The sequence below is a fragment of the Eubalaena glacialis genome, chromosome 1 (genome assembly GCF_028564815.1).
Source record: "Eubalaena glacialis isolate mEubGla1 chromosome 1, mEubGla1.1.hap2.+ XY, whole genome shotgun sequence".
Taxonomy (NCBI): Eukaryota; Metazoa; Chordata; class Mammalia; order Artiodactyla; family Balaenidae; genus Eubalaena; species Eubalaena glacialis.
The window spans coordinates 1,568,499-1,640,587 of record NC_083716.1 but is presented as its reverse complement, the minus strand read 5'-3'; positions in this window follow the sequence as shown (position 1 = coordinate 1,640,587).

Below are 72,089 nucleotides of genomic sequence, written 5' to 3'. Positions count from 1 at the left end.
GCACCCAGAGAGCCCCCCAGTGAGAACCAGCACGTTTACCCCACGTATCTGGTGTGGCAGGAGCGACTGCCTCCGCAGAACCGAGACACAGCGATGCACCTTCCAGGGGGACGTGATGGTTGAAACCACCACACTGCCGAGGGCTGCCGAGGACGACGGTCATTTCCTAGATTGTAACGTGCATCTCAGTTAACAACTAACGCAGCTCTGAATTTGATGTGATGATGCAAAGGTGGCGTTCCGACAGCACGTTGTAAGGGAAAGCTGCGTGCCTGTCACAGGGGAGCTGGTGTCCGGCAGAGACTCCCTGAGTGAATGAGAAAACACCCTCACGTTCAGCTCCCCGGTCAAGATGCACCAAAAGAGCTCCCCCCGGCGCCCGACCCCAGCCTTTCCAAGCACACCAAGAAAAGGGCCAAGTTTTCACTTCATTGTTCGTAGGATAGTCACGTTGCTTCAAGTGTTAACTTTGCAGAGAAATATAATTTCTGTAAAATGACCTAAAGTAAGGCACGGCTACTTTGGGTAGGTTCTGAGGTAGGATGGACACAGAAATCTCATTCAGATCAGGAAAGGTAGAATCTATAATTGAATTTTATAAAAATTAATACTTTTACAAGGAAACCTCAACACATGCCCAGCAGGAGGGAAAAGTGTGTCCAATATCGAGGAGGAAGATGACCTCGAAATTAAAAAGGGCGTGAGTACCAGGTACATCACGAGTTCACCCAGCCAACGGCATGGAGCTTTGAGACGGTTCACCCTGCCTTTAGGTCCAGGGCCAGGCAGCTGCCAAGCTGGTAGACCACCCACAGGAGGAAGCAAGGAGGTTTGCTGCTTTTCAGATTTAGTCTTCTTCTGGAATCTTCCACTGCCTGATTCCATCATAAATGGCAGTGGTGGGACTCTGCTCTCCCAGTGTAAAAGCTGATATTCTAGCTATTCAGACAGGCTGTCTACAGGTCAGTAGGTTGAACCAAGAATTTTCTCCACCCCTGTGAGCTCGGGGAGGCCAAAGCTACCTCTGTCTTGGGGGAGTATTGCTGTCTAGTTCTCTAAATCAGCAGTCACAAATTTCACAGACATCACCATCTCGGGGCACTTATTCAAATGCCTGTTCCGGGTCCTGCCCTCAGACACTCTAGTTCAGTGGGTCTGTGCGTGTCTGTCTCCTACACAGGGGTCGGCAAAGCTTTACTGTCAATCACCAGATAGTAAATGTTTTCAGTTTTGTGGGGTAAAGGGTCTGTGTCAGCACAAAGGCAAAGACAGGAAACAGGGAAACACACAGGTGGGCTGGTCCCAGTGCCACTTGCCTACGGAACTGCCATTTCACGTCATACAGTTTTCACATCAGATATCATTCTTTAGAAATTTTCAACGATTTAAAGCATAAAGACTGTTCTTACCGTGTGGGTCAAACAAAAACACCTTTGGCATGTGGGCCACTTTTGCAGCCCTCGGGTCTTGAGCGTCAAGGACCCAGGACATCCTTTGCAGGGGAGCCCGACTTCTGCTGACTCCCATGGGATCTCAGCCACCTTTCATAACCCACACTAAGGTGTAGATGGACACACAGACACACACCCAGGGACTCCATGTTGGAACAAATACCAGACAGGCATGAAATCACACCTACTTTCAGCTTTTTCCACATTTCCTGCTGATCTGAGAACAGAAGTCCTAACAGCACACTGCGTTGAGAGACATTTTTGGAAAAGCCTAACCCAGGCAGAGCCCTCCCTGGGAATTCTGCCAGGAAGAACCTCTTCAGCCTGGTGGTCCTTCGTCCAGTGAAGCATTGATTCGACCCTCGTCTGCTAAACACCAGGACACCTCTGCAGCCGCTGGTCCTTGCCCAACTGCCCCGCCCCGCCACACCTTACCACACGGAGTCTCTTGCACCTTCCCTTTGGCCCTGGTCGCCAGCCCATCCTCGGCTGACTCCTGGGTACAGGATCTGGGGAGATGCTAACCCCTCAGGGACTTGCTACTGGGCTCTCTGTTCCCCACTCTCTGTGTCCCACCTCTCAGTACGTCAACAGAGGCCTACTGAGAAACGCCTCTAGGTCTGGGACGGTCAGGTACCTCATTTCGTGGCCCTGGGAAGCTTATCCAACTGTGTACAGACTGGGAGTGGGAGACAGAGTTGGCGTGGGGCACAGGAAGAGCTGAGGTCACTCACACGGCAGGCGTCTGGTGCAGGCCAGAGGGCGTGGGTACTGGGAGCCAGGTCATCGAGGACCTGGAGAGCCTTGGGGTCTAAGGGCTTCATCTGCGGACAATGGAGAGACATCAAGGGCTTTAAGCAGGGTGATAATGTCCAATTTGCAACTAAGAAAGATTCCAGACCCTTCAGAGGAGAATTGACTAAAAGAGGATGCGGTGGATAAGAGGAGGATATAGAGGAGATTGGTGCAGAGATCTGATTCTCATTTGGTGGGATTGTTAGGAAGGAAACATACCAGGGCTAGGATGGAGAATAACCTGCAGGGGTGAGCAGGGTGGAAGGGGGGAGAGAGCCTCAGGTTGATGGACACAGGGGCCCCAGAACCTCCCCAGGAACAGGAAACAGTACTGTCAGTGTTGATAGGAATTGAAGGGATTGAAATCCATTAACTATCCAGATACAGAGTAGCCGGTAGTTGAAGCCCATCCTGCTCCATGTGGCTTTTGTGGCCATTAGCAAGGAGCAAAGGGCATCAACTGGAGTTTTGTCTCCGGAGCCCTGGAGCGTGTGTCGTCCAAGCAGAAGTGCAGGCAGAGAAGACAGATGGCACAGCAGAGGGAGTGGCAGGACCCAAGTGACGCCCGGCTGGCAGGAAGCAGCAGGGCCTCATCACAGAGACCCAGGGGGGCCTAAAGAATCCTGTGGAATCCTGAAGAACCTCGGAGATCCCTGGAGAACCCTGGAGAATCCCAGAGACAGGCAACTACAAAGGTCTACGGGACGCCTGTTTCCCCTTCGAATACACTCTATAACTATGTTCCTTCCATTTGAAAACCAATTCCTCTGTTCACCTTTCCAGAAGAACTAAGACCCTATGGTGCCCAGCTATAAAAAGCCATTCGGCAGACCTGTACTCCAACCATTCAGAAAGGAGAGTGTCTATCAGAGTGTAAGTAGTAATGGTGAGACTATTCTAGAAATGCACTTAAAACAGAGGAATAACACGGTTACTCATGGCCGTGGTCTTTCTCTTCTAAAGGTGCAGCTGGGCTTGCACAGTCCTCGTGGTGAGCTGGAGAGAAAGGAGGGATAAAAGTGTCAGGGGCTGAATGACGTGCGTGTGCATCTCTGGAAGGAGAGAGAATTTCATTTCCTCACCTATTATTCCCTACGACGTGTCACCAATGGTCTGTGAAGGGAGAAACGGAGAGGACCACAGTAAATGTTCTCACTAAGCTGAAAAGATTAGGGGAGAGGCAATGTGAGCTCTCAGCTGGCATTTTTCTCTAGGAACTGAAAAATTAGTTTACTAAGCAAATCTTTTAATATTCCCATTGGCTAAGAATGTGAAGAAAAGAAAGACGAGCCGATGAATAGATCTGACGGCCAGAAAAGTTGTCTTAATAACCTAGTTTGGGTAAATGTCCTTAGAATGCTTTTTAAAAACGATAAACATGATGTATGTTTATACTCAGATCCATTTTATAAATGTTACATTGCTGCTGCTGCTGAAATGACTTCCTGCTAGTGCGTTTTGGGGGGATGGAGCTGTGCAAATTAGAAGCTGGGCTTTTCTTCTGTCTGCAGATAGTGTGTGTGACCTTGGAGGAAAGTCTGTCCTTCCTCATCTATAAAACAAGGGCCACGTCTGCCTGTCATTCCCCAGAGAGCCGGGGAGAGTTTCTCAGTAAGTGAGCATCCTTGAAGACAGCAAAGCAAGACCGAACTATTCTCAGCTCTTTCCTGCCCTGGCACCCAGGCTAGGGTCCAAGGGGAAGCCAGCTGGAACTGTGATGTCCACGGAGCATCTGCCCCCTTTCTGTGCTGGATGCTGCCTCGTGCATGAGCTCATGTAACCTGCAGACCCCCCCATTCAATGCTGGTGCTAGAAACAACCCCATTTCAGAAATGAGGCCACTGGCTAGAGCGTGTGAGACTGGCTTGGGGCGCTGAAGCTCGTGGGATTTGAACTTGGGTCTTAGGCTAAAAAGGTCACCTCCCTGTGGGTTCAACCAACAAGCACAGACATGTCACTACTCAGAGCTGGGGTGTGGTGAATGCCATCTATGTGTTTGTAATTGACGCTGAGGCATTTGGGCTGATATTACACATTTTTATTTCATTAACTGGTCTAGGACCCATGGGAACGATGGAGCCATTTGTGTTTGCAACAATCAGAGAGGAATAGTTCCCACCAGTGTCCGCTTTAAAAGTGTACAGTAATATTTATGTTCCTAAGGACGGTCTGTCAGATCCTGTTTTTTCCAGATCCTGTTTTCTGAGACATCTAAAAGATGTTGAGTTGTGTTGAGGACTGTTTCACTGCTGAAAGCAATACACGCCTTGGAAGGTGTGACTGCAGTAGCTGTGCTCACTGGCTAATCTGAACGCACTTCTGCCCGTGGACGTTCTAACCCCTGCTCCTCCCCATGGACACCTCGAGTGGAGCCAGTTTCTTACCCTCCCTGTATCTCAGTTTCCCTATCAGTAACATGCCTTGCATGCATCTGTACAACACCGCGTGTGTCACCTCCCAAACTCACTCTCTGTGAACCGTGACGACTGAGGGAGCTTACTGAGCTGCTTATAAGAAAAAATGTGTGCAGAGCTGTGTGCCTTTCGCATGCTACATGTGTAAACTCCTGGGGCTGGGGACAAAAACAGCTGCGCACCCAAGGACCCAGAGGAGAGGAGACTGATCTCACTTCTTGGGTGATGGCACAGCATCGTGAGGTCTGTGTGATGCCTGTTTGTCTGTCTCTCATTCCTTCTCCGCTTTCCTCCCTTCCTCTTATTTCCTTTATTCCCTGCCCCCACCCCTGCCAGCCTTGGGGAAAGACTCTGACATAGTTGGTAGAGATCCTTGGATGAATTCACTGATTCTTATCCTTATAAAATGTGGTCATATTACATCTGTATTTATTTTTCAACAATTTCATTGAAAACAATGCACAGATAATAAATGTCCAGCTCAGTAAATTATCACAAGATAAAATCAACATGAACATCTTCCAGGTCAGGACATAGAACATCACCAGTGCCCAGAAGCCCCACATGCCACCTTTGGGTAACTCCACCCTTCCTTCTAAAGGTCACCACTATGATGAGTTCTAAAACCATAAACTCTGTATGAACGGGATTGTGAGCACATACTCTGTTGTGACCAGTTCTGTCCCTCACCTTTATGTCTGTGAGATCCAACCAGGGTGTGTGGGTGGTTCCATTCGCTGATATCAGAACATGGTATTTCATTGCATGAATATTCAAAAGTGTGTTCATCCATTACAATGCTGATAGTCATTTAGATTGTTTCTAATTTGGGGCTGTTTTGAATAATGCTGCTATGGTCATTCTTATGCATGTATTTCGGTGCACATATACACACATTTCCATTGGGTATAGACTTAAGAAAGGAATCACCAGGTCATAGGTTATGAATATCTTCAACTTCAGTTGATAATCCCAAATAGTTTCACAAGTCATTATACCAATTTTCACACTCCTGATAGTACATTTAATTCATATTTTTGCTAAATCCTTGTATCTTTTTTTAAAATTTTAGCCATTGTAGTAGAATATGTTTCTACATATTTTAATTTAATTTGTATTTCACAATTTAATTTGTAATTCCCTGATGATTAATGAAGCAAAGCGGCTTCTCATGTGTTTATTGCCATTTGAATAGTATGTTCATATTTTTATATATTTTGAAGCTATGTTGATGGGCGCTTACAGATTTACAGATAGTGTTTGCATCATAAATCCCTTTATGTTTTTTTTTTTTGCTTTCAATCTTTCTGTACTTTTATATTAAATATAACATCCTTTATAAAAAGCATAGAGTTAAATTTTATTACTTTTACCCAGTCTGATGATGCCAGTCTTTAGTGAAATCACCATCCTCTCTCGAATATATGTGCCATTTCAGTTTTTCAGTTGGACCCACCTCTTTTATGTCTCTTCTTTTGCTTTTTGTCTTTTTCAAGGATAATCAAATATGTTTAATGATTTGATTTTTCCCTCCATTAAATAGTTATACAGTCTTTCATTGCTCTGTTAGTGGTTGCCAGGGAAATCAAAATACACATCATTTACTTAATACAACCTAATAAAATTTGCTTTTCTCACTCTCTTGATCATAACAGAACCTTGGAACACTTTCCCTCCATTTACCTTCTTCCTGCTTATGTTATAGGTAGTCAGTCTTTTAATTTTTAAAAATTAAATTGAAATTTTAATTCAAACATTGAAAATCACACAAGACAATATTAATTTTGTTTTGCAATCAATGCTCAATTTATATTTACACATGTATTCACTCTTTCCATCTACCTGTCAAGGTTTCATGACATTCCCTGGTTTCCATTGCATTTTTACGTTTCTATTGGGGTCATTTTCTTCCTGCCTAAAGAATTTTTTTTCGGTATTTCTTTTCATGAAGCTCTGCTGGTGATAAATTTTCTTTTTTTCCACAAAATATCTTTATTTTGTACTCACTATTCTAGGAATCTTTTCTGGGTAAAGGATTCTGGGCTGGTGGGATTTGCTCCCATCACTTTGATGATGCTAATCCCATTCTCTTCGGCCTGCTTCCCCTGTTTCTGCTGAAACATCAGCTGTCAGTCTCATGGCTGTTCCATCAAAGGTAGTGTTTCTTATTTTCCTTTAAGATTTTCCTTGTTTTCAGCACTTCTATCATAAAGAACCTGGATTATTTTTGTTTTGCTATTGTTTTATTTATTCCCTCTCAGGATTCACAAGTCATTTTGAATCTATGCTATTATTTTTTACAGCAATTTTGTAATATTTGTAATTTCAAATTTTGTAAATATAAATATTTCTTCAAACATAGCTTCTTAAGAACAAAACAGTCTATGCTCTGCCTGGAACTCCAATTACAAAGACTTTAGACATTTTCACTTGTTTCCAGTTGTTTCTGTGACATTTCTATATTTCCTAGGCTTGTTATCTACATGTGCTTCAGTTAGGAAATCTTCTGTTATTTTCCATTTCACATAGTCTGCCTTCTGTCATGTCTAATTCTGTTAAACCCGTCCTTAATTTTTCATATTGTATCTTTCAGTTCTAGAATTTCCACTTGATGGGTGAATCTATCTGTTCACCTATTTTGTCCACCTATTAATTTATTTTTTGCAGCTCTTAGTCACTGGCGTTTTAAAGTTCTTATCTGCTAATGCCAACATCTGCACCACTGCTGAGTCCCTTTCCATTGACTTTTTTTCACTCCATTTTTATCATATGACCGTATCTCCTCACATGCCTCATAATTTTTTATTCAGTGCCAGGCACTGTGTATACAGAATTGCGTAGACAACATCCACAGGATGTTACCTAATCCAGAGAGTATGCATCTTATCTCTGCTAGATGAATAAAGTTGGGACTGATCATCTTAAACTAAACCAGGGATTGGCCACTGCTGCCCATGGGCAAACCTGGCCTGGCCTGCTATCTGATTGTATGTGACATGTGTGCCAACAACGGCTTTTACATTTTAAATGGTTTTTAAAACATCTGAAGAAGACATGACATGAAAGTTATACAAAACTCAAATTTCCGTGTTCGTAAATGTTCTTACTGGAGCACAGCCACATTCATTTGTGTCTATGGCTGTGTTTGCCCTCAGTGACAGAGACCTCAGGGCCTGCAAAGCTGAAAATATTTACTATCTGGACTTCTGCATTAAAAAAAAAAGTTTACCAGCCCCTGGTCTAAGCAAGACCTAGGCTACGTCAAGGCTAAGGTGCAATTTCGTCAAGGCGCCGTCTACCTCTTGTTCACCTTCCTCTAAGGTAGAGACCTCCAGGGCATCTGGCCGAGAGCCTGGCAGGCTCACTTGTGCATCTTCCCCTGGTGGGTCCTGAATTCTGTGCTGTCCACTCAGCACTGTGGCTCTGCTGGAGACCCCTTCTGCTCTTCAGAGGCTTTGTGAGTCAGTGTGTCAGCCGGGTGTGAAGACCCAGGTCTGCGTTCCAGGTCTCCAGCCTGAGGCTCTGCCAGTGCCTTGTTTATTCTCTGCTTAAGCAAAGCCCAAATGCTCAGCCTGCTTCCGTGTGTCCAGAACTGGCAAGTAGCCCAAGCGAAAAACTGCCTCTGCTGCCTCAGCGTTCTCTGGTTCTCACTGCTACAACAGCCTCTGATCTTATAAACTCTTATTTTGTTTTTCTTACTGTTCTCAGTAAGAGTCTTGATGCTGGGCCTCCCTGGTGGCGCAGTGCTTGAGAATCTGCCTGCCAATGCAGGGGACACGGGTTCGAGCCCTGGTCCGGGAAGATCCCACGTGCCGCGGAGCAACTAAGCCCGTGCACCACAACTACTGAGCCTGCGCTCTAGAGCCCGTGCTCTGCAACAGGAGAAGCCACCGCAATGAGAAGGCTGGTGCACCGCAATGAAGAATATCCCCCGCTCGCCGCAACTAGAGAAAGCCCGTGCATAGCAACGAAGACTCAACGCAGCCAAAAATAAAATAAATAAATAAAATAATTTTTAAAAAAAAAGGGTCTTGATGCTACAGTTGACTGCTTCATTCTACCCTGAAATGGAAATTCCCCTAAACTTTTCATCTTACTTTTCACGTTTAGAACTATTATCCACCTGGAATTACTTTTTGTGTTTAGAAGTAAATAGGAGAAAAGTTCATTTTCTTCCTCAGGTGGATACTCAGTAGACCAACCCCATTTATTTACCTGTGTTCTGTGGTGTCACCTTTGCCATAAATCAAGTGTCCACATACACGCAAGTTTTTATCTGAACTGCATTCTCTTACCTCGGTCTATCTTTGTTTCGACAGCAAACTTTCTTAAATCTCATTGAAAATAAATATTAATATGAGGGAAATTCTCTCATGTTTTGCTTTTTCTTCAATATGGCCTTGACTGAGGGCCTTTGCATATAAGGCCCATATAAATTTTGGGATTTGCTCGTTAATTTATTTTAAAAATTAACCAGAAAACCACAAACAAACAAACAAACAAACAAAACCTGTTGGTGTTTGGATTGGCATTACATTACCTCTATAGATAAATTGGGGAGCCTGACAGCTTTACAATAGTAAATTTTCCAATTCATGCACATCACAAATCCCTCCATTTAATCAGGGCTTTCTTAATTTCCTCAGCATAGTTTTTTCCAGCTCTTCTAATTTTTCTCAGTGGTAGTGTTGATCTAAATTAACTTGCCCACCATTTCCAGAAGAACTTATCCATGTGTTGTCTTAATTACATAGAATGTAATGCTATCAGCATGGTTATATTTTTTACTTATTCAACTCTATAATCTATGTTGATTTATGAATATCTACTTTATTGTTTCTAATTTCTGTATACTAATCCAACAATATCCTTCATATATAAGAAGATCTTACAAAATAAAAAAATTTAAAAGTTAGTATAAAAGGGATAAGGATAAAAAAATTCCCAGAGAAAGCCAGGCAAATAGTCAATATGTATATGAAGTGACACTCACCTTGCTAATAATCAAAGAAATTCAAATAAACACAACACTAGCTACCATTATTTCTATCAGATTGGCAAAGATTGAAGAAAAAGACCTATGCTGCCCAAAGTTAGTGAGGATGTGGGGAAATAGCCACTCCCATTTACTATAGTTGGGAGCTAAAAGTCAATTTGTCAATATCTAACAAAATTAAAAGCGTGTATGTTCTTTGATGTGGCAGGTTTTCTCCTTGACATTCATCAAAAAAACACCATCACAAGTTCACACACAAGCATGTAACATGATAGTCATTGTGGCACTGGGTGTAGTAGGAAAAACACGGTTCAAACAACTTACATGTCCATGTACAGAAGATTGAATACATAACTTCTTGGTCATCCATACAAGTGATGTATTTTGCAGCCAGTAAGACATAATCTAAAAATATGACACATAAAGATGCTTCAGTTATGCGGTGAAATTAAAACAAATCCAGAAGCCCGAGTGTGTCATGAGATGTCTCACTTTGTAACAATGGGGGTTTTCATAACTGGCTGGTGGGGCTGGTCACAAGGGGACCTCTGCAGTCAGATTGCTTGAGTCAGAGCTGGGCTTTGGGCAGTTCTGGGCAAATTCCATGACTTCCTGTGTCTCATGAGCTAATCCATATAAAACACTTGGACAAAGCCAAGAATGTAGAAATGGTAAATAAATGTTAACCATTGCTATGTAACATGCACACAAAAATAATAATAATTCATGTACAGGAAGATATCTGAAATAACAGACACAGTATTTTTCACAGTGATTATCTCTGACTTTTATTTCTAAGTTAATCATGCTTGTAATATTTGAATTTTAAAGCGAGTATGTGTTACTTTATAATCTTTTATAATTGACAAACATAATAAAGTGGATTTTTTTTAATAGAAAGTGTTATGGACCACTTTTTAGGTACAGGATGCCCACCCAGCTAAGTGTTGGTATCAACCTGGAGGGCAAAACATTTCCGTGAAGAGGTAGCCTTGTGGAAAATGAAAGAAAAATGTGATGGCCTCAGGCACACCAGGCCATGACTCCTACCAGAATCCTTGAGCTCCAGGCAAAGAGTAATCCAATGAAACTTAAAAAAAAAAAAAAAAAATACAACTTTGCAGTTACTCTCTCCCCCAAAGTATTAACTTTTAAAGGTTATTGTGCATTATTTTTCCATTAAGAAATGGGATAGGGACTTCCCTGGTGGTGCAGTGGTTAAGAATCTGCCTGCCAACGCAGGGGACAAGGGTTCGAGCCCTAGTCCGGGAAGATCCCATATGCAGCTAAGCCCGTGTGCCACAACTACTGAGCCTGTGCTCTAGAGCACGCAAGCCACAACTACTGAGCCCGTGTGCTACAACTACTGAAGCCCATGCACCTAGAGCCTGTGCTCTGCAACAAAGACAAGCCGACGCAATGAGAAGCCCGCACACCACAACGAAGAATAGCTCCCACTCGCCGCAACTAGAGAAAGCCCGCACGCAGCAACAAAGACCCAACGAGGCCAAAAATTAAATTAATTAATTAATTTATTTATTTATTTAAAAATAAGAAATGGAATAAATAGCAATGCATTTGCAGTAAAATTAGTAAATATCATTTTTGACCTCTGGTTAACTTCTTTTAGCAACAAGTTAAGGCTTTCAGCTACCCTTGCAGAGCATTTAAAGCCTTTTTTAAAAAATAGCTCACATGATAAATGTCTATGGATAATTTAAAAGAGAATAAAGAATCACGTGGGGTTGACTTAGAATACTTCTTCAGGATTCTCTCTAACTTCTTGGGATGCAAGCTTAATAGTCAAGTGTTGCAGAAATCTAATACTCAAGACAAGTTAATAATCACATCAAGCAGTTGACCGCTCTGATTTGAACCCTTCTCAGGACAACTCACCATGGACTGTACCTTATACAGAACATAAAAAGGCAGAGGGTAACACTTGGTAAAGAAGATAAATATCACTGTGTCTGTTGGGCTTTTGGCAAAAATGAGGTGGCAGCCTCCACAGGGTCCAGCTGAAGAGAACTGAATGAAAGGGGATTTAGATGTGTGGACAGACCAAGGGGACATCAAGAAGTGGACCCACACTCAAGGTCCAGCATCTTCAGCCTTAAGGGGTGAGGGGCAAGTCTGGTCTTCCTGGGGGCATGCGGCCAAGGCAGGGAGAAACTGGGGTGGGGAAGGTGGGAAAGGGAAATAAATACCTCCCCCTCCCCCTCCTCCCCCTCTCCCTCCTCCCCCTCCCCCTCCTCCCCCTCCTCCTCCTCCTCCCCCTCCTCCACCCTCCTCATCCTTCCTCCTGATGCTCCATTGGTTCAACCCAACTGGATTGAAAGTCAGGAACCCAGTGATGCAGTCCCTGGAGTTGACCTTCTGGGGCACAGAGCCAGGCGAGAAGGGCAAGGAGGGGTCTGGAACGCACCAAACTGCACTCTGCCAATGCACACACACAGCATTCGCGGTCTTGGAATTACCTTCAACTGTCTCCTAAAAATGGGGTTAGTCACTCTTACAGTCCCAGGGACAGTGGAATCTGTGGGTTCAAGGTTGTCAACTGCATCTACCCCTACGGTCCCATTCCAAGTCTCAGGCCCCACTCCCTCCTTAATAGGGACCTGACCTTGGCTTAGGAGACCAGCCAGGCTACAAATTCACCTGCTTTCAATTTCTGATATCTTCCCATTAAGTTCTAAGGGGTCAGTTGCTCTGTCTGTCCACCAGCTACAGATGATTATGGTTTCCTTCAATGCTGCCCAGGGACCCTCTGCTTTCACGAATATGCCTTGAATTGGTGATTAATCACCCTGTGATTATCACTTCATCTCTTGAGTGAGCAAAAGTTTCAAGGAAGCAGCTACCCTATTACATAGTCCTTATGGTCCTTGTGGTCGTCATTCCCCCCGCTACTGGCTAATGCATCCACTTCACTTTGGACACCGTTCTGATCATCAACAGCAAATGTCTTAACAATTGCACTGTTACAACATGCCAGGAGGTCTCTATATCTCCATTCCCTTCAGCATTAAGATCCTAATTGGGCTAAAGATCCAACTCTCAAATCCCATTTTACAGCCTTCTTTCTAGGATAACTCCTCGGGCCAATTGTCTTAGATTGGATTCTCTGAAATTGACTCTGAGTTGGAGAATTGCCTCACAGGGTTTATTGGAGAGAGAATGAGGAACACACAGGGCGAGTGAGAGAGTGTCCAAAGATCTCTGCCTGGTGGGTCAGGTGTCAGGGCTGGTCTCAAGCTCACCTTAGCACACCTTTCATGAGCATCCCTTCTGTATGCCTTTCACAGAGGAGTGGGGCCCCCTGCCCCTGCCAGGCTCCTCTTGCTCAGTGATCTTCCCTCTGAACTCAAGGCCTGTCGGCTCAGGATCCTTCCATCCCTATGGCATCGGAGTCGCATGAACCTCATTTCCTGTGGTTGCATTCCAAAAATCAACGACAATCTGCCTGAGTGCATGTGAATCTGGTGGAAGATGTAAAGCCTTTTCTTGGGAGTAGTGTAAGAAATTGAATACTGAGTGGGGCAGGAATTGAGTAGGGGTGAGATGGTGCAGCAGGACCTTTCACTGTCCTGTTGTCACATTGCACGACTGTGGGTGAAACCACCAGAGGATGCACATGACTGCAGTCCCATCCTCAGTTTCTCGTCCCATTCCATTTCCCCGCTCTATTTTTGTGGGAACAGAATAGACATAAGAGAACCATCCATGAGGTTCCCAAAGATCAGTAGTGGGGACACAGACCAGTCTTGCTTGAAGGATCTGCCCTGAACTCAGCCTGGGCTTCCAGCAGCAACCAACATGCAGCCCAGGGAATATGCGTTTTCAAAGAGGAATCTAGAGGGAGGACAGGGGAGTGAAGACTTTCCCTTCACATCTGTACAGAGATAATCAAGACTGGACTTGCTCTGTAGGGGCTAGAGCAGCTGAGTCTGGGCAGCTGCCCAAGTTTTGGGCAGAACATTGGGTCAAAGCTGCTTCCAAATTCCTCAGCCATTACTATTTAATGTGCCCATCATTCAAGTTTAGGAGACCTTGTTTTTTCAGATTGTGGCTGGAACCAGCAGCTTCAAGGGCCAAGACACCATGAAAACGGCTGCTATTGAACAAAGTCAATGACATAGGAAGAACCTCTGTTGCTGTTGTGTGAAAAAGCTGCCCCTGGCTGTACACCCAGTACATAAGTGGCCTTAAATTCATGTACACACACAACCCAATGGCCCCTTTGAAGCTTGAATAAACAGCCGAGGCATTCAAACTGCTCAGATAGTGAATGAGAACACGCCAGGACTCAGTGACACTCTGAGGGAATCTACAGAGCTTGGTCTCCCCTAAGATAATCAAAATGGTGAGTACTCACTGAATGCTAAGTGCGGTGCATGCTTTTCTCACTTAACCCTACAACAAACCTACATTATTATCATTCCCATTTTACACTTGAAGGAGTTGAGGCTCAGAGAGGGTAAGTAAGCTGCCTGGTTATGACCAGCAGGATAGCAGAGCATGATTGCAAATACAGGGGGGCGTGAATCAGCTCTGCCCCTCTCCTGTACTGACTCATCTCCAGCTCCATCCCATTGCCTTTCCTCCTGATGTTCATCATTACAAAATTCCCCAAACTCAGAATGCAGTCCCTCCTCTACCTCTTCATGACACTCTCATTGGAAAAGCCAAGCCTGCCCAGCGTACCTGGCATTTCTCCACTTTCACCTGGGTTACAGGGAGGCGGTACTTCTGCCTGGTTCTCTCTTCTGGTAGGAAAAGGAGATCAGCAGTGTTGATTGACAGCAGTCGCATGGTAGGGGGTGCATTCTCAGTTCCTACAACATAACACACTATGTTTTCTCTTTCTGAATACAGGACACTTTCTTATGAGAAAAGTCTAGATCTTAAGACCTACAGCCCTGCCTTCAAATATTAGCTCCGCTGCATGTTGTCTGTGAGACTTTGACTGGTAAAGAGCAAACATTCAAAAATATATCTCCATTCTTCCATCTCAGAAAGGGGAGAGACACACTTTTGCAAAGGTAGGATAATTAAATCCACCCCAAACTATGGTCAGATTTTCTGACTTTCATTGGAATTACAAATGAATGATCAATACTGGTAAGGAAATATTGAGTTAGCGAGACAGATATTTCTATCAGCAATGAAACACACAAGCCAGAAGGGGGACATTTTCTCTGAACACATAAGGTAAATAACACAAAGAAAGTTCTAGCTGTCATTTCTGGACTTCAAGACTGTCTCAGCTTGGTAGACAATCATTTCAGAACCTGAAAATTAGACTGTAGCTTGTTTAATTAACGCTTGTTTGAAATGAATACACGTTAATTCGGAAACATTCACGTTTGCTCACCGTGAGAATAACGTTAGCTATTATTAAGCAATTTTCTCACCAGAATTCCCTTCCTGTTTCTTCACACACTAGCTATTCTTCTATTTGTTTTCTTTCTATAGAATTTGGTTACACCAAGTCTCTGCAGTGGATTAAATGAAGGATGGTGCAGGAATGCTCTGGCAAAAAAGGGTCTCAGTCGGTGCTGGCTTGCATTGCTGGTCCCAGTTCCCCACCTGCCCTGCATCTTTGACTCGGGGTTCAACCAGGTGACCCTCCGGCCAGCCCTGGGGTGTGAGGGATACCGCTCTTTGAAGCCATAGCAAAGAATGCATGGACCGGGGGCTCCCCACCATCTGGGCTTGGCAGGTGGTGGAAGGGTTAGCGTCCAGAGAAGCAATGGGTCTGGTGATGCTGGACTTCCTTCTCCACTGATTCCCTGTCAGCCTCCTGGAGACCCCTGGAGCCCTCCACTCTGGGGGTCACCCCAACTCATGTCAAACCACACGTCAGTTTGGAGCAGTACTTTCTACGTCAGGGTCCTGCTTCTCCCAACCACCATCATCTCCTGTACAAGGGGAGGGGGAGAGAGAGAGAGAGAGAGAGGGAGAGAGAGAGAATCATAAATTATTTAGATGTCAATTCCACTTTTCAATTTTAAAATATTATTCTGAGAGTGCCAAAAAATCGAAGGTCTGGGCCTTTGCCAGAGAAATGCAGGAACGGATCGGGAAGGGGAAATACCCTGACTGTACAGAAGGGCCATCCCCACGCCTCTGGGCCGCTCCTTTGGTCTCCAGTGAAGGACCTGGAAGGTTGAGATGCAGAACTTACCTAATCCAGAGGCTCGGACCTGAGACCAGAAGGTGGGCACTGCCCACACACTCAGTTCATTTGACCTCCGGATTTTTCATGTGAATAGTTGTCAATGTTTATGAACGGAGTGAGTTTGCACTTAAATAACCTGACCTGCAGGTTTGGTTTGGTTTGTGTTTCATTTAGGGGCCTTTTCCCTTGGGGCCAGCAACCTGCAGCTGAGAAGCTATCGCCCTCGCGGTGGAGCTTGACCCCTGGTCCCCTCTCCCCGTCCAGCCGTTCTCAGGTTTTGTGCTTCCTCCCAACATTCGATTTCACCTCTGATGGAATCCCATCTCCTGACACAGCCTGGCTCTGCAGGGCAGGGCCCTCCTCTGGTCCCCGCCCCACCATGCCTGCATCCTTCCTCCCCTCCAGCACCCTGGGGAGCGGCTCCAGTCCCTCCAGCATGCTGGAGAGCAGCTCCAGTTATCTCCTACAGAGCCACCTCCGTGGGCCAGCCGCACATCACCCTGGACAGAGGGGCTGACACGTTTGTAGCAATGGTGAAGCACTGGGTGCAAACCACCAGAGGCAGCAACCCACACTGGGGGACCAGGATGCAGGGCAGCTCACGTGCACGGGCTCTCTGTCCGCCCCCTTGTACGTGCGCTGTTGCACATGAGATCTCTGAATGCGTGGAATCGGCCACTGCTGTGGTTGCAGGAGCAGTAGATTCGGACTTGAAAAGGACGTTGGTAATTCTGAAATTTAATTTTGGGGAAATAACGATTAATTGTCTGTGTTGAACGGTGAGGGCATTTGTGATTTCAGGATTGTGTTGTGAGAATTTAATCAGCTCAGTGGCAATCCAGACCCTTAACCGTGGTCAGACTGTGAAGATGCAGGAGGGTTGGAGGAGCAGGGAGCTCATGGGGTCTGGGGGCCGCAGTCCGAAGTGGGCGTGGTGGTGAGCGCGCGGATTCAGGACTGCCAAGCGGGGCAGTGCCCTGGCCCGTGCCTTGAGGACATGGCTGGCCTCCAGCAGTCGATGTACTGGGCAAGATTTGGAGGCAGAAGGGCTATGGCTGTCCTTCTTGCTGTTTCTGGCCTCCTCTGGTCAGGCAAGGTGCCTGGAGGCAGTTGGCTTTCCCTGCGGTAAGAGCAGCGGTGACCAAAGCCACACCATCTGGCCACTAGCTCTGCCGCTGTGGTGAAGCTGGCAGTGCCCAGGGCCCCCTGGTGGGTCCCACCTCGGCCCGTAGCAGGCTTGCTGCGGTGACAGAGGAGACACGAGATGAAGGTTCCTTGTCTGTCGCTTCAGAGGGCCCTGGGATTTTTGACTCCAGTCCTTGTGAATAACCTCAATGAAATCCTTCTCTGTTAAAGTAGCTGGAAAAAAAGCATGAAAAATAATAGAGAATTGCCCAATTTCCCATCCCACGTGGGCATCAAGACAAAACACACAGAAAACAAGTAAAAAGACCCCAATTGTCAAGAGGTCTCAAGCGTTTCTTTTCCATTTGTTATTTTTAAGCCATTGTTTCTACTTCTTTCCAAAGGAATTATTGCCTATTCATCCCAGAATTCTTGCTTATCTAAGGAAGACATCAACCCCATTGCAATTTGTCATATTTCTATAGATTTTTCTTATTATTTTTCTCTGACCTCACGTAAAGAAATGCGTTTTTTTCCCTGTTAAAAGGAAAGTGTTAGAAGAACTTAAACTAGTAGGGAGATGTTTGACAAGAAAACATTCAGAAATGCTGGCAGAAGCTCATCTTTGTCACAATTGTAGGTGCAGGTGGGAATTCCTCCTCTAAATGCCTCTCACAGGACACTCCCATGGGTGTCACCCAGGGGACTGCCTCCTGCTTGGGGGGGGGGGTCACCTCTGATTCCCCCGCAATGTATCCAACAGGCATCAGCTGAATAAAGTAAGGGCCCGGAAAGCTGCTAAAAGGACCATGAAATCATCACATGATTACAGTTTCAAATTTGAGATAAAGTCATAGGTGGATACAAAAACCACTGAGCTGGAAATGAAGTGCTTGTTTGGTGACACCACATGCAGACTCATGGACACCCATAGGCATAGACACACCCATATACAAACACACACACAATTATACCCACAGACACACACACACATTCACACACATTTAAACAAAATTGAGATCACATTATACACACAGTTTGAGAGCTTTTATTTTTTACTCATCATTCAATTATGACCACTCCATGCCTGTTGTACAAGGAGGTGTATGTGGAATAAAACTACCCCCCTGAGCTCCAGATATCCTGTCACCTGTTTAATGTTTTCATGCGTGTCCCTGACAATCTGCTACATGACAAAGACAGCTTAGATTCTGCTCTGAGTTTTCAGTCTAGGACTTTATCATAAGCAATTTTCAAATATATTTTAAAACATTCTTTGTCCTAATGAAATTAGATTTTAATTGTAGAAATAATATAGGTATACACTAAATAGTGACATGTAGGTTACTCATAACAGGTTTATTGAACAGACTGAGTTTAGTGGAATAGCAATATAAACGTTTTTCTAAATCACTGTTTTCAACCAAATTCGGTAAAACTTATTCATTCATTCCATGTGTATATAATGAATATACATACACATATACACACATAGGTACATACATGCGTGTAAATATGTGTAACATAACGTGTAAATATGTATAACAGATTTTAAGGATTCAGCATGGAGCAGTGAGAAAAATATAGTCTCCCCTCTCACAAACTCAGGTTCTGAACTGAGGAGGCCGGTGTCACTGAGCAAACAAGTAAATAAATATGATAAGGTGGCACGGAGGTCACCCTAGCAGGCAGGGGTGACGGAGGGAGGCCTGAGGTCCCTACTCTGCACCTGCCCCTCCGACAGCAGACTTCTGAGTCTCCCAGGCTTCCTCTGTACTTTGACTGGTCACCCACATTTCTTGATAGATATATCCCTAAACATGTGTTATTACCACTGTAAATAAAATTTCAATATATTTGAAAGGTTTTCAAATACATTTGTTAAATACATTTGTTACTGGCATTTAGGCATTTTTTGGTTTTGTAAATTTATTTTTAACCAGCCAATGATCAGACTGCCCTAGCCATCCAAACCTTTATTTGAGTAGCTTGGGTTTCTGAATAGACCACCCAAAAAGCCATGGTGATATTTTTGTCTCTTCTCATACTAGGACATCTCATTTCTCATGACTTCATCATTACTTAGGATTTGAATAATAATATCAAATAATCGTGGTGGCAGGAACCATGCTCATCTTGTTTCAGACTTTAACAAAACCCTGCAATACTTACTGTGACTCCTCACGTTGGCCAGAAGGGTTGATGAGCGTTCTTTATCTTGTTAAAAAAAATTCTTCCTAAGTTAGGAACTGAATGAATCTTTAAGAGTCATAAATGTCAAATTTTATGAAATGTCCTTTCAGCTTTTGGTGACATCATCGGACAGTGTTTCTCCATTAACTCCAAAACAATCTGATAGTACGGAGTATTATACATTAAAATATTTCCTAACATCAAACTGCCTTCATATTCACTGAAAACTCTCTGAAGTGCGCTCCACTGACTCATAACACAATTGACTGAATTTGCTAGTATTGGGCTCAGGATATTTGTTTATGTTTATAATTGGCCTTGGTGTTTAGTTTTTTATGTTTATTTTGTCAAGTTTCCCAAGCTTTAAATTCTATGATAATTAGTGAAAATACATATCTATCATAATGTAAAAATTGATATAATTAGACACATCCTAATGAAAAGTGCTTACGTTACTCATGTGAAAAAGCAATTTTATTTATTAAATGCTATATACAAACGCTTATTAAATAAGACTTTATAAGTGTTTTACTAATTATCAAAGTTTTGCCAGATAACAACTGATAAAGAAGCCATTGTACCAGATACACACATACGTACACATGTCTGTAGATGTGCAGTTATGACTTCATGCATCTCTTATTTCAAGTGGCTGTTAAGTGGCTACTATGAGCCAAACATTGTTCAAACATCGTGCTGGCAATTCAACCATTGAAAAAATGGTAAAACAAGTTCTTCATTTACAGTCAAGTTTCCACTCTATTAACATGGAGACAAAATACCAAAACTAAAGTGAAATAAAGTGTATCAGGTGACATAATTAATTCCTTCAGACAAGAGTTATTGGGGGTCTATTCCAGGTCAGGCACAGCACTTGGTGCTGAAAAAATATGCATGTGTGTAGGTATGTGTGTCTAGTTCTAATTTAAATTTTGAAAATAATAGACAAGGTACCTGAACTGATGGAGCATTTTGCATCATTGCCATTTGAAGTGGGATTAATCAAAATAACCGTATAGAATATGAGGGCAACACAAATAGAAAAAGAAATGCTATTAACGTGTCCACTGAACTCACCGGGCTTGTGGAGGAATGGACGGAGGAGAGGGTGCTGCAGGGGAACCCAGCTGCACACGGCCACGGGGGTCCTCGCCAACCTTGCGCTCACTGGGGAATGGACATTAGTGACCAGTCCATACTGGACAGCTTCTTGGAGCTCAATGGAGACTTCAGGCTGTGCTTAGTTTATACCATCCGCACATTATAAAGGATCCTCTTAGTCTCCAAAACATTGCAGCCGCTCACAATATCATTCTTCAGAGAAGGAACAACTGTAGAATTTCATAACCGCCCCTCTACTGTCTCACCAAGGACGGCCGGTGGAGGGAAGGTTACCTTGGGCGCTCCACAGATGTTGACAGGGACGGGAAAGGTGGAGTCAGCACCCACTCATCGCCCGCAAGAGCTGACCCTGATCCTGGTTCAGCCAACAGCTGCTTCTTGCTAATGAGCCTTCAGTGCAAAGAAATCTGTCTTCACAGATGCCACTGGCCACTTGGCTGAGTGCCTGCAGCCACCGCGAGGAGAAGCCAGGCCCCGTGAGGAAGGAAGACCCTGAAAACACGGCCTGCTTCCTGGTGCAGCCTGGTCATCGCCTGTGTCATAAGGACGTCTTGAAACTAGAGAAGGATTAACCCTCCATAAAGTTAAATGCCCTTCCTTTTAATGGCTAGAATTGATTTTTTTTAATGCTCGCTAATAAACAGATTTGGAAACTCTGTGGCATTAAGTATGTTGAAGAACTTCCTTCTCATCAAATCTGACTTTTAAAATGTCCTTAACCAAATACAGAGTCCAGATAACCCAAAGGAAAGAGTAAATAGACTATGATTTCACCTCAAAGATAGTTTCCCGAGGGAACACCCAGCACTGCTGCTTGAGAAGTTGTTGCAAAGATTGAAGTCACTCTGGTGTAAAGGGACCGATTCATCCCCCCAGGTTTCACTGGGCGCTGACTGTGCCTCAGCCCTGTGCAGGGGACACTGGATATTCCACTGCTGACCAAGGACAATGCCGAACAGGTGCTAAGAGAGGAGGCAGAGCCAGCCGCCCGAGGCAGGGTGGGCGGGCTTACTTTAACCAGCGTGGTCAGGAGATGCCTCGCTGTGGAAGTGACAGAAAGCTGACCCCTGGCCCAGGGCACGACCTTCCACTAAAAGACGAGGGTAAACCTGAAAAAGAGTGGAGATATCTCTATATCTGTATATATCTGATTCACTTTACTGTACACCTGAAACTGATGCAACATTGTAAGTCAATTATACTCCAATAAAAATTAAAAACAAACAAGCAAACAAAAGCGTTTCCAGGCAGAGGGAATAGCAGGGCCAACCACCCAGAGGCACAGAGAGTTTGGGAATCTCTCGGGATCACGAAGGCCCGTGTGGCAGGGGTACGGGGAGGAGTGAGGAGGGGGCATGGGGTGGGTTTAGGAAGGTAGGCTGGACCCCAGTGCCACGCAGCCCTGCTTGCTGGCTGCAGCTCAAACCTGGGGTCAGCCAAAGGGAGGAGTTACCTCATTGGCCCGTGTACTTAGAGAACAACTCCGGCTCTAGTGTGAGCACGGATGGAGGGGAAGAAGCACAGAGCTGCAGCATGCTGGGGAACCTCCGCCAGGTGAGCGACGACAGCAGCGTGCTGGAGACCCGCTCGCCTGGGGTATCTGCAGAGAAAGTCAGCAGCGGTGCTCTTGCCTCTGCTCAGGGGGCGTGGGACGAGGAGGAATCCAGAACAGCCCTGTTGGCAGAGGGTAAGCCGGGTGTCTGGGAGGCATCCCAGGGGAGGTGGCAATTAGGCGCAGGGACGGCCAGCCGCGGGTCTCCCAGGACAGGCTGCGCGGAGAGCTGGGGTTCCAGAAGGTAAGTGTTCAAGGCCGAGGATGATCTGCAGGCTGAGGGGAGAGAAGGCTGCAGACCGTGGCCTGAATGCATGTCCTTGGAGTTTGGAGAGCTCTCAGGAGAGGAGGGGAGTGCCCTGCTGTGGGGAGACGCCTGGAGAGGCGGGGTCTGGGGAGACCCTTCCAGAGGGGAGAGGGGAGCGGGAACTGGGTCAGGCGCTGCCAGAGCACATGACAACGGCGCGGCCCTTGTGTGCGTGCGCTCCGCAGGACGGAAGGCCGCCAAGTGGCCTGGACATCAGTCCTGACTCCCCCAGACGGGTCACTGGGCCAGACAGCTTCCCTGGTTTCCTCACACATTTAAATGGGAGGCTGGTATTGGCCAAAGTTCTGCCATTGTTTAGATAAATACACTGAGATAAGATAAAGATGTAAAAGTGCTTTGGAAAGGGAACCGGTTCTGCCCATGGGTGATTTTATCAAACTAAGCATTTGCATGTGAATTTGTATATGGAATGCACAGTTTGATTAAGGTTATTGATTACCAGAAATTATCCAATCTGATTAAAAAATAAAACCAGGACTTTAAAAGCATGTTTCTCCAGAAAAACTTGCCCACCAGCAATAAGACCGTCAGGACTCAGAACGGGCTGAATCAGTTTAATGTTTATTGTGAATCAGCCAACTCACTGGTTTCTGCCCCAAAGACGGCTGCTGGCTGGGCAGTGTGACCACCTGGACGTGGACTGTTGAGCCCACGGCTGAGTAGGGAGGCTCCCTGGCCAGGCAGCTCCCAGTTCCGAGGACACTTGACACCCGCTGGCTCTGCTGGGAGCACCACCCCCCGAGGAAGCTCTGACACTTGGGCGCTGACAGAGGCTGTAAGGAAAGGAGACCGAGCAGGTGAGGACCAGTTGGTGGGATGACGGCACACGGACGGGTGGGAACGTGGTCAGGACAGACCAGCACGGCATCAGGCATGGGGAAGACGGGGGAGCAGGAAGCAGGGCCAGTGTGGGCTGCTTGTCAACCAGAACTTGGAATCAAGGACTCGGGGACCCACACAGACGGGAGGCCATGAGCTCATGCCAATCCTGCTCCGGTCCCCAGGTGGAGTGGACACTCAGTAGATAATCCCTGAGGGCATAAATCATGTCATTCTTCTGGGATCAAAGAACAGCATTATGCACAGAATTAGCCTAGAAGTCTTAGAGTTTCTTACAATTATGTAACTCACAGCCCCCGGTTTGGAGGACTCAGCCAGCTCTGGGCCATGTGCTGGACCCTCAGTTCTAGGGGAGACTTGTTGGACCCCATTTTCTATCTGGGGAACTGAGGTTGGGAGAGGCTGAGTCTTCCCGGTCACACACCTGGTAGGTGGCAGAGCGGATTTAGGTCTGGTTAATCTCACAAGCTGACGGGGAAGTGTGAGATACGTTCAATTTAGAAAGACAGGAACTACCACAAATTTACTCCTTGAATGAGAAAATCCAAGGGTCTGGTGGACCACCAGTCTGTCCCAACCCGAATGCCGGGGACGATATATGAAAAATGGGCAAAGCCACCTCCTTAGCCGTGGGCCGTGCCCCTATGTGCAGACCCCGAGAGCTTGCCCAGGCTGTGTCCACATCCTTCTCCCAGGGCCCAAAGAGATCCGGCCACGCAGCCAGCCCTGCCCATGTCTGAGAACCCAAAGCTCTGAGTGGGGCCGTGTGCTGACCAAGCTCGGCTTCTCCCTGGTCCCATAGCCTGTCCTCCCACCTCACTGAGTGTTACCCCCAGGACAGCCAGGCTGAGGACCTTCTGGTGGAAGTGGGGTTGATGGTTCTTTGAGGGGGAGTATTTTCAGAAACCAGAGCTCCGTGAGTGCACACGTGTTCAAAGCATCCCTGGGCCCCTCTCTGTACTGCCATCTTCAAGGGAGGGCACCCAGGCCAAGGTTTCCTGACCAACCTACAGATGGAAAACATCATCTGTGGGAGGGCAGCACACATGCACAGCAGGACCTGTTTCCTGGGGGACTAGTAAGGACTCTGAAATGCGATGATCATGGAAAGAAAAATCTCCCCTACCTGGGAAACTGAATCTGGACGATTCAGCCCAATAAGTCTATTTAGATCAAAGGCAGTCATAGGAATTTGAAAACTTAGCATGAAATCACAGTTTAAATGTTCAATTTTGATCACAGTGAAAAAAAAATGTGTATTTTAATTTCTAAGGAAGGAGGGGCCTGGATCTGCTGAGCAAAGAGCAAATATTTTGACAATCACTTGATTCAATGATCTTGTCAACCGCGTTGTGAAATCGAATTTTTAAAAATTTACTTATTTTTGGCTGCGTTGGGTCTTCGTTGCTGCGTGTGGGCTTTCTCTAGTTGCGGTGAGCAGGGGCTACTCTTCGTTGCGGTGCACGGGCTTCTCATTGCAGTGGCTTCTCTGGTTGCAGAGCACAGGCTTCTAGGAGTGTGGGCTTCAGTAGTTGTGACTCGCGGGCTCTAGAGCGCAGGCTGAGTAGTTGTGGTGCACGGGCTTCATTGCTCCGCGGCATGTGGGATCTTCCCGGACCAGGGCTCGAACCCGTGTCCCCTGCATTGGCAGGCGGATTCTTAACCACTGCGCCACCAGGGAAGTCCCTGAAATCCAATTTTAAGTAAGACTCTCCACCACTGTACAACGTTTCGTTCCAAACTGTCTGACCTCAGTTTTTAATTTCATATATATTACAAGGGATTTCAAGGAGATTGTTAAAAGCAGATTTTCTAGTAAGAAAAGAGAAAGTGGCTGGCCTTATTAAAGGATCTAGACTATACACTGCTTGAAGATTAATTATTAAATGCTGCTGGGTTGGTGCTGAAGGTTGGGTGGAGTGTCCTGACAGATATGAGAGGTCATTAAGACTCCAGCATCACTGAGACAGGGGCTGGAGCCTGAAGGGCTGCGGTAGACCCAGCAACCACGGAATATTACTTTTTTACATCAGTTAGCAAGATCAGAAGAAAACCAGCCAACTGTTCCCTCTTTCAAGAACATGACTATAAAGAGGGTGACAGGGGAGTCTATTTTTGCAGGTCTAAGGTTTCTCTTTAAATATATTTATATATACTTTTAAGAGTCTTTAGTCCATCTCTTATACAAGGTAAACCATAAATGTCACCTAAAACTGGGCATTGGACTAAATGTAATGGATTAGATTGCTAGCTGCTGTTGTTTTACTGTGATTATTACTTTTTTTAAGGAAAAGACGCTTTACTTAGGGGGGCAGTGTGAGAACTACCATTGTCACTGAACCAAACTTAGATCCACTCACCTATGCGCAGTAAAGCCAATCTACTGACCCTGGGTTGTGGGGAAGGAAAGTGCAGCGATTATTGCAGGTGCCAAGCAAGGAGTCCAAGCAGCTAGTGCTCAAAAGACCCAAACTCCCTGACGGATTTCAGGGAAGGGTTTTTAAAGACAGGGTGAGGGACGGGGGATGTAGAATGCATGGTCCGCTCGTGGAAGCTCTTCTGATTCGTGGGTAGTGAGGTCGTTGGGAGGCAACATCATCAACCTTCTGTTTCCAATGGGTCTGTGGTCTGTGTGCTTGTGGGCAGTGTGCAGTTCACTTCTGCCTGGTGGGGCTTTCAGTATCTGCAAAACAGCTCAAGGACGTAGCTCAGAATAGTATCTATAGCCCTTGAGGAGGAACTAAAGGCCCTTGAGTTGGTTTAATGGCTACACTGATATTATTTGGTCTTGCTTGACTGTTTTCCTTTGTTTCTGCATTTTCTCACTTCTCTGGTTAAATTTGCTCTTTCAGGGAAGGCTTAGGAGGCTGAAGTTTTTCTGTAAACAAGAGGCAGGCAGAGGACATGGTGGGGAGGTCTGTCACAGGAAGGCCCCCAGGGTCCTGCTCAGTTCCACCATCACAGAGCAGCCCTTGCTCTACCAGACATGCTCCAGTGTGCTCGTCTGCAGTATCGCATGGTTAATGGGTCAGATGTACTTTGAGGGCCCAAAGGATGAGAATTCCTTGGTCCCAGGACTAAGGTGTCCACCCATCAGGCTGTCCTCTCTCCATCTTTCCTCACTTTGCTCACTTTGGCAAAGTGTGCATTGCCGAAGGAAAGTCTCTGAAGCTCCACAGGGAGTGGCCAACCCTGCCTGGAAGTTGAAGTTCTGCCTGGGTTCCTTTAAAGCCTCCTCATTGGGACCAAAGACTGCCTCACACTTGCCCAGCAGAAGGTTCTGGCAGCCTTGGACCTGGGGTTCAGGCTCAGAAGTTGCTGATTCTAAACCCAAGCTCTGCACCTTTGGAGGCTGCTGAGCACCTGTGTCTTAATCAACAACAAAAATGTTAGTAATGATGGGTTTCTTCCAGAAACCGCTCTTCCTGAAAAGGCCATGCATCTGCTAGCAAGGCAACAGTGCATGAACTAAAACTTTATTTTAAAAAAACAAAAATCAAAGCAGAGGGCTCAGAGGCAGCTCCCCTGGGGGCGAGGACCCCACCCTGTGCCTGCCCGGATCCATACAGGAGGCTAATGAGAAAGGGCTCATTAATAAAAGAAGGCGCTGACTTCCCAGGCGTGCGAGGGGCATGCCAACTCTCTCCAGAATCTTAGCAGCCTTTAAAGCAAGTCACGGTCCTTAATGACTGTCATGATTTTTTCCTCCTCTGCCATGTGAGATCCTTTTTAGTTTTAGGAAGCTATCGGGACATGCTTGTTAGGGAGAGATGTCTTTGAAACCCATCCAGCTCTGCTGTACATCTGAGCCATTTATAATGGAAGACTGATTAATGTTTGAGGCAAACCCAGTAAAAAGAGTTTTGGCTGAAATGCCTACCCAACTTCTAATTTTTAACACTCCACATCTGACTGATTATGCTAATTTTGAACATGTGGATGAGGAAGAGGAGACAGCCCCAGGGGGTAGAAGGAAGGAAGAGTGATACATCAGACGACACCCTCGTATCACATGGGGGCCCCGGAAACGCCTGTCATCTGAGGCTTACTTCTAACTGCTTGATTTATTTCCATTGTGAAGAGGAATTTTGCAGAACACTAAAATTGCCATCATTTTTAAGTTGTGGTATTACAGCTATCTCCATCGAAAAACGAGTGTAGGTATTATAACACTTACAAGTGAAATAAATTTGAAAATTTCTCAGAGGAAGAATGACCGGGGATTCGGAGAGCCGGTGGGTTCGGGGAAACAGAGAAAACCTGGAGTGTCCCATCACCCACCTCCGCCCCAACTCCCTCCTGTTTGCCCTGATCCCTCCCTTCCTGGCCCTACTGCTGTCTCACCCCTGCGCATGTACAAGACAGGAAAAGAGAAAATGATTAGAACCGCCAGCTGAGCAGGCCCCAGCTTCCCCCAGGGCCTCCCCACGTGGGACGGTCAGAAGGGGACTGGGGCTCCAGCGGCAGGTGAGCCTGGCCCCCTCCTGGCCCGCGGCCGCCCTCTGCCTGCCCACGGCCGGCTGAGACCCGGCCGCCTTCGAGGGCCGCTCTGGCCAGCGACCCTGCACTCGACTCCAGGCACGTCGAGAGCTCCGCGGTGAGCAGCCAGTCTTTGGGCTCAAGCTCTCCTTTCTCATCTCTGTGATGTGGACTCATCCCTTTGCCTCCCAAACCTCAGTCTCCTGGCAGGTCAGCTGGTTTCCGCGCTGCTTCGGGGGAAGGAGCTGGCCCGTTAGCCAGGGATGCCCTGGAAGCGGGGGGGGTGGGGGGGGGGTTCATGAGCCACGTGGGTCTGAGCCCCTCCGCCATGCTGGGGCCCCCGCTCCCCACGCGGTGCATCCCCTCTGTGTGAAGGCCGTGAGCAGAGCCTCCCTGTCTGCTAATGGGCGGTGCTGCTGAATTAGCTAATGAATCCGCCCCCAGGAACTTGTTTGGATCCTGCTTGGCGGGGAAAGTGGAGGGGTCTGTGGGGACGGGGGGACGCTTCCCCAGAGACCCGCCAGAAATGCAGCAGCGGCCGCCGTGCCAGGCCGGCTGCCGGCTCTGCTCAAGGGAGACGGCTGGACTCGCTGTCCGTGCGTGGACCCTCGGTTGCTGCAGGGAACCACCGGCAGGAAATGAGGAGGGTGGTCTCTCCTGCAGGGCTCCATGGAGAAGCGGGAGGTCACGGGGTAGGGCCCGCGATGCAGACCCCCAGGCCGCACTGGCCTGCTCCGTCTGTCCTCCTCCTCTCTCCTGCCTTCGCCCCTCTCGGTTTCCCTCTGTCCTTCCCTCCTCTGCCCTGCCTTTCTTCTTCTCTTTCTCACTCCCTTTCTCTCTCTGTCCCTTTCTCTTTTGCATTCATTGATGCCTCTATTCACTCACTGAGTCAATCAGCCTTTTATGCATTCATTCATTCATTCTTCTATCTGTTTGTTATTCATCAAAATACTCAACCTCTTATTTATTAACCAATACAGGACCGAGCACACAACCGGGAGTGCCTGGCGGGCTCCCAGCCTGTCGTCCCCATGGCAGTGACCCCGTGCTGGGCCACGTGGGGACACAGTGCACCTCCCAGGCCCCCTGACTCACTGCCACCTGTGGGCAGCGTCCCGGGGTTCCCTTGTCCTCAGTGACTTAGGAGGTTGAAATGGATGTTTCCAGATGAACCCCTTTCCCAGCAAGGTTGGGAGCGCTCCTCCCTCTCATTGAGATCTGCTGGTTTTGAAGCCTTTTTGCAGCCTGAGGTCCTCAGCCAGCCCAGGCCTTGGACTCTGCCCCACCTGGACCTCCTGCCTTGCGCCCAGCCCCGGCCCGGGCTCCGGGTCCAGCTCAGCCCTTCAGGTGCCGCCAGATACTTTCACGCAGCAGCTTCCTTGGGTTTGGCGTGGGGCGCAGTGAAGCCCAGCTCGGTGGAAAGGACACGAACCCTCCTGGCTGGGAGACCCTGGCACATCTCCTGCCCCTCACTCAGCCCCACAGGCCCTTGTGAGGACTGAAACAGACCCTGGGAAACTTTCTTCCCACACTTGGCACCTACATTTGTTTTTAACTGCAAATCCAAATGAAGGGCACTTCAATTACTTAATGCCTCTAAATTTGGATTTTACTAAGTATTTGTAAAAAGCTTTCAACTGCAAGGCCTCGCAACCCAGGCCCTTTTTTTGTTAACTTGAAAATACACATTTCTTTGATGGTTGACACAGCCCTCTGGGCCAGCAAGTGCCCGAGCCCAGGTGGCTTCTCAGGATGTCTCAGGCCTGGGTGAGCAAGGCGACAAGCCCCCCACAGGGAGGACCACCCCCGATGGAGTCCACCTGGGGCCAGCATCGGGATACAGCAGAGGGGATGCCGCCCACCACCTGGCCATGGTGTCTGGTGCAGTGGGCAGTGGGATGCAGCTCTCTGGAACCTTCACCAGTGTGAACACGGGCACCGCTGCCATCTACTTGCACCTGCCTCCTTTCTTTACATGTGTTACCCCCAAATTACAGCATGAAACAGCACAAAATTACAAAACAGGAAACATTTGGTCTAAGGGAAAGATCCATGTGTTCACCTCTGAACACCACGGGTGTTCAATTACAGTGTCATCATAACAAGCCTTGAACCAACGATCATCATCCCCCAAGATGGCCAAAACCCCTCAGTTTCTTTAGAATCATGTCTTATGTATAAGAGTAGCAGGCAAGCGGCCCCATATTTTATGCTGTTATATAAGAAGTAGGTAAAGCTCTTCCCTTTTATTATCTGAGCTATTGAAGTCACCAACAGTGTTTTCTCTAGGACCTTAAAAATATGTTGCAACTCCCTTGATCTATGACCTCACCAGAGTGAAATGCTAACAAGATGTTTTTAATCAAAAGTAAGCTTTAAAATGTAGTAAATTTCTAAATGGAAAAGTGACATTTCCTGTAGAATTGCTTTCAGAGAATGCTGTCCACATAAACTAAGTGTGAATTACATGTAAATGTTCATGTTGCTTCACCCTAAAAATTCAGCCTTTAAAAGCAGAGCTTTGCAGAACTCTGTGGGCAGAAGCATAAGTGGCTTTGGAGGCTGGGGGTGCGTGTGTCCCAAGACCCAGAGGAGGATCTGGGAGGAGCCCCTCCAGGTCAGCTGCCACCTCCACATGAGCGATGCTGACAACAGGAGCAAGAGTCCTGCACCAGGAGTCTGGGTGCGGAGGCGAAGCTGCCCGAGGTGGTGGTGCCCCGAGTCTGCAGGTGGGCGCCTGAGGCAGGCTCACCTCTTCTGAGCCATAACGACGGTTCAGTGGTTAATGTTCCCCTGTTTGAGGGGTGAGGATGGGCCCAAGGCTGGACCCTGACTTGGATCCTCCCCCTGGCATCCTTGGTCACTCAGTCCAAAGCCCCAACCTCAGACGAGATTAGCTACTAATTCTGTGCATGGCCAGCCTCCTGGCACGTGACATGCACAGGGGACAGGCCCGGTGCTCTAAGGGCCCTCGACTGGTCTCATACCCTGTCGCCACCATCTTGAAAGTCTTAATAATTTTTGAACAAGGGACCCACCTTATCATTTGCACCAGGCCCCCAAATTATGTAGCTGTTTTCTCCCCACCCTCACTGGGCGCAAACATAAGACCTGGACCGGCCTTCTGCTGTGTTTGCAACCTGGTTCTTATGTCAGAAATACTCTTTCCTTGAGTGCCCGGTGTCACCTAATCAACTAAATCTCCTCTGGTGGTGGAGAGCAGTGTGGACCCCCATGTGACAGATGGGAGGTTGACGCAGAGAGGGAGGGGGGAGATGACGCCCAGGTTTCTGGTTTCGGTAACCAGGTGAATAGTGACGGAGGGAGGAAGCAGAGGGAGGGGCTGGATCTCATGGAAGCAGAAGATGGGTTGGATTGTGCACCTACTGAAGTCAGGCTCACGCTGGCATTCAGGTGAGCCACCTAGCCAACGGGAGAGCTCTCCTAAGGAGACGGGGGAGCCTGAAAGGTTTCCTTTTGGATTTGTAACATGAAAAATGAAAAAATGATGCTTAAATGAGTAAACTTGAGTTACAAGGAAAGAGCTTTAACTCTAGAAACTTCACTTGTGTGGACTAGTTTATTCTTTACTTGGTGCAGTCATTCAAGCAGCCCTCAACCAGGGCTCAGTGTGTGCCAGGCACGGAGCAAAGTGATGGGGATACAGAGGTGCACCCGTGGTCCAGGGGCGGGGCCGACAGAGCCCTGCAGAGCCGGGGTCAGCAGGGCTGCCCAGGCTGCAGCAGAGGCGGGAACCAGGCTGGAGAGCGGGGTGGGGGCAGCGGCAGATATACTCCTGGGTTTATGCCCCAACTGGTGAGCTGGCTAGGTTTGCGTGGACGGCTCCCCTGTTGCTTATGGGGATGGAGAACAAAAATGGGAAACAAAATGTAAAATCGTTAAATCGCGCATTTTTAACTATAAATCCCTTCTTGAACGTTTAGCTGTATTTTATAGTTTCAAGTTAAAATGTACTGATTCCCTGATTTCCTTTATGCATGCATGGGTGAACGTGCCTGTGTGTGCAAGAGAGAGAGGGAGAGAGAGAGGTTTATGATACATCTCCCCGAACACAGTGGCAGCCTGCAGTGATGGTAGAAAGGGTCTGGCTCTGTCTTTGGGGCCCGGGATTGGAAAGCAACTCAGGATAGGCGTGGCCCCTCTTTCTGAGAATCTGCTGTGAGTGCTGCTAGAGCATGGTGTTCACAAGATCAGCTTTTCCTTGTAGGCTAGGGATGCAGGCTAAGGATGCTAAGGCTAGGGATGTAGGGTAGGGATGCAGGCTAGGGATGTAGGGTAGGGATGCAGGCTAGGGATGCAGACTAGGGATGCTAAGGCTAGGGATGTAAGGTAGGGATGCAGGCTAGGGATGCAGACTAGGGATGCTAAGGCTAGGGATGTAGGGTAGGGATGCAGGCTAAGGATGCAGGCTAGGGATGCTAAGGCTAGGGATGTAAGGTAGGGATGCAGGCTAGGGACGCAGGCTAAGGATGCTAAGGCTAGGGATGTAGGGTAGGGATGCAGGCTAGGGATGCAGACTAGGGATGCTAAGGCTAGGGATGTAGGGTAGGGATGCAGGCTAGGGATGCTAAGGCATATGATGGCGGGGCCCCACATCATAAAATATTTTCTTCTGCCTCCGTTTTGCAGCTTTCCTTTCCTGAAAGTGATTGCTGAACTGTTTACCTATTAGAAACATAGCTACAGTTGAGTCAAGTGTGTGTCCTAAGCAGCCTTGTTCCTTCCTACCACATTCCATCTGCTTTGCCTTCTTCCTGTGTAACTTTTCCCAGGATCTGCCCATGGAGGCCGTGACTCCCATAACTAATTATCAGAGCCTGAGTCTGATCTGCAATTGTCAGGCTCTAATTCCTCATATTAAAAATAAACTTAGCCAATTTTATTACTTGAAGTTCAACTTTAAATTGGAAAAAGTATAATGGCTACAGTTGATCAGACTCAGTGCAGGAGAAAAAAAAAAAAAATCATTTACAAGTTCCAGGTGCAGCCTCACGTTGTGCTAATGACACACACCTGCAGCCCCATGTGAACTAATTAAACACTTAATCATGTTTTTTAATGCAAACTGGAAGATTTTAGGAAATGGATTCTGTGTTGTTTGCATTTCTGAACAAAAGTCCCTGAACCGAGGCAGAGCTGGCCTGTCCGGGAGGAAGCCGGTGGGGGCAGTGTCTTGTCCTCCCGGCCTCTTCTTCAGACCAGGAGCTGATCTTTCATCCTTCCTCCTGTAGGCCTGGGACCACAGTCACCTCTGCCACAGACGTGTCTGTAACTTTGCACACCCCAGCCGTGTACCATTTGATTTCTCCTTGAAGCCAGGAAGCATGGGGGTACAGGGCAGAGACCTCAGGATCCAAATGCCCATATGCTCAGTTCCCGGGACAGCCAGGGCTCTGGGCTGCACTGGGGTGGTCAGCTCCTGCAGCCTTCATTAACTATGTCCTCCTCCACCCCTTCTCCTCCCCCTCTTCCCCTCCCCTTCCCCCGTTCCTCCCCTTTGGGGGACCCCCACCCTTGTATACTGCCAGCTCCTCGTGACATGGTCACATCTCCCCTCACCACCTGGACACCTGCCACAGGTCCTTGGAATGGAGAAAATGCTCATTATTTCACAGAAAGAATGAATCAGAAGTGACTTTTGGGGAGGTGGTAAATCCGGTCTCTGACGTGTTTAGTTTGGTGACACCTGCAGGGAGGAGTGGAAAGGGCGTGCAGGCTCTAGGAGGGGTGCACTGAGAGGCAAGGGTGGGCACGGGGCCTAGAGACACAGGCTGAGCCCACCTGGCAGCGCGGTCAGAGGGCTCGAGGTTGGAGGGAGCCCTGGGGGAAGGACACGGGGTGAGACCAGCCTGGGCTCTCAGGCTGCGCACGATGTCACTGGGTCCTCTGTGCTTCTGGGTGCTGGGCTAGAGCAGAAGCAAGAACTAGGGCCACCAGTGTGCCCGGCCAAGCTCGCCTCTAAGTGGGCATGAACACCTGTGTCCTTCTTTCAACACTGACTCGGGGTTGCCCTCTCGCTGGCCCAGCGCTGGAGGCCACCAGGGAAGTGACAAGAGAGGCCAGGAAGCCCCTGTGGAGGCCCGATCAGGATACGCCTCATCACCACATGCACCAGTGAGTGATGGAGAGGGGCCCTCAGGTGAGCACGCAGAGGGCTATAGCGGAGACAGGCCCTCAGGTGAGCACAGGGTAAACCATCACCCTTGTGTGGAGCACGTGAGGGAGAGGCCAAACCATGGCACAGATGACGTTAGGATTCAGGAATCAGTGCTGGCAGAGTGAAGGCTGGAAGCCAGGTTCCAAGAGTGACATGGGCAGAGCAGAAACAGGGACATGAATTATATCTGTCAGTGGAGAACGTTTAGAAGTGAGAGTAGAAACGTTACCCTCCGGCAGGAACAAAACTGAGAGCTGCTTGTATTGAAACAGAGAAGAGGTATAATATCTTGAGAGAGAGGGATTCAGCCATTGGGAGGAAGGGGTAAAGTTGAGGTTTTCCTGGTCTTTGGTTGATATCGGGGGAGCCAAGCTCCTGGCCAAGGGTGGAGCCTCTAGATGCTGGACACTGAGGAAGGATGCACCGAAGCTGGGGCGTGGGGCGCACTGCGGGGCGGGGCCGTTGGGGTGGAGGGGTGTGGAGAGCCTGTATAACGAGGCAACCAGAGTGGAATGGCTGGGACCGGCAGGCATCTCAGATGTCTGTTCCCTTTTTCATGTTTAATAATCTCCACTGTCACAGCAGCAACCAGACGGACAAACAGACACAGTGAAGCCAACATAGCTCCTATGTGATGAAAGGCAAGCGCTGAATGGGGAGGAGCCCGGGGATTCGCTCTTTAATCTATGGAGACTTCCGGAGTCCTCCAGAGGCAGCAAGTAAAACAGGCTTCGTTTTCGAAAACTGGTTACCATACATTGTTCAATCAATAAATATTTCTAAGGAGAACAAATAATGACATCATCGTTCAATGTATTACTCTAACCTGTGAGATTTGTTGTTAACATGGGTCAGGCTCAAACACCCAGGGAGATGAATGCTCAGGGGATATAGATGGGTCGGTCCCACGAGCTAGAGTTTAGCTTGAGAAAGAAGGTCTAGGAAACAGTACGAGGCGGGGAGGCAAGGCCAGCCTGCTCCCCGGGAAAGGATTGGGCACGTCGGCTGTAAGAAAACCTTCCATGGAACAACAGCCTTCACTGTCCCAGCCTGACTCTTCCTGGAGGATTCCAGGATGGGCTTCCCATGGCAGCCCCAGCAGGGCAGGGATGATGAACGAGCATGGCTCTCTCCCTTTGGGTCGCATATCTAGACAGATGTGGCTGGGCTGCAAAGTGCTAGAAACTATTTTTAATAATTACCTGAGTGAAGTCCCAAGGACCTACTGGAAGTGATCTATTTAAATGTCAATGCCGTTCATCTTTAATGAGAAAACAAAACCTTTTGGCATTATTAGTCTTTGGAATTATAGAACACATTGGTTGATATTCCGTCATTTTCCAAACCAAATAAGGAAAGACCTTTAAAAAACTGAATTTGCTGTAATTTGCCTGGTCAGGGTCTCCGAGAATGCATTGCCACCATCTGTAACTGCTGCTGGTTAGTTAACAGCAATGTCACCATCGTGATGTATAGCTCAATAAAGCCATGCCAGCTGGCAAAACACATTTTGGGGATTCAGGCCGTGTAAGTTAGATAAAAAACTTATCAAGATAGATAGCATGATAGGAAAATAGAAGAGTTTTTGATTCGATGCTAAGAATTCAGTGTTTTGTATTTTTTTTCCCAAGTGGTGGGAAACAAGGTGCCAGCACATAGGAGTGGCAACAAGCATGCAGGCGAGGCCACTGCTGGGTTGGAGACCCCAGCCTGGCCGCCACGTCCCTGTGACAGGTTCCGGGCCCTCCTCTGTGTCTCCCCAAACCAGAGCCCCAATTTCCTCATCTGAAATGGGGACTGGCTCGTCCCCTGAACCCCGGGGGTTTGCTGGGCTGTCAGGATAACTGGAACACTGTTGGCAGAATGTGTATGTCCATTCCTTCGTCTTGTTGATGTTGTAAATCTATCACGAATATGGAGTAACTGGATTCCAAATAGAGATTCAAATACATCCTATGAGGTTGGCTAAGTATCACCAAATCTCTAGGAAGGTTTTTATTAACAGACTCCGAGTTAATGAACTTGATGTCATCGTACATCATTACAGGAGTTTTTGGTGAGATGTGTTTGTATGGAACTAGCGACTTATTCAGAAGCCATTGAGTGTGGACAGACAGACAAGACAGCCGTTTCAGGATGGAGACATTCATTCAACGTTCTACAAGAGGAAGGGAAACTAATATTCCTCATGTCAACATTTCTAAATTTTCTGGAATATGATAGTTTCCTAAAAAAATAAAGTGAAAGTGAAAAATGCATAAAACAGTGTACAGACGTGTGTGGATACACAGACCATAACACACACTAGGAGATGACAACTCAGCATAAACGTTGGAGCCAGTGTGACCTTTTTGAGCAACTGCCGTGTGTCAGGTACCATTTTAGCATCGGGAATACTGTCCTCAGTCAGGGAGAAAAAAGGAAAACATCCCCAATCACTGGGGAGAAACCACAGTGCACTTTTTATATAATTTATAATAAGACATATATAGTTATTTCATATATCATTATAAATGTATAATTTAAAATATAAATTTATACAATTACAACTCTATAAGTAATTATATGGTATTACATAAAATGTATATTGAATTTCTATGATTTGCTAGTGAATTTTGTGTTCCGAGGAGAAGCTGTTTCTGGGTCTGCTGGGATGTGTCCTCCCGTCCCTAATTCTGAGGCTTCCAAGCCCGGACTCTTGTATGAAGTGTATAAGTAGCCGCCATACCAAGATCAGGGAGACATGTTGCACCCTTCAATTAATGTGCCCAAAATGCTTTTTTATGGAAAATCTAATTCATTGCTTGAGTTGGAACATGAACTTCAGCTTTCTTTCCAAAATTCCGTTCTGCTTGTTTTGGCGCTTGGAGAAGAGCAGGCAACGTGTCCTGCGGAAACAGCACTGAGGTTTTATCATCACTGCACAAAGCTGGAACTCAGTGCCTGACTCTTTAACATACATTCACACCTTACCAAGTACATTTAAAAGAACCTATATTTAAGCACTGGCACTGACCATTGAGATCCTTGAAAATAATGTGTTAGCTAAATGCAGCATTAAGAATTCAGTTAATTATTTTAATTTTTTATTTCTTAATACGGAATATGATTATAAGGAAAAATATGCCTCATAAGTCAACATTTATAAATCCTCCAGAGTACGATACTATCCTAAAAAAATATAGTGAAAGTGAAAATGCATAAAACAGCATATAGACACGTGTGGATGCACAGACCGTAACACAAACTAGGAGATGACAAGTCATCATAAACTTTGGTGCCGCTGTGACCTTTCAAACTAGCAAATAAAATGTCTCTCATAGAAAATATATTTTGTGTTGCATTCGTAGTTGTCCCTTTGGAGCTACAGACCCCGATTTCAGGAACAGCATGATCCTCGGGGGGTCAGACCTGGGACTGCTGTGTCTGGGAGCGGGGAGTTCCGATGGGCGCCTCCTGCCCAGAGGTTCCCAGCAGACGCACAACCTTTGTTTTTTCTGCCCAAGTTTAGAAATGAAGTAGGAAAGGAGAAAACCAGGTCAAACGAAGCACAACTTGGTCCTCCCCAAAGGTCAAGTTGTCTGGGAACAGCAGGCGTGGTCACCGAGGGTCCCAGGGGAGGGCAGTGGGCACTGGTCCACCCAGGGGTGCCCACGCGGAGGCCACAGGCTGGGTTCACCTGCAAGTGCAGCTGCAGCTCTGCTCACAGACTTGGGCCCGGCTGGGCACTGGGCTCTGCCACCCTCCTCTCTGCCCCAGGAGTGCAGGAGGGCTCTGACACCCACGGGGTCCACTCTCCCAGGCCTCCTCTGCCCTCCCCACAGTCTCCACCAGCCCCCCCCCCCCACTTCACCGGCTGCAGGAAAACACTTGATGGCAGCGGACCTCAGGGCGGCGGCCAGCATCGCACACACCCTTGGCCTCGGCCTGGCTGGGGAAGAGGTGCTTCGGGAGGTCGGCCACGACCACCCCACACAGTCTGCCTGCTTCTTGGGGTCCCTAGAGGGGTTCCTGCCTCCAGGACGTGAAAATAAGGGCCAGGTAGGGATTCTGTGGTGTCTGCTGTCCTATTGCTGTTCTTCAGGATTCCAGATGATTGACTAAAATACCATAAAGTAAGGTCCCAAGCTCCCCTCACTCTTCTTCCCTGTGCAGAGGACATGCTGTTTCTTTGTTTTGAGATTCTTAAGGACATGATAGAATCAGGTGTCCCCACCTTGGTGGGACCACATCCAGCTCTCGTAAAATCAGCCACAGGCAGAGGAGCCTGGACACCGGAGACGGCCAGTCCTCAGCAGTCCATCCCATGAGCTAATTCATCTCTACCCCAAACTGCACTCCCTGACGTGCAGTCCAAGCGGGCGTTCAGCCTTCAGCTACGGGAGCGCCTTCTGTGAACCTGTGAGCCGCTCCCCTCCCCCAGGGACTGGCCAGCGGACTGCAGGACATGGGAGATTTTGCCAGAAACAGGCTTCTGCTTCCAGCCCCGGAGACTCTCCCCAGAGGCAGAAATAATTGTCAGCCCAGGGAGCCAATCACACTCCTTACATCACGTGAGGCGGTCCATGGACGGCCAGCCCCGCCCAGCCCTTCAGCTCTAACAAAGGCGTGTGCACAGTACACACTCACACATGCACTCGCCTGTACACACACACGTGTACACATGTGCACAGAGGGTCTCTGAAGAGGGAAACAGCAGGTCAGGATGCCCGTGAGCACAGGTGCTGGACCAAGAGCCCAGGAAAGGATCGCCCCATCATGTCTGTGGACAGAGCTATTTCCAGAATTGGCACATAGATCCAGAGAGTAAGTCGAGTTGCCTGGGAAGCATCCAGAGATAGAAACAATTCTGCTCCTGTGGCACCCAGAGAAGTAGGAGCGCGATGAGGGGCTGGAGGGATGTGGGCTGGGCCGACAATGAGAGCAGCGAGGACCCCCCTGGCAATGCCCAGAGCTGCCGATGGAAGCCTGTTCCCGTAGGGCAGCCGCTCAGCCATGCACTTTACTTTCCTAGGAGCCCTGCCAGTGCACACCCAGGACCAGGAGGCAGGGGGCTCGGCCAGGGCTCCTGCCCAGCCTGCATCAGCCCTTGGGCTGGCCGTCACTGTCAGCTCCGCTAGCACAGTAGTTTGCCCTGCAGAGAAGCGGCTGCTGACTGCTGGAGAATTGTGGTCATGCTCACGGGACCCTCCGCACGGGTTGGCCGGGGTCCCGGGTCCTGAGACCAGCAGACTCTCCAGCTCTGCTGTGTTCTGCGGTCCAGGCTCTCCCGGAGCTTCCCACCAGGCCCCGCTCTAAACCTGCAACGATGCAGCCTCCTGGTCCTCACTCTCTCCTTCCTCCCCCCTTAAACCCCTGCATGGGGTCCTGCTGAGCGTGTCTGCCTGGGGGTGCTCACCCCCGCCATGTTCTATCCCCACCTAGAATTCCTTCCCCCTTCACAGCTGGGGCTGCCCCAGCGCATCTGGTGCCCAAGCCCTCCAGACCCATTTCATATTTGGTCGGGGACTAAGATGGGAGAACTCAATCCCAACTGGCTAGCTGCGGAAGACAGCTTGCTCTGAACCGCTGGGCTGCACATGTCTGCAGACTTACTAGAGCCTGGTGGTCGACAAGCTCAAAATGACGCCTGCCCCAGGTCACAGTGGAACCCCAGACCACCACAGATTATCTGTGTAGGCTTGGCCACGTTTCTCGGCCCCCGAGTCTGTAGGTGTGGATTGTATGACCAACATCATGGGGTGTTAGAGATACTAAAACATTTAAAATACGATCTGGGTGTCTGGCTCATAATAAGTACTCCAAAAAGGCAGATTCCCTACCAGGGGTCTAAACCTCACCCCTGGGGAGAGATGCCCCCACCTGGTTTGTTCAGTTACTCAGATACAGCATCCTCAGGTCCTAACCTGAGAGCAGTCTCCTGAGAGCAGAGAGCGGCCTTCACTCTTAAGAGTCACTGGGATGGAGAAGATGGACGCCCCTCGTATTCCCTAATCCAGATTGGGACTTTTGAGAAAACCAAGACCGTGAGTTAATAATCTGTATGAACCAAATCATTATACGTTCAAATCTGCATTTGTTGGGATCTGGGGTAAAAATGGTCTTTCTTCAGATTTCCTAAAAGCATCGAGCACAAGCCACCCGGTCTCCCTCCCGCCCCCCACCTCCCCCACCATTTGTCTACACCATCTTCCAAAATCACACATTTCTGCCACCATGGTGACGGCCGTCAGCAGGGACAGCCTTCAATGACCAGCCTTTCCCCATATGCTGAAGACTCTTTGATCATCCAAAGCTCCCCAGTAAATACGACTGCTTTTCCCGTGGTCCAGATGGTACCCAGAGTACTTTTTACTCTGATTCAAATACCTGCACTTGTTCTTGGCTACAGAAAAGATCTTTTTTCTTTTATGTTCATTTCTGTGTGGTGTTCTGGAGTATAAATATGCATCCCATTTTCATAATTGTTTGGCTTTTAACATGCTTTAGCCAACGTGCAAGTTACTTATTCTAAAATCTTTAACAAACTGTCAGCGAGCCCGTGGTTGGCCATTCTCTCTCAGTGTAAGTTCCTCTGTTGCGAGCAATGGCAGAAATGCACAGGCAGCTAAACACTGTACTTCAGATTACAATTGGGTTCAATTAACTTCGGTAACATAAATTCTTGGCAGTAAAAGTTGCTTGCGTTGCAATAAAATGCCTGTAATTAGCCAGATTACTGAAACCGGGGATAGGGTTTATGAAAATTATGTTGTAGAACCGATAGTTTAACTTCACATGTTAATTGCCCGCCTGGAGGCAAGTGATGATTGGGCAGGACAGAGAAATTAGGGAGAGTCTTGGGGTGCAGATGGGGGACCAGGGAGGGAAGGGCCACTGCAGCCACAAGCCCCTGACCCTCAGCTCCAGTACGTTCTTCATGGAGAGAAAATATGCTGCTGTGTTGGCCACAGTCTCCGAAGAGTGTTTTGTCCTGTTTCATCCCACGAAGCTGTCCCAGCAGTGTGCACGGCCTGACAAGTTCCCTCATTACCGAGCGTTATTTGTAACTTCTGAGTGGCTGCCTCTTCATTGCTTTCCAAAACTCATAACAAGGGCTCCTTACATTCTGGTGTCATGTCCACACTCATTGTTGTCAACGGGTTAAAATGTTTTAACCAGTGGCATTGCCCCATTAGGGTTACTTCTATTGGAAAGTATCCAAATTAAACCAGAGTCTTTATATAAAGCAAAGCGTAACCCTTCCTAATTGTGAATTTGGATCTCTGAATATTAAACTATCCTAAATCAGGGCATATATATTTTATACATTTAAATTTTTTATTTAAAAAATTCTGACAAAATGTACTTGGATCATTTTCCTTACTCAAATATGAACATGGAAGAGTAACCTAACCTCATAAAACCTCATATTTTTAACATAAAGGTGATTAGATTGTGCCAATGGCTCAGTTACTTTTGTGACATGTCATTCCTTGGAAGAAGAGGCCAGCGCTTCAGACAACTGGATCCATTTTGCAGCAGTACGTGTGTCCTATATCTGGTGGTGATGTTTCAGAGACAGTGTACAAGAAAGCATCACTAAAGGTAATTAAAATATCCTCAGGTGCTGAGAGGTTAATAATCTCACAGGGCAGGACCCGTGGGGGGAGTGCATCAGTGTATCACCTGGGGCTTGGAGGTGACAGGTGCTCCACGTGTCAGCTCCCCCCTAGAGCACAGATGGGCACCTGGTGGGTCTGTGGTGGTTTCGAAGCCTCCCCATCAAATGACTTTCTCTATAATGTGCTTAAGAAAGAAAAACGAGCCAACTCAGACGTACAACCACATGTGAACGCTTCTCTGTTAAAATATTGCTGTCTAGACTTAGCTGGACCCTGGGCTTTGAAAAATCCATCTCCTCCAAATCTGTATTCTGTAAATGCAGCTTTTACAAAATGTATTAAATTTGAAGGGGAAAGCCAATAATTGCAATGTTTGAAGATTCAATTTAAATCCTACAAGTGGTCAAGAGCATCCCCAGGGGAATCCAGGTGAGGAATTTGAGCTCTGATGGAGTCTGAGTCTTCAGCATGTTTTCCATATTTAAAAACAAAAAGCACCTTCCCCTTTTCTAAAGGTTTCCATGTGCCCGGATAGCCTGCAGTGATGATTCTGGGGAGAAGGGTGTGCGGGGAGCTTAAATTGGGCCCTGGGGATGACTGCTGTGTTTATCTGAGGCTTTGCAGCCCCGATGTGCTGCGTTAACACATGTGTACTGCTCTCTGGGTACGTTCTAGGGGAGGGGGGCGGGTATCAGCCACAGGGGGAACGGACTCCTTTTCCTTCTGAAATGCTGAGTGTTTCTCAAGAACGCTCCCAGAACAGCTCATGGCTGTTGGTTTGCAGTTTTCTTTTCTGCGATGTCTTTCTCTGGCTTTGGTGTCAGAGCAACCCTGGACCCATTAGGCAACAGATCGTAGAGAATCCAGGTTCTAGGTTCTGCTCTTCCCTCCCGAGGGTGTTGGTTTGGCTGCTTGTTTAGTGTCTTTCCAGGATGATTGTGGCATCTGTTTCCCCCGGAGCTGCAGCCAATGACATCTTGTTTGTCTTGTTCTGGGTTATTTGGTGGTGGTCTCTTTCTCAGCCTAGCTTCCCAGGGGTCGCCCCTGCATCTGCATAGCTCATGGTCAACTCATAGCTCATAGTGACCGGTCAGAATCTGTGCTCAAAAGCCTTGCCCAGGGAAGCTCCCACCTCTGCCAATGGGCTTGTCTCTGGGTTCGGGAGCGCATTCAAAAACCAAGTGATTTCAAGCCTGCTCCCCCTTGACGATCCATCGAGACTTTGTGGGTCTCCTCTGGGCTTCTCAGGGAGACCGGGGATGGTGGAGAAGTCTGACCGTGTCTTTTCTGTGTCTCCCTGGTGAGTTTCCGGCGAGTCTGTGGCTGGTCCCAACCAGACTGGCCATCTCAGACGAGGGGAACAGCTGGCCATCCCAGTTCACTCACCACGGAGATTGTTACTGATTTCGGACAACGCCAGCGGGCAGGGATTTTTTTGCCTTCTGGCCCAAATTGAGTAGCCCCTCCAGCCGTGAAGCTGTTAGTAATTCCGGGCCTGCCTTTACCTCTTAGAACTACCAGACAGACAGACGTGGGGGGGAGGGACAGGAGCAGGACCACCTTGGAGGACCACTGTTCCTACCCAGAGCAGCAGTCTCTCATGAATAAGTGCATCTCAGTGCATCAGGAGAGTTTGGTCAGCTCCCAGGGCAGAGGAATGGCTGTTTTGATCTTTGTGTCTGGCTACGGTTCCTTCTGGGGAGAGGGTGTGAAGACCCCACACCGGAAGCCCCGTATCTGACCCCCCCGTTTCCACTTCACTTCCTGTCCCTCTGGCTGTGAGTCAGGACATCTGGGTTCATGTCTGTGCTCTGCTCTGGACCAGCTGCGTGGCCGTAGGCACACGAAGTGCGCTTCCACTGATGCACAAAGAAGAAGCCTGACGAGGGGCGTTTTTACGTTCACTCCCAGCTCTAAAGCTCTATTACCTCAGAGAGCTAAAAATGCATGTTATCCATCAATGAAACTCAACTCCGTGAAATAGTTCAGAATCACTCGGTTCTCACTCACATTAGAACACGTATCCTTTCTTCCAGATGAACGTTTGGACCGGCATTTCTCTCTGCTCCTCTCTCAAAATAGTCATGAGTCTCCGTTGGGTGTGCAGCCCCTGCAGCGTTTAGAGCACAGTTTAACAGATGCAAAGCAGAATGGCTTTTACCCAGAGTCATTAGAAAACCCCATATTTCTAAGATGCACCTCTAACTTCCAGGATCACCGGTGGAACTCTCCTGGACACACCTGCCTTTCCTCGGTGGCTGCCCGTCTTCGCTGTGAAAGTGTTACTGCACCCATAACAACACCTATGTCCTTGGTACCCAAGGGGCTGTGTATCTTTCTCGACATGGTGGCACTAGTTTTAGAGCTCTTATTCCAGCTTTTAACAATTGTATCTCTCTCTCCTTCTCCAGCCCTCACACCCCACTCCCCTCTCCCCACTCCCCCCATCACTTCTTGCTCTGGCCATGGTCTGTTTCTTCCATTTGTCACCAGGTCCATCCCTCCGCCACACGCCCCCGCCCACTCACAATGGATGAACACTAAGGAGTCATGATTTTGTGTTCACTTTGAAGTCACCAGGACATGGTGTGATTCAAAGGAAGTCCCTTAGTGTCACCTCCAACTACACTGTACTATGTCCCACTGAGGAATTATCTTAGCAATCATAGATTACTACAGTAAACTGACGATTGTTTGCATGAATAACTGGGCAATTGTTTAAAACTGGTTCCATGCAGCTCACTAATTACGGGCACGATCCATCAGGAGTGTTTAAAGCTGCCTTTTGTTGTTCTATACGGCCTGTCTCTGTATCTATCTTTCAACCTATCTGTTGCTCATTATATCATTGATTTCATTTAAATTTGATGCTTTTGTATTTTACGTCAAGTTTATCTGCTGGGACGTATGTGCATTGTGTTAAATCACCAGATGTTACTTATTAAAAACTATTAATTAGACCGACTATGGTAAATACAAGATGGCTTAAGCTTATGACCGAAATAGAGCTATTTCTCTAAGAATTTTCTATTTTTATTTTTTTTCTAATTTTTGTTTCTCACTGTCCTACGATTCAAATACCTTTACGTATTTAATTGTGCACACTCCTGATTTTTTTAAAAGAACTTTAAGAGAGTTTTTTTTTCATGTTTAGAATAAAAGCAGTGAATGCTGATACCCTAGTCGTGATAAAGCCCTAGTTTTGCAGGTTGTCGCCATTGGGGGAAACTGGATAAAGAGATATGGACTCTCTCCAGAGTATTTCTTACAACTGATGTACATCTACAATTATCTAATAATGCAAAGTTTAATGAAGATATATGTTCAGGAGGGAAAAACCACAGCCAACGACCACTTAGGTTTTCAAATGCCTGATGGTCTTAGCATGATGGGCTGCAACAGAGGCACCTGGCTTTCCCTCATCTCCAGCTCTCACCCCTCAGGGTGAAGGTGGTCTCATCTCATCACCAAACACCCAGGAGGATTGGCGCTGGAGGCTGTCTGGGCTTGGGGAGGCGAGTCCACCTTCTCTGGGAGGCGCTGGTGGGAGAGATGCAGGACCGATGTGGATGGGGCCCTGGGCAGGGGGCTTGGATTAGGCACTGCTGAGCGTGGCTGGGGGGGGTCTCAGTGACCTGCAGGTGCTTCTGCACTACATGCTGTCACCCCACGAGCTCCCTCTGCAAACTTGTCCCGGAGGTGAGGGGAGATGCTGCTCTGAGGCAGGACTCCCTGAAATCTACGGAACAGCAGCTGTTTGCTGCTCACATCTTCAATGCACGAGGAGTTATTCTCCTTCAGAGACTCCTCGGGGTGCTGCAAAAACACTTGGGAGAGGAAGTTGCTCCTGGGAGGAGACTCCACAGATGCTGATGGAGGGACCTGTCTCAATCTCGCTCACAAGGCATTTCCTGGGAGCATCCCCGGAGCTCCTGCCTCAATGATCATGAGAAGGTCCTGTGAATTCTAACCCCTAAAGCTACCTCGACCTCCGAGCGTCCGCCGCCTGCGCCCCCAGACAGCCCCTCCCCGTGCTCAGGGTACCACACTCAGCTCCTCGCCCTTTGTTCCCTGAACTGCAGCTCGGGGGATTTTCCTACAACATAAATCAGACCAATAGCTTCTCGAGTCTCTTAAAATGAGAGTCAAACTCCTCCGCATAGTCTAGGAGGCCCCGTGTGGCCCAGCCCAGCGCCCTCGCTCCGCCACCCACTGGCTCTTCCCAGCTCAGAGTCTCTGCTCAAGGCAACCCCACCGCCACCTGGGAGCCTGGTGGGGCCTGCCCCCCAAAGCCCTCTGCAAACCCACTTCTCCAGCAGGCTTCTCCCTCCCTGTGTGTATCAGCACCGTATTTGCTTTCTGTCCCACGACGTACAACATGGATTCAATTGTTTTGTCCGTCTCTCTTTTTCCATATCCTCCCTGACCAGGTTAGAGCAGAAGCTGCCAGCACGATATCCAGACAAAGTACTCACGGCTGTGGTATGATTAATGTTACGATTTGGGGGCAAAATGCAAGGATCAGCTCCGCTCTTTCTTAGGAGGAAACTAACTCACCTTTTCACTTGACACTGTGTTTCTGTGCTCATCTCTTCTGACTCACACAGTTCCCGGTCACTCTGCCTTTTCTTTGTATTCTGCGTATCGCCTGCATTCCCCTGTAGGACGCAACCACCACTTACCCACCACGCCCACTGCAGGGTCATTCTGTGGTTTCCCCTTCCTTCTGTTGGAGACAGCCCCGCAGTGAAAAACCCCCGTCTGGAGTCCTGGAGCCACGCATAGACCCTCCTCGTGGTGGGAAAGAAACACAGACATATAAAGTGCAAGCATCTTGACCAACGGGGCAAGTCTTCGCACCTCCAAGAGCTCCCGCATCTTCTTTAACATTTCACATCATTGATTGTAAATGTTTCCTTCTCTCAGGGTGTGAGATGGCGTCTCCTGGTTCACTGATACGGTTTCCAAGCCGTGTTTTGTCTCTTTAACAATCTAACCCAGTTGTTTCATAACTCTCTGTGTCTGTCTGTTTTTCCCATTGTTGGACATCCCTGCGCCTCTGACCGTGGACTCCGGCGGGGTGTGGACGCTCCAGCCCAGACCTGCCACCTGCCAGCGTGTGTCCTCACTTCCCCTGAGCCTCCATTTCTTCAAATGCAGGAAGAACGCTCTCCGCCTAGAGTGAAAAGAGCTCATCCTTCACCGAAACGGACGCTCCCTCCTCCACAGGCAGAGATGTCCTTAGGAGGGATCGGCTCAGCCAGGGGACGCACTTCCCTGTCCCCTTGCACCCAGGGGAGCCCCGTCCCTGCCCCACCACCGCTGGTCCAGCCTAGGAATGTGGGCGGAAATGCTGTGTCACCCCGTCTCTTCCCCGGTCTGTCAGCTGCAGTCAGGTGTCACCAAGGCCAAAGCAGGGCACAGGCAAGGATGGGAGAGTCCAGGTCCCAGGGTCACCACGAGAAGGAGAACTGCCCCCCTCCTGGGAACCACCCATGTCTTTCATGAGCATGAAAGAAATGTCTGGGGTGTTGAGCCACTCGACTTCAAGAGGTGTTTGTACAGCAGCTCGCGTTGCCTGAATCAGCATTTGTCAGGTGTATCACCCAGGGAAACACATGGAAGGCGGGACCAGACTAGAGCTCGTAGCAGCTTCAGCTGATCCTAGAACCATCGGTGTGAACTCAGAAATCTTTGCTCAACGAGCTACCTATTATTTCTGAAAATTGTTAGCTTTGGTAAAAAAAAAAAAAAGTGCCAATGAAGACATCATATTTGTTCAAACAAAAGGATAAAAGGTAATTTTCAGATTCAGCAATGGGATAGAATAGCCATGGATGGAGCAACCATGGCCCATCTGACCCAGGGGCATTGGGTTTGCAGGTAGACGGGTGGGTCGGCTCCCAACTGTCCTCAAGACCCCAGAGTAAGTGGGAGGAGGGGGGAAGGGGGCTGTGCTTATTTAAAGTTCTCCTTCTCTCTGAGCTTCCACTGACATAAAACTTTGAAGTCTTGGAGTTTTATAAGAGTATTTGGTCATCTCTGTACTGTCTAAAAATAAATAATAGCAATACTGCTTTATTGCGTCTTACCTTTTACAAAGGATTTTATTCCGCGGGGTGGAGATACCAGGTATTGATTGATGTTAGAGCATGAAATAGCAAATTCCACAGATTGTTTCCTCCCTCTTTCGGTCTTTGTTAGGATTTCATGTATTTAGCAGCATTTCATAAGCAAACACATTCAAAATGTTGAGTACACCAAAGGACCTTGGGCAGAAACAGCAGCGCCGTTACTGAAGCCCTGCTCTGGTTCATCACCGCCCCCCATCACACACACACAGACACACACACACACACACACACCCTGTGGCGGGCTCTCCTCCCCACCCAGGCTCTACCGCGTCCTCATCCTTAGAACCAGGATCAGAGCTCTAGCTGGTTAGCACGGAAGGAGAACTGGATTGGGACAGCCTGCAGCCCCTGCTGCCCAGCTGCTGGCAAACCCTTCACTGAGACATCTCGCCACAATGGGAGGCGGGCAGCGTGAAGATGGGCCAAAAATGAAGGCCCACAGCATTCTCTAGTGTCTCAAAATGCACATTTTCTTTCCCCATGAAGGAGCAGGCCTGCCTATGTTTGAAATGAGCTTGAAGAACAAAGATTCAGGTTGAATTTAAGAGGGAGGATGGAGTCACCTTTCTGTCAGTAGCTCAGGCTCACACACGTTCTCTGAAGACTTTCTTCATGCGTAATACTGGGTAAGTGTCAAAATAATTTTTTCCAAAGACAATACACTTTACTCCAGGACATGGGCAAGGGCTGAAGACACCAGATTGGTCGGCGTAAGGCACAGCCCTGCACTTGTGGACAGAAGACTGTGTCAGAAACTTGTGACGGAGGCTAAGGTGTGGCTGGGACCAGAGCACAGCCAGGCGCTTGGTGCTTTCCGTGCACGAGGATGGTCAGTCCCCTGGAGCCCTGTCAGGAATAAATACTACGCATCTACCGCTGCAGTAACCACAGCTTAGGGAGATTCACCGTTTGCCTAACGGTGCTGAACTTGGAGGTGATGTGATGGGGTGGGGTGAGGTGCAAGCCCCGGCCTCCCTGATGCTCAGAACCCAGGAGCGCACTCCAGCCGTGCTGATGCTCAGAAGCACGCTCCCCGGGGAGCCAGGGAACTCCAGAACTCGAGGGCACATCTGACTGGGGGCCCAGGAAAGATTTTATTTAGGGAGGAAATGTGGTTCTTGAAAGATAAGTCTGATTTCATAGGCTGTCCCAGGCGGAGAGAGCAGCCTTTGAACTGTCGCTGTTGGGAGTGGTGTCCTAGGGTCCACACCTCTGTCAAGCCCCTCCAGCCGGCCTGGGCTGCCTCTGTGACTGGATTTTGACCAGCAAACTGCCAAGGAAGAGAACTGTGCCAGGTCCAAGCCAGAGCCACAAGAAGGCCTAGCAACCTCCACTTTGCTCTCTTGAAGACCAGGGAAGAGGCCCTCAGGAAGCCCACCCACCCTGACCCACCCTGCTGGGGGACCACCTGTCGAGGTGACTTGGAGAAGCCAAGAGGGAGAGACCCTGAGACCACGTGGAGCGAGAGGGGAGCCCAGCATCCTCCGCCCCCACTGAGTGCAGAGGCAGCCGAGGGATACGCAGCAGGGACAGGCGCCGACGGCAGAGCGGTGAGCCGGTAAATGGGCAACACTTCTGAGGCATCTCAGTGGCCCAGCCCGGTGGCCACGCTGACACGTGGCGGTCAGGTCACACGTGGACGGTGACGCCTGTAGGTGGTCAGACAAAGGCCGCAGCATGGAGATGGGGCTGAGACCAACAGGAAGGCTGCGGCAGAGGCCGAGGAGAGAGGGGCTTGTCTCTGGACGGAACGCAGATGCAGGAAAGCTTCTTCCCACTGGAGGCATCAGCGGAAGAGTGCTGTCCATCTGTCCCAGCGGCTTCAATAGTCCTGTCCCAAATACAGGAAGACCGTCCATTCCAAGAGGTGCCCCAGGGTAAGGGCTTAGGCGTGGTGGAGCCCAGGGCCATGCGGCTCAGCCAGTCAACTCAGGAGGTTGCACCACGTACCCTGGGTGAACCTGACACTCTGAGGCTGCTGGCGTGGGGGCCACTGGTCTCCCCTCTCCTGGCACTTACCTGGAATGCAGGGAGCAGGACCTGGGCTTGGGGAGGGACAGGCTGGGGACAGCTGAGCGATGGCAGTGGGGAGGGTCACAGTGTCCAGTGTCCTGAATGTGCACCAGGCAGTCTCCACATTCTCCTTGTCGCCAACAGAAGGACACGAAGAACCAAAGGCATCCTGATGGTCCCCCAGGTTCAAGGAACGGTCAGCAGGGCTACACCTGATGAGCGCGGCAGAGTTCACTGACCGTGTGGGCTGCACTGGGGCGTCAGCGATCTCCAAGGGCCCTTCTGGGCCCCACCAGGCAACTACACCACACACCCCCTCCCCAAGCACACAGTCAGCAGCTTTGTTTTAAAGGCACTCTTTGAGAGAGGAGGGCTGGATCCAAAGTACCGAGCTTTCTCCAGCAGGAAATAAAGGGGAACATCTGAGAAATTCTGAAATGACAAATCCACCCAAACATGGGTGGGTCATGAAGGGAGCTTGTGTTCAAGAGGCCACAGCAGGGTAAAGGCCAGTCCTTGGAGACTTCGGCTTCCATGGTGGAAGCTTGAGCCAGGACAGACTTCTCAGAGCCCCTTCTCAGTGTCAGAGGGTGAGGGAAGATGGGAATCCTCTGGGAATCCTTCCTGGGAATCCTCTCCAATTTCTGGAAGGATGAAGGATGGAGTCTGTCCGTGCCCATGAGAGGCGCTTGATCTCCATGGGCATTAAAACTAAGCACTGAAATTCTCTCTTCCTCCCTTCCCCACCCGCCCGGGGCCGTCCTCTGTGTGGGAAGCATCAGGACAGTGTTTGGGCGCTCACGTGGCATGTCCTGCTTTCTCAGTGTTGGTGCAAAGTGTGGCATCACGAAGCCGTCCTGCTGGGGTTCTTGCTTAACTGCGCTACTTCCTGTACTCCGTGCAGAATGTCTCTGCATCCAGACCCCAACAGCAGCATCTGTACCGGCCAGCTGGAGAAGTTAAACAGATAATTACCTCAGCATGCATTGTGGGGAGCGAGTTATTAAGGCCCTGATTAATTGTCTTAAAGGATATGCGGAGTGACATTGAAACCACACCAGAGCAAGTCTGCCAGAAATCTGGAATATGAACAGTCCTCCAGCATGTCGGCTACCCTTCCTGACGGCAGCCCTTCACATGGAATCTTGGAGACGTCTCAGCGAAGACCCAGATTTCCCTTGCCCGGGAGCGTTTGGTCCAGTCGCATGGCATGGAGACAGTTCACATGGCACTTCTGGGGCTGGGCTGGCAGAGCCCGGGAGCAAGTGAGAGCTGACCCCACGTGAGAGAATCCACTGTGCTCTTATCTCATTTCTGGCCCGTGGATGCTACCTCCCCTTGAAACGCATGGTTTTATCATTATTTCCAGAGGAACACAACTCATCCCGGTGAGCTCACAGCCTTCCTATGCCGTGTTTTTCTCCCGTGAGCCACTGAACTATGTGCAATGGCCCATTGAAGTGAGGGCGCACGTGGCACCCCGCAGAGGAGCCTGGAATGTGCCCACAGCCCCACCTGCTGTGTGACTTTGGGCACAATGCTCAACCTCTCTGGGCCTCCAGTGCCTCACTGACAACGCCCCTCTTAGGCTCCACGCAGCGCAAAGGGGGAGACACGTGGACACTTGTACCTGCCGATCCATGGCGGGGGGGGTGAGGGCCGAGGACGCTTCCCCTCCTCCCTCTCCTTCCCATCACCACCTGCACCCAGAACCACAGGACACACCGAGGTAACACGTGAGTTCTGATTCTTTTCAATATTTAATCATCCACCTCCAGCCAGGTTTACTGGGGACCCGGGTGGGCATGATGGGGACCTCCAGCCACCCTCCCTGACTTTATGCCTGTTTCCTCCATCCACGTGGAACTGGGCTCAGAGTCACTTTTCACCGGCAGCCACGGCGCATTCCAGAGTGGATGAGCCCCTGGATCCCAGGGAACAAGGGGTTGCAGAGAAGTACCCCATCTCCCGAGATACGCGTCCTGGGGTCCCTCAGGCCAGCCAGACCCCACCGTCCTCTCTGCAGACCTGGCACTTCTCCTGAGAGCCACTGGGTGTTCTCTCAGTACCCAGCACAACTTTGGGAAGTTTTCATCCATGAGAAAAACCTCACAACACACTGTCTAAACGACGAGATAAATGAAATTCCATGGCCTCAGGTGGGGCAGTTTTCACTCAGTAACTCAGAGCAGCCACAAGCTCCCCTCCCGGGAGGAGCTTCCCAAACGTCCACTCGGAGCCCCAGCCCTTTCTGCCGCCCTCGCGGGTGCTTTGACGGGTAACTGATGCTGATCTGATGGTCCGATGGCCGTGTCCTCACTGGTGATGGTCCTCAGTGCATCACACCCCACCACGTGACCCTTGTTGTTGGTGCTCAACTCAGACCCTCAGTGAGTCTCCGCGGCACTTGGAACAAGCAGCGAGGCTGCCCAGCCTCACCCAAGCCACTTAGCCCCTGTGCCTGGGGTTCCACTCTGTAAAAAGGGGAGATGACCTGCTGATCCCAAGGGGTGTGGTGAGGCTCAAGCCAGTGGGAAGGATGAAGGGAGCAAGTGAGATGGCTCCAACATCTGCATATTGCCCACTGTAACAGGTGACAGTTTGAGGGTCAGGTAGCTGTCCAAGGGCACATGGCTGCCGACGGGCCAGGCTGGGGTTTGAATTTGGGTCTGTCTGGATCCAGGTTCTGGGTCTTCCCACTGAATGACACAACCTCCTTTTAATGACAGGCCATTCTTAAATCCACCATTCAACCTGTCTATTGGACATTGTAGGGGACAAAATTTCCCCTGGAGACCAGGCGGTACCCGGGTGCCCAGGGAAGGGCACGTGATTACAGCAGTTTGATGTCCAGAATAATGGTGGTGTGGTCCTTATTGTGTGTGTGTGTGTGGTGAGGGGGGCTTCTGTCTTTAATACAGTTTTTTTCATCCGCTGAGCCTTTTACAATCCAACGTGATTCTTGCCCAGCAAGTGGGGCTGATCCAAGATGCTGAATCCCAGAGACTGCCGGGAATAGCAAGTGTCTGCAGCAAAGTGAGTGAGTCCTTCAGAACCGCCCTCAGATCAGCAGCACCCGGGCTCATTCATTATTAACTGCACCGTGACCTAAATAAATCATGGGATCAGACTTCATTTAAACGCTGCTTGTCACACATTCTGCTCATCTGATCGGATAAATGGTTTCAGCTCTGAGGAAAAAAGAGGGTGTCTTTCAAGCGCAGTTATAACCTGGTAACTACACAAAATTAACACAGCCCACCCATAACCAGCGAAAGGCCCCCGCTCTCCGCTAACCGCTAATGCCACGGCAATCGCCAGGAAGGGAATAATGGGCCCATGATTAATAAGGTGATTAAAAATGACTCTTCTTAATAAACATAATCTCTTATTTTTTAGTGTCTGTCTGTGACTGTTGAAAACTGTCAGGAAGGTTATGGTTGAACATTCAGCAAAGACATCTGTTTTGCCAATAGTTAAATGACAGTGAAATGACACTAATTACGATAAATTGCACACATTAGAATAAATGCTGTCCTTGCTCATAAGTTCAAAACCCCTTTCTAGCTATGGGCTTGTGTCTGCTCAGCCAGCTCCATCCACACTCTTTCATGTTTCCCAGAGGTCCTGGAGCCCGTGTCTGGGTCTAGACCCCGGTAAATGGGGAATCTATACGATTGATTGTACTTTACATGTTTGCATTTCTAACTTGTTCTCTGCCACCTACAGGAGAACCGTCACAAAAGGTGAGGAATGAAGCCCTCACCCTGTGTCCTTCCTTCGGGTGAACTTTCTGTTTCCCCTCCCTCCTTCCCCCGCCTCTGCTACAAGCAGTTTGCAGGAGTTGGATGTGTCCCTGCAAAGTGACCCCTTCATGAGGGAACGCGGGCTCCCAGACTCAGCAAACTGTCCCATCCTTGGCCGGCCACCCTGGGACGGGTCCTCTGCCAGCTGGTAAGTGGTGGGGAGTCCACCGTGGGGTGAAGTGGGGTGATGCCTCTGCGAGCCCTCTGCAGCCTCGGACGTCTCCGGAGAGGGGCCTAAGGTTGCCGAGTGACCCCGGGAGGGAAGCGTGCCTCCCTATGGCTGTGCGACCAAATCCAGGCCCACCCGAGCTCTGGCACTGGGAGCGTGACAGCAGGAGCCACAAACCCGCCCCTTGCTTTTCTTGAAGGTTCTCCTCTGCCCTCTAATTAGGGTGCTCCACAGTGCTCAGGAGGTGGGCACCACTGTAAAGAATGGGTAGAAAATGGTTCTGAAGAACGAAGGGGCAGGACAGGAATAAAGACGCAAACGTAGAGAATGGACTTGAGACAACGGGGAGGGGGAAGGGGAAGCTGGGACGAAGTGAGAGAGTGGCATGGACATATATACACTACCAAATGTAAAACAGATAGCTAGTGGGAAGCAGCTGCATAGCACAGGGAGATCAGCTCGGTGCTGTGTGACCACCTAGAGGGGTGGGATAGGGAGGGTGGGAGGGAGACGCAAGAGGGAGGGGATATGGGGATATATGTATACGTATAGCTGATTCACTTTGTTATAAAGCAGCAACTAACACACCATTGTAAAGCAATTATACTCCAATAAAGATGTTAAAAAAATAAATAAATAAAGCCCTCTAGATAGGAAGGAAGACAGGGTGGAAGGAAGGGAAAAGGGAGAGGAAATTTTGACTCTCAGGTCTTGGGGGAGGCTCTGGACTTCTCTCCTGAGTTCTCGTGATTTGGGGAGCCTCGGTCCCGGCTCCTGGAATATTCTCTTCCCTGACGGTCCCGACACAGTGACTACGACCACGTGATGTCTTCCAGCACCTTGATTCAGGATTGACAGGTGCTAAGACCACACGGACCACACGAGTGCCCCGGGGCTTTGACCCGAGGAGAGTGAACGTCTGCACTCCCTCCTCGGCCCCCAGCGCACGGCTGGGACGCGGCCCCTCGGGTGCTCCCCTTCCTCTACCGCCGGCTCCGGACCAGGACCTGGTACTGCAAGGGATGGAGGGGTTGTTGGGAGGTTTGCTTTGTTTTTAAATGCTCTCAAAGTGAAATTAGGAAAGAAAGTTAAATTAGGAGCCAAATTGAGTCATAAAAAGGAATAAAAATAATGGTCTCATCTAACCTCTGTAGGACCTTTTCTTGATGAGATGCCGATGCTATGGAATGGATGGAAATGTGTCCCTCTCATTGACGGGTTATGACAGTGACTTTTGCTCTCAAAAAAATTTTTTTTTAATTAGAAACTTAAACACTGTGGATTTCAGGACTTTGTTTACTTTTTTAAATGTATCTTTCACGCCTCCCTGCTCCATGGCCCTCTCTGGAGGCCAACGCAGTCGTTCCGGAAGCTAATCCAGTACCTGGATGGAGCCATCAGCTTCCCAATGCCGAACGCACTCCCAGACAGACAGACCAAAACGCCAGAAAGTGAGCTGCTCTGCACGCCAGCCTAACGGCCACATCCTGCTAAGCGTGGAGCTGCCAATAGTGACGTTATTGGAAAACTGAGCTGGGACGATCCATTTTAGAGGGACTGTGCTCCCCACCCCCAGGTCTGGGTCTGAAATGAGGAACTTTATTCAAATTTAGGCAAAAACATGTGCTCCACTCTAATGGAAAATGCGCTTGTCTGGGTGACATGTAGGAGAGGAGGATGGGGAGGAAGGAGACGGGGCCTCGAAAGCCAGGTGACATGGGGGAAACTATTTTGGTTTCCTAATCCTTAATAAACAGTTTAATGCCTTAAAAGCTCCTCAAACCACCACACAGCATCCTTTCCTGAGCTACAACGAATGTTCTGCTTTTCCCTCCCAAGTTCCAGGCTGTAGGATGGTGTCTGCACGCACAGCCCTCAGCCCACCACGCAGCTGAAATACCACCGTGGAAATGTCAGCGCTTCGGGGAGTGCATTATTTCCCTTAAATTGGGCCGATGAGAAAGATGCTGTCATTTTCCTTGTTTAGGGAGTGCTCATTTGCATATTTCTCAAATTTCACATAATAATGAGCCGGGTTTTGTGTTTGACTTGCATCCTTTAAGGCGAACAGAGCAGTGCTAAGCAGCCCAGGGCCAGTTGCTCACTGATGGATGTGCTTCTCTGCCCGCTGGCAACGAGCTACCGCCTTAAACCTAAGGGCTCACGGATGTGATGTGGTCTAAGCGCCAGTGGTTGGAGTGCTGTCCAGGCCGGGGGGCGGCTCTGGGTGCCAGTGTGCCGGTGCACGTCACCAGGATCTGGGGATAAGAGCCAGGCCTCCTTCTGCGGTAATCAAACCAACATTGTTTGCTGTTGATTTCGGGCACCGCCCTTGCAGGAGAGAACACTGGAGACAACCAAGAACTCGGCAGCCTCATGACCCCTTAGTGTGAGGGGCCGCCGTCTCCCCCTTCAGAAGCTAAGCACCAGGATTGGTGGGAAGGGACACTCTGGCCACCCTGGCACTGGCCATAGGATCTTCACTGTTCCTGTAGGATCTTCTAAGAGAAAGACACTGTCTCAGATGCTGAAACTGGTCGAGAGCTAGAAAAGGCAGAGGGAGAGAGAGAAAGAATATATACATCACTGACTTTACGTAAAAAGAAAAGCTTTACAGTAGATGTGATTTAAATGGGTGAAAGTAGGATAACTCACACAGGAGTGCATGAGGCAGAACGGAGATCCCCTTCAGCAGTTCAGAAATACAAGAAGAGCTTCCGTTATTTTGAAGTTACTTCTTAGTCATTGTTCTGCGTTTTTAAGCCGCGATATGGCTCTGAGGTTGAGCTTGGACCACGTGGTACATACACGGGTTCACTAGGTCTGAACATGTCTGCTCTGTTTCCTCAGCCTAGGAAGCAGGACTTTTCTTGTATGGGACTTTGGACACCTGTGTCTTGCCCCGTGTAACAGGTATTATGAAGAAATGTCCATAAAAATGAGGTTAAACTTGGATGTGTTTGTTCACAGACAAGAAATCCTTAGTATATAACATTTGATTTTCCTGATGTCCATGACCACATGGAGAAAATACACCATTTAACTGTTGTGAAACCTGGCATTCGAAGGCCCACTTTGGGGACAAGTTAATAGGTAAAATGGGTTTTAAATGATTCTAACAATTTGGGGATATGTAGGCTCACCAGAGAAGTTAATGGAACATGAGGGGTAGTGACTGAAGTTCAATTACGGGGGAACTGGGAGCTTTATGTTTTTTCTAAGGTCGTGGCATTTTGTTGAGATACAGGCAACCAATTAAAAATGTACAACTCCAAATAAAAGGAGGGTGTATGATTAAGTGGGAATTTAATCCAGGGACAAATATACCGAGTACATTTCAGGGAAGATGGTAGCTAAATAAAGGAACATTTTATCGTGATGATTCTAGTCTCCTAGAGGCATCCATAAGAGAGAGATGCAGTGGATAATACCCGGAAGACATCACCATATTTGCAGTTTATATTTCTCAGCACCCACTGAAATAGAGAATGACAGCAGCAGTCTCCTGGCCAGGAGGGTCAAGAAGAGGTAGAAATAAGAAAGCAGTAAGATAGTACCTTCTATCTGAGTTTACTTGGGCAGAGTGAGGGAGAGACAGGGAGGGTGTTGTATAGAGAAGCCAGCAAACAGGACCCCTCGGGAGGGGACCAGAGAAATAAATACCCTGACTGCTTCTCCTTCCCTTGGATCTCCCTTTGGCTGAAACCAACAAGAAGCCACTGACTTGCTCCATTCAGATCAGCCTCCCGGACCACAGGGTAGGAAGGAGAGGGGAATATCGTAGCTGGAGAGCCACAGTGAGGAATCCAATAAAGAGAATGTCCACAGCTGCATGATTTATAACAGCCAAAAGGTAGCAACAGCCCAAATGCTTATCAACTATGAATACATAGACAAAACGTGGTCTCTCCATACAACGGGGTATTATTCAGGCAAAGAAGGAAGGAAGAACTGACACCTGCTACAGTGCGGATGAACCTTGAAGATGTGATGTTAAGTGAAAGAAACCCACAAAAGACCACATACTGTAGGATCCCTTGTATATGAAACGTCCAGAAGAGGGAAATGCTATAGAGACAGAAAGTAGATTAGTGGTTGCCTAGGCTGGGGGAGAGGGGTGATAGAGGGATTGGGGGTGATGACCAAGGGGTGTGGGTTTCTTTTTAAAGTAAAGAAAATGATCTAAAATTAACGATGGTGATGTTTGCACATATTTGCGGTTATACATTTAAATTCTTTGTATGGCATGAAAATTATGTAAATAAAGCTTTTACAAAAGAAAAATATGTGTGTTTATGTGTGTGTAATTCTTTAAAATAGGGCAATTGCGGTATGGGGAAAGAATGGGATAATTACACCAAAATATGTCTCTACAGTTGCTACATTTGAATATTAAATTTAGAGCTGAGTTTGTTGGGAGTCATTCCTCCTGTCTGATTCAAGGGAAAATGCCATGTCACCGGGGAAGTATCATTTTTCCTGTGCTAAATACTAACCTGCATCGCGAGTTGCGTACCAGGTGCGGTCGGTGAGGGCAGCTTTATGAAAGAGGCAGCAGGGCATCTCGTCAGCTGACCTCTGCTTGTTGTGCAAGGACCCCATGGCAGGAGGCCAGCCCCAACTTCATTTCTGGGGACGGCTGGGCCACCCGTCCCTCGTGCGTGGGCTTCCCATGCTGGTCTGCACGGCCCAGCTTGTATCTGCAGGTGAAAGGCCCTCCGTGTGGGGCTGACCCTCAGCTGATGCACCCATGGGGTTTTGGGGCTCAGGACACCGGGGCAGGAAGGGGTTCCGGGCCTGAAGACAGGCCTGGGCGTGTGGGAGTGCCAGTGGGGACCATGCCTGCGCCTCTCGACCCGCAAGCCAAGGACTCGTGTCCCATGTGACCCAGGAGATTTCCCCTGGACATATTGGGTGAATTCCCTTTTACTCCCAGCCCCATGGTGGAAATTCATGACTAATTTTCAGGGGGAGAGCAGAGGGAGAGCAGCCACCTCTGGGGTCTGCCTTGCACACAATATTGTTGCTACACAGCTTTTATCTAACTTAAAAAAAGGAAAAAGAAAAAGAATGACAGTACTTTTTATGAACATTTGGAAATTACATAATAACGACAGCCAGGATGAATTGAGTGCCTGCCAGGGGCTGTGCTGAGCCCTCACAAATGGCTTCTTGCATTTATCACAACGGCCCATGTGGGTTGTACTCATGTTACCCCAATTTATAGATGAGAGAGGCTGGAAGAGGTGAAGAGTGGGGACCTGAGTCTCAGCCTCCGCGGCAGGTGGATTCCCCGATCCTCTGAGCTGACCTGTTACTCCAGACTCATTTCCGTGTTTCTTAGAAGCCTGTCTCCAGTTCCTTTGGGTCCCGATGTTTCCTCTGAATCTCATCTATTGCTTCAAGATTCTGGGTGCTGTATTAGGTGGTCATGCTAACAATAAATTAGATTTGGGATCCAAAGGTATCCTCAAGTTCCTTGTGACAGAAGCCTCCTTGGGGGCTTTTGTGACGTTACGCATAACCACAGGACACGTTGCGAAAGCAAATTCATCTCTAGAATGGGCAACTTGGAAGCCTGGTCTCTCTTCTTCGTCGCCGCTCCTGGAAGGACACCGCTCTCCAGTCATTGTGTTTGGTGAAGCCCGGCCAGGCTCGACTTCCAGCATCAAACACACCCTGGCGATGTGGCTGGGTGCCTGCCTGTGCCCGGGCTCCGGGTGCTATTGAAACATCATAACCCAACGATCCGGGTACTATCTCTGAAGAAACAACAATGTTGCTTTAAGTAAGAGAGAGGCTGAAACTATGAAACACTTGATAAAATACAAATGGGATCAGGACCATTTGTGCTGCAGGTTGGGAGCATGATTAATGAAAATGACTGGCTTAATATGCCCGGCGATGAATAGCCATCGTGCAGCCTGGTCTTTTATTACGTCCCTAGCAGCGAGCAATTAATAGTGGTTCAGCCCCAACTTGTCCTTTCAAACACTTCAGACACAAATAATAGAAGATTTCCAATTAGAAGGGATAATCTCCCTTCAGAAGCAAAGTTGTAAGCACAGTGAATAATTTTAGAAGCTTTGGGGGTATAAAGATTCTTTTCTATCTTCCCATAAGCAGTAAGTCGGCGGCTTTGATTAACAATTTAAAAATAGAAGACGGATGCACAGAGATGTTGTGAGACATAGTCCTTTGTCCGTGGGTTTTTTTATCATTACTGCTTTTCCAGAATGTTGTCATTACATAAAGCATTATTTCAATTAGTTTTCTGCAAACCCCCAAGTCATATTCAATAAGTTTTTATTGATTTAGAAAATAGAAACATGGCAACAGGGAAAAAAAACATGGTTACTGAGAAAAATAGCAAATACCCTCAGGCTTCGTGATGCTTAAAACTGTATTTGAAGACTTTGTTTATCTACTTGCCATTTAGAATGAGGATATGTATTGATTAATTATGAGGGTGGCGCAAGTATTAGGACTATTATCTGATCCAACCTGGACTTGCAGAGATTTATTTAATAAATATGTCTGGAGAGAGTAATTGGCTGTTTACTCCTAGCACTAATTCAAAATTAATGTATTTGAAATTTCTGACCCATTAACCAAGATGTTTCCTCATTTCTATCCTCCATAGAGAATTTGATAATCCTAGACACAATATGAACATAAAACTGGACCCAAAAGAAATTCTGGAACACAGAGCTTGTATGAATAGATCTTAGGTGCGTTTCCCCCAAAACTCTGGTAATTTCTGGGATGGTATCAACTGAGAGAAAGAAGATTTCTGGCTAAAAGCAATGTGGAGAAAAGAGCCTCATTTTCTCCACAGAAATTCATTATTTGCACCCAAAGGACTGCTTGGTTTTGTATACCTCTGCAGAAATGCTCCCTAGTGGGGTTTTTTCCAGTTGTTATCAAGCTCATTGCTAAGCAGGCTGTGGTCTCCTAGATTAATAATAACAGGACGTGTTCTCCCGTCCAGACCATTATTAGTTTGAATAATATTCAAGATTATATCGGTGATCTAAATAGGTCTTTATAAAAGGTTTATTTGGTTCCCTTGGCAATAAGTTCTGAAGAGCTCTGGGGAATGGGAGCGTGTCTGGGGAGGGGTCACGAGAGGATTAGTAATGAGAGGCAGCAGAGATGGAGCCGTCCCACACATAGTGCTGTTTCCTTCATGTAATTCTTACCATAACCTGTGAGTTAAGTTCCATTCTGAATCCCCTTTTACCAGAGATAACCGAGGCCGCAGCAATTGTCCAGGGTCACGAAGCAAGTGACTGCAGAGCTGAGAGTGGACTCATTTGGAGTTGGTGCTTCGTCCAAAACAATTACAGGTTTAATGACAGATGTGCAGGGTGCGTGTCCCAAGGCTGGGCTGTGTGCCGTGTGTTTGTTATCTCCTGCAGTCCCCCAAGGAGCCTGGGCTGCCTTGCTTTCACGATGCCCATCACATGGAGGAGGAGACGGGGGGTCAGAGAGGAGGAGCAACTCAGCAGCGGAGAACGACCAGAAAGCGAGGAGCCCAGATTCTCGGCAGGTGTGCCTGTTCCAAGCTAACTCCAGCCACAGGCCTGGGCCCAGAAGCAAGGTTTCACTTGGGGAAGTTGATCGAAGCTGCAGAAACACAACAGATGTTTTGGAAAAGGCCCATGGTGTGCAGTCCTAGGCAGAGGGACCCTGGGTGGGGCAGCAGGACTGTGGAGGGAGCGTTCCAGCACCATGGACAGCTGCCTTGGGCCCAGAGGAGATGGAGGGGGCAGCCTGAGGTGGTGTTTTCTGCAGCCCTGCAGGCAGCTGGGGGCCAGAGGGCACGTCCAAATCCTCAGCATCACGCCTAAAGATGCTTTGTTCTCTAAAGCCTCATCCAGGCGATGGCACTGCCCTCAGTTATCCTCAAACAGGGGTTTTGGAAAGTGCTTCATACGCCCCTGCTAGACGTTGAGGCTCAGACCCAACTGCTCATCAGCTTCTGTGTCTCAGACTCTCAGTGTCCAGATGACATGAGCCATCTTGGCCTCATTTCTTGGGGACCACACTTTGGCATCTCTTCAGAATATTCCTGTGGTCCCAAAAGACAATGTAATATGATAGGGTTTTTCTGGATGCTCTCAAAACTTGGGTGTTCAAATTGACAAGTTCAGAGAAGGGTTTCTCCCACTTTTGTATGAACTGAAGCTTCTTTATGGGAACCAGAAATCTCTATTTGCAGAAAATCATTGTTTCTGCCCTGTGGTGTAATGGGGGAGAGGGGCGAGGCCTTTGGATTTTCTGATGGAATCAGAGCCCAGGAATCCTGAGGAACTGGAAATGTGTCTGTCATGGCCTCCAGATCAGTGGCCCAGGTGCCCCCTGCCGATTCTTTCTGTTCTATTTGTCATGACTTGTGAATTTATGAGATATCTAATTTCACAGACTGAAATGTCTGGTCATCAAGATGATTTATAGACTTAGCCAAGAGGCAATAAAACATTCTTGTATGAAGGCAAGCAAAACGATTTTTAAAATGCATTTTCTCTAACTGAAAATATGCACTAACTGGGCGCTGGCTCCCGGGGCAGAATGTTGGGCCAGCCCCGACCTGTGCACTGGAATCTCTGGGTGGAGCTGAAATCAGATGAGAAGGGAAGCAAGGTGGTCCAGCAGGGCCATCAGAGAGGCCCTCTGAGGAGGGGGTGTTTATACCTCAACCTTCCGGACGAGATGGAGCCACCTGAGACAAGAGTGGGGGCAGCGGAAATGCACGTACAAAGGCCAGAGCAGAAAGAGTCATGTGAGTCCCAGAAGCAGAAAGGCTGCTGACCTGCTGGAGCCTCGTGGACAAGGGAGAGGGCATAGGAGAGCCATCTAGGCCACGTTAGTGGCTTAGAGTCATCGTAAGACCAATAGGAAGATGACACAGAATGCCTTACGTGGTTATAACTCTCCTTCTGGTGGTTTTATGGAGCCTGCATTGTTGAGAGGGCATCAGACCCCCTTAAGCTCCTCTTCAAAATCCCTGGGCTCCTCTGTCCTCTGTTCCATCCCTCACTAAGCAGGCAGCTTCCAGAGCTCCATCCTCACCTGGGAGCACTCTGCACTTCCTGACTCTGCAGAGTCGCCCTGTCATGGTCGGATATGAAAGTCACAGGACCACCTGGCACCCATCCACGCAGGACCCAGAAGTGTGGGGCAATTAACACAGCACAGGGCACAGACATGGCCAGTGGGGACCTCCCGGTGCTGCCTCCTCCCTGCCCCAGAGATGATTCTAAATGCAGTTTCCATGGCAACTTGGACAGTGGGCTGGAGGATCAAGGGTCAGCCTCCCCTAGCAGGAGTCAGCTTAACATCCCACCCAGGTTCTCCCTCCGTCTCTGCCTCATTCCCCTTGGTCCTCACCCCTGTTCTCCACAAGCGCCCCCCTAACAAAGTGACATGTGGCTCTGATCTCTGGGAATACAGGAGAAGGCAGATGGCAAGAATGGAAGCAGTGGGCTGCCCAGCTGGCTAATGAGAGCGGCCTGAGGGCATGCAATGGCGGCAAAGACTAGACCCCCCGCAGCCCCCATCCTTGCCGGCCCATCCCCCCAGCTCCTCCCATTTTCAGTGCCTTTGTACATTTCCCTCTGTCTCGCATGCTTCCCCCACCCCCAACCCACGTGAAACTTGGCTAATGCCTGGTAATTCTGCAGATTTCAGCTGCACTGCGATTTCTCCAGGGAGGCTCTCCCTGACCCTTCAAGTTGAGTTGTGTCCCTCCCCCATTTTTCCTTTTACCACTTTTGCCTTCTTAGCACAGACCACGATTTGCAATTAAACACTGATGTACGTGTTTACATGGTCGAGGTCTGTCTCTCCAGCTGGCATCTCTGAGGTCTACAAGGGAAGAGCCCTGCCTGATGCCTCACCATTACAGAGCGGGGCAGGGTGGGTGGGCACACTGCAAATCCTGGGTGATCCAAGGATGGAATAGGCCAGCAGTCAGCATAATCCCATCCTAAAGTTGGCCTGTGGCCCTGCTCAAGATCTGAGCATTGTCTAGAAATTAGATTAGATGCATCAGCTCCAGCTCATTTTTGGAGAGTTTCATACAGTATCTGATGGCTGTCATTTGTTTTCGTGAAACCAATCTTAAATCTGGTTCGAAAACAGAGCTAACCTTTCTCCTAAAAGTTCAGAACAACCAAAGGCTCATAAACATCACAGAAACTAACTCTCAAGCTGGTGGATGGAAGAAGCCCATGGCCGTTTAAGTGCTGGGTTGTCTGAGCTTAATTTTAAAGGCACAGAACAGTGAATGCTCATATTCCCCAAGGCAAGATATTTATCCTTTCACAGACAGCTGGTTTCCAGTGGAGCCTGGACCAAGGTAGAAATTGCTTCCAAAGTGCCCTTAGCGCTTCTTTAAATCCTCCTCCCTGGTGAAGAGGAATATGTCTAATCCAGGCACAAGTGAAGCCTGGGGGTTGTATGGCATTCCCTGGGCAGCCCTTCCCGTACCCGCTGGGTCAGGGCACAGGTGGTATATGGGGTCCCCTGGGCAGCCCTTCCCGTACCCACTGGGTCAGGGCACAGGTGGTATATGGGGTCCCCTGGGCAGCCCTTCCTGCACCTGATGGGTCAGGGCACAGGTGGTGTATGGGGTCCCCTGGGCAGCCCTTCCTGCACCTGATGAGTCAGGGCACAGGTGGTATATGGGGTCTCCTGGGCAGCCCTTCCTGCACCTGATGAGTCAGGGCACAGGTGGTGTATGGGGTCTCCTGGGCAGCCCTTCCTGCACCTGATGAGTCAGGGCACAGGTGGTGTGTGAGGTTCCCTGGGCAGCCCTTCCCACACCTGATGGGTCAGGACACAGGTGGTGTATGGGGTCCCCTGGGCAGCCCTTCCTGCACCTGATGAGTCAGGGCACAGGTGGTGTGTGAGGTTCCCTGGGCAGCCCTTCCCACACCTGATGGGTCAGGACACAGGTGGTGTGTGGTGCTTCCTGGGCAGCCCTTCCTGCACATGACGGGTCAGGGCACAGTTTCTCTTCAGCTTCTCTATACCTACTTTGCCAGCCTCCTGCACTCTCCTCCTGTTTTCACGCACATATCACTGTATGGAAGTATGAAGGTTCCCACAGGCACAAATGCCATCATATGTACCCACGAGCACACAACAAAGCCCCCTTCAAAATACAATGTTCTCAGTGATTTTTCAGCCTTCTTAGAATAAAAGCAAAAATTGGAGGAAAATTCAGGATGCTGGATTTACTTTCTTTGTCTCTCTCTCCCTTTCCTTCTCTGTCTTCTCTTTACCTTACTTTCCCTTCTTAAATCCTAAATGTACTTATAACTCTTTCAGCAACAGTGATATCATGATGATTTCCAAGAGTGGCTGCATCTCACAAACTCTGTGCTCCTAGCTTTCCAAAGCAACTGCAAATTGAAAGCCCTCAATTTTTGATTACTAATCTGTTGCTAAAAAGAAATAGATTACCAACGTGAACTAAGGTAATTGCCTGAAATAGAAGTTCAGAGAGGAATGCAAGGAAATTTTCATCCCCTATTGAGTCTGCCTACATTCTGAACTAAAAAAATGACTGAGTTCAAATTCAGGGTAAGATTTTAAAACAGTTCAATTATCTCTTTAATTATCTTTCATTTAAGGTACATATCCACCCATCAGTCCTGGTCAGGCTTGAAAATACAGAAATTATACCTTATAAGCCAATTAATGGCCTCATAATTCTGCTAGAAGTAGGAACCAAATCTTCCATAAAAGTCTATTCCTGTGAGCCTTTAAGCATCGGCCTTAAGGAAGGAGATGCAGTTTGAAATTTCACCTTGTAAAGTTTGACAAGGTGAGTATGATTCTTGGAATTTCAACATGTTCAGTGCGTCTGTGTGTGTTTATTTGTGTGTGTATGTGTGTGTAAACCGTGTATCCCAGAGGGGGCCAGGTGCTTGGAATGAGCTCTTATTAAAGCCGGGCAGAGGGATGGTGTGTGTCTGAGTATGTGTGTTCCTTACTGCTTTGGCACTGGAAGCTTGAATCGCATGAAGGAGTAAACTGTTAGAATGTTCAGGAAGAAAACAAAGGTCTGAGAGTTGGACAAGGACACCAGACAGGAGAGGTAGGGAGAATCCAGGTGAGAGATGGTGGTTGTCTGGACCAGGGCAGGAGCAGCAAGGAATGAGAGCATGGACAGGTTTGACAGACATTTAGGAGAAGAATTTGCAGGACTTTGATTGGGCACAGGGGGATGAGGAGGGTGGGATGAATGAAAAGTAACTCCTACATTTTCAACTTGGGTGCTCGTATGAGTTATGGGTGGTGTTTCTAGAAATGATGTTGGTGAAAAAACTGTTATGTGCTTCCTTTGCCATCAACATTATGGGATAATTAATAAGCTTTTTATTAGCAACTCTGCTATAAGAGGCTGTATTGTCCTCTAACATGAAATATGCCAGAGAGTTAAATCTTCTTAGACCCGCCTCAGAACCACGTCCTCTGTGAAGCCTCCCCTGCTTTCCCTCCACCACTCCCACCTCCCCAAATATATTAAATATACTCTCCAATCTGCAGTCTAGTGAACCTTCCAAAACACATCTGCCCTGCAAGTTTTCCTCCTTAGCACTTTTAACAGGGCCTACGTCTGTTTCCCATCTCTGCATCCTCTGCGTGTGCCATATGATGGGGGCCCAATGAAGGTATGAATGAAAATGACTGAAGCCATTTACTGTTTTCTGCCAGACTCTTAGGCTTCCCTCAGCATCACTGGGAGAAGTGAATTACAATCTTCTACTTGGAGCATGGTTATTTGAGACTTTACTCTCCTGTGCATTGCAAGCCTGCTGACAGCAGAACCTTGACTGTGGTCACTATGTCCAGCCTGGCACACATGGTAGGTTCTAGGGGGACTTTGGGGTGAATGAGCGCTCTAAGGTGGGGATATCGGTGAATCTGCCAGTGTGGTGACTAAAGAGAACTCTCTTCCTGCCTGGTTCACTGGAGCTGATGACCTAATAGTCCGACCTGGGGAGACGCCCCAGGCCCGAAGGGGAACCTCCCAGGACACAGGTGGAGAAGCCACCCAACCAGTCCCTGCACCTGCTGAGAGGCTGAGGAGACCCAGGACAAACCTGGGGTCACCAGCCCACCTGTAGCAGATGGGATGATATTGGTTCCCTACCCATATCCTCTGGACCTAAGTCACCCATGTAACAGGGCAAAAATGCCTGGTATTACCACTCCCTGGGATCTGAGGGACTTGCGGGAATTAGGGTGTAAATACCCAGCTCCTTGGACCCTCCAGGGGGTAACCGTGCAAGTGTTTTACATGGTTTTCCAGAACTTTCCCACAGGCTTAATCTTCATGTACCCTGGGTGACGGCTGGCCTGACACTGCACCATCAGGAGCCTTCCCTCGCCTGTCTCACTCCTTCATCTCCTTGCAGTGTTTCTTGCTCCTCACAAATAAACGACTTGCACTGGAATCTTCATCTCAGGCTGCTTCTGGGAGATTCTCAATTAAGACACCACCTCAGTTGCCAGGAGAGACAAAGAAAGGCTCCAGGACAAGGCACAGGGCTGCAACCATGTCTCAGGCACATTCTCCAAACTAGAGGGCGTTAGGCCATTTTCGGTGCCTACACCAACCTAACTAATTTGACCACCATCGTACTAGAGGTGTGCTTTGCCGTTTGCACAGCCCAGACTCTCCATGTGGCCTGACGCTCAGCCCTGCAGCCATGCACAGCGACCGTTCCACTGCTGAGTTTCTTCTTGCTGCACCAGACTTCCTGGAGATTGTCTTCATCTTAGTCTGTCCCACAGCGGGGTGTGAGGAAGGGGTCTGCAGGCCCAGCAACTAATGCCCCCCACACTTTCTCTACTCAGCATTTTCTTGGCAATGAACTTGGGAAGCTTTCTATTGGGCCGTGGAGCAGGTAAGGGATTGCTTCTGAAATTCTTTTCTTCGTGTCTCAGGATCCTCTAAGTCCACCACACACAGATGGTTCAGAAAATGGGTCTGTGTTCTTGGCTGAGCAGAGGACACCGGCAGCTTCAAAAATACAGAAGAGGTCACAATAAATTTGTCAGTTGACACTTTCTTCAGTTGTCTGGTGTGTTGAAGCCCTTCATAGATAATCCATGGCAAATCTTTCTCTTCTGAACACAGTGGACCTTTTCTATAACTAGGGTCCATCTCACAGAGCATGCCCTGTGTCTTGCAAATTGCTAGGGAAGCGTGGCTCCCATGTTGACCTCCAGAGAAAGGTCACATCTATGCTGTCCAGATGAGAGTCCAGGCCACACGTGAGGAGACCTCAGTCTGGCTCAGACTCAGTCTCTTACTCTTTCCTTAAATTGGCTGCTCTCAGGTCAAGGGTGGTAACCTGAGAGAACTAGTCAGGTAATGTTTCTACAATTATTTGCAGGTTAAAATAAGGTGTCCCAAGAACAAACAAACAGTTGGAACTCTGGTTGAATGGAAGAGCCATGTGAATCTGTGAGATGTGGCTGCTGCTGGGTCCTCGAGCTCCAGGCTTCATCTGCAGAAATAGAGCAAGAGAAGTACATCTTTCTAAATAAATGTGTTCTTTTCTCAGCATTCAGTCCTGAGCACTGCACCTTAAGAGGAGCATGACCTCCTAAACTGCGATGCTCAGGAATGAATATTCCAGGTGTAGAAGCATTTGGAAGAATTAGAGGTTTGGGCAGACAAAGAAAAATCTCGGCATAGACAGCATCAGTTTCTAGAGCTGTCATGTCAAATAGTGACCCTGCCTGATGCCCAAGCCAGAAATATGACCAGGAGGTGGTTGCTTATGTCAGCTCCAGTCTTTGAAGTTGATGTCACAGCTTTCCCTGCTTGTCCATCTGGTAAACCTGCCAGAGCGAGGAATGACTTTCAGTGGCAAAATGTATTCTCAGTGAACTCGGGTGTGTTCCCATGATGACTGTCCTTTTTCCTACCTGTGCCCAAAGCAGCTCTTTAATAATATCTCCTTAAATCTTGCCCATGATTGGCAACAAACTCACGGGTATGTAGCAAGCTCTCTCTATCTCCTGCACCTTTGGGAGAGCTGGAGCAACTTGCTGTTTCCTCAGCTACCTGGAACTGGGCTTGATTTTCACCATCCTCCTAATGTCACCAGCCCCAGTTCAGGGAGTTCATTGGCCAGTTCTCCTGGGTTGTCATCTGGGCCCCTGGACAACCACCTCTCATTTCCCAAACAATCTGTACCATGTTCAAAAAGGACGAGGTGCCCTTTTTTGTCTGAAAACCATTCCCTTGAGTGAAGATAGGAATCTCATCAGTGGCCCAAGCAGGAGCCCTGAGCGTCTCTGAGACATCCTGTAGTCTGGAATATCTGGAATGAGATGTTCCTCCTCAACACTTTCTCAAGCCTCAGTTTGTCAAGTCACTCATCCCCTGATGTATTCACAGAATCTCAGAGCCTCATAACACCCACACAGAGACTTTTCTAAGGGTCAGAACCTTCTCTCCACATTCTATGTCCCCTTCAAAGCTGACCTCAGTGGAGAGATTCTGACTTTTTAGTTACATTTTTTCTCATTAGATTAATTCATGATGACACAATCAAATTGCATTTTATCGTGACTGTCCAACCCTCTTGAGCTTTCTTCCCTTCCAGAGTCTCAGGCCATAGAATCAAGCCGTCCCATCCTTCCTCTGAATGTGTTTGAAGTCTCCTTTATTAGTGCCCTAGCTGACGAGCTCAGATTCCCTTCACCGGTTATCACAAGTTCACAGTAAGAGGAAGGCTTCTCCAAATTCTTAGGTCATATCTATTTCAACTATCAATTCCCTCTTGTCCTGTGAAGTATTCTCTTCATATCTTCTGCTCCTTGGGAGATAAAATTATCAGAAGGGAAATTCAAGGCCATGATTGGATAGGACAATTCAAGAATCTAGTAAAACCCTCATTACTAGCTCTTGCAAAATAGAAGATTCTGCAATTCTGTGGGCCAAGTATTATTCCTTTATTTATGAAGATGTATAAAGTAAGCTAGCACAGGGATAATATTTATTGAGGTATAATTGATATATAACATTATATTGTTATATAACATAATATAATGTTATAATATATAACATTATATTAAGTGTACAACATAATGATTAGCTATTTGTATATGTTGCAAAATGATCACCACAGGAAGTATAGTTAACATCTGTCATCACACATAGTTACAAATGTGTTTTCCTTGTGATGAGAGCTTTTAAGACCTACTCTTTTAGCCACTTTCAAGTATGCAACACAGCATTATTAGCTATAGCCACCATGCTGCACATTACATCCCCACGGCTTATTTAGTTTATAACTGTAAGCTTGTGCCTGTAACTATTTTTAAACTTTACAAATCTCACCTGTTCTCTTTTCAAATGACTATCGACATGGGGCTTAATGTTGTATCTGTTTCCTTAATTCCTTGAAGTTCTTTGTGGTTAAACAAATAGCACCCCTGTCCCATCTCTTCAAAGCATAACTTGGCACCAGCTTCCCTAATGTACTGTGAGATATTCAGCTTTGACTTAAATACATACAAGCTGGTTTCATGTGGTTTAGCTTTGTTCTCACATCTCTAAAAAGATTAATCTCTAGACAGAGGAACCATCCAGTCTGGTTAGCATAAAGATCAAATGACCTTAATTTTTGCCAGACTGGCATCATAAGTTCATGTTTTGATGCATCCCTTTTGCTCCAGAAACAGAGCAATAATAGATGAAACATAAAAAGAAGAAAATAGAAAGACAGTTCAAGGCTCAGAAGCAAGGTAAATCTTTTGTGAACCAGAAACAGCAGAAATGTGGAGCAGTGAGGAGGGCTGAAGTCCTGGGTCTCCTGGCTGCAGGCATGGGGGCAGGCGGCTGCCAGGACTTTGGCTTGTACAGGCTAAAGAGGACTAAAAATGCCCCATGTGAGATGTGGCAATCAGAACCAGGCTAAATGTTAAAGCTGAGGTGTGGAATGGGGTCTTCCCACTTATGCAACAAACCTGAACATAATAACATTCCTGAATGCTGCCTGAGGCCACAATGAAGGGCCAGCAAAGGTATCAAAAAAGAGGCAGGAAGACATAGAGTATCCCTATAACCAGGATCTAGGTAAAACTTCTCCCCAGCACAGTGATTAGACCTTTTGTAGCTTCAATATCTTCTCATGACTGAGACCCTGAACCACCCCTTAAAGACTTGACTCCTGATTGAGGATCCAAACATAACCACAACATAGCTAGGGGGGTAAATCCAGAAGGAGAGAAAAACAGTATTTAAAACTACAAAAACAACAAAACCAATCAAACAAAAAGATTCTCTCCCAAACCAAAACCCAGAACATGTTAGAAATATTAAGGCTTAGAAATATAGACCCCAAAATCAATAATTGCCACAATGATTTATTCTAGATGAAAAATCCTTCTATAAAAAGACTAAAAGTGACAACCCTCAGAATGGGAGAAAATATTTGCAAACGAATCAACGGACAAAGGATTAATCTCCAAAATATATAAACAGCTCATTCAGCTCAATATTAAAGAAACAAACACCCCAATCCAAAAATGGGCAGAAGACCTAAATAGACATTTCTCCAAAGAAGACATACAGATGGCCACGAAGCACATGAAAAGATGCTCAACATCACTAATTATTAGAGAAATGCAAATCAAAACTACAATGAGGTATCACCTCACACCAGTTAGAATGGGCATCATCAGAAAATCTACAAACAACAAATGCTGGAGAGGGTGTGGAGAAAAGGGAACCCTCTTGCACTGTTGGTGGGAATGTAAATTGATACAGCCACTGTGGAGAACAGCATGGAGGTTCCTTAAAAAACTAAAAATAGAACTACCATATGACCCAGCAATCCCACTACTGGGCATATACCCAGAGAAAACCATAATTCAAAAAGACACATGCACCCGAATGTTCATTGCAGCACTATTTACAATAGCCAGGTCATGGAAGCAACCTAAATGCCCATCAACAGACGAATGGATAAAGAAGTTGTGGTACATATATACAATGGAATATTACTCAGCCATAAAAAGGAATGAAATTGAGTCATTTGTTGAGACGTGGATGGATCTAGAGACTGTCATACGGAGTGAAGTAAGTCAGAAAGAGAAAAACAAATATCGTATATTAACGCATGTATGTGGAACCTAGAAAAATGGTACAGATGAGCCGGTTTGCAGGGCAGAAGTTGAGACACAGATGTAGAGAACAGACATATGGACACCAAGGGGGGAAAACTGCGGTGGGGTGGGGATGGTGGTGTGCTGAATTGGGCGATTGGGATTGACATGTATACACTGATGTGTATAAAATTGATGACTAATAAGAACCTGCAGTATAAACAAACGAACAAACAAAACAACTAATACTAAACTTTCATTGGGTTATTTGTATGGAAATATGTTAATATAAATGTTTCAGACATTACATGAAATTTCTAAAAATCTTATATGTTCTGGTATAATGTTACAAGTCATAATCCTAGTTATTACTTTAAAATGTATATCTCAGAAATAACTAATTTTCTTGTCAACTGCATTATTATGAACTTTCATCAAATCTTTAACCGTGGTCATTTTTAAGTCTTTTGTCATTTACAGACAGTTCTGGGTGTACTATGATGCTTTTGTAAATATGTTCCTATAAAAGGGTTTCATCTTCAGGAAATTCATGGAAAAGACTCTG